The 68,824-nt window shown below is 61.1% G+C and overlaps 2 protein-coding genes and 1 long non-coding RNA gene across 3 annotated transcripts in view; 2 read left to right on the forward strand and 1 right to left on the reverse strand.

Annotated features, from left to right (window-relative positions):
* TNNT3 (troponin T3, fast skeletal type) overlaps positions 1-1,539 on the forward strand; it is an 8,067-nt gene extending 6,528 nt beyond the window's left edge. Inside the window, exon 9 of the mRNA XM_028118107.2 lies at positions 1,312-1,539. Within this exon, the coding sequence (XP_027973908.2) occupies positions 1,312-1,366 (55 nt within the window). The 3' untranslated portion in view covers positions 1,367-1,539. The remainder of the gene's footprint in view (positions 1-1,311) is intronic.
* A 17,636-nt stretch (positions 1,540-19,175) lies between these two features.
* MRPL23 (mitochondrial ribosomal protein L23) lies at positions 19,176-26,395 on the forward strand. The gene is made up of 5 exons (XM_028118430.1): positions 19,176-19,227; positions 21,324-21,446; positions 22,192-22,274; positions 22,857-22,930; positions 26,209-26,395. Exons 1-5 carry the CDS (start codon positions 19,211-19,213, stop codon positions 26,365-26,367), a joined length of 456 nt encoding a protein of 151 aa, XP_027974231.1. The 5' UTR covers positions 19,176-19,210; the 3' UTR covers positions 26,368-26,395.
* A 32,583-nt stretch (positions 26,396-58,978) lies between these two features.
* LOC114220512 (uncharacterized) lies at positions 58,979-59,445 on the reverse strand. Its single transcript, XR_003611571.2, has 3 exons — positions 59,378-59,445; positions 59,163-59,288; positions 58,979-59,082 (listed from the first exon to the last, which is right to left on the reverse strand). It is a non-coding gene; the product is annotated as an uncharacterized LOC114220512 (long non-coding RNA).
* Positions 59,446-68,824: the final 9,379 nt, after the last annotated feature.

The raw sequence follows: 68,824 nt of genomic DNA on the forward strand, positions 1-68,824 counted from the left end.
CCAGACGGGGCTCCTGGACATCCCCACACTGAGCTGCCTCAGCGGTGAGCTGGCGCAGGCCATCAGAAGCCCGGGCTTTGTCATGGGTCTCCCTGCAGCCCCGGGGGGGGCTCTGGTTCCTCGGAACATGAACCCTCAGTCCATAAGGTCACCCTGGGGTCTGCGAGACCCATGAGCACAGCGGCTGGGAAAGGTCTGGAGAGGGCCTGTGCTCTGGCTCCACCTGTGTTGGGATGTTCCTCCCAGCCTGCGCTGAGCCCCGTTCCCACCCCACACGGTGCAGTGTCCCCAGGACTGCTCGGACGGGGGTTTCCCTCCTCTGCTGGCCCCTGCCCCCTTACTGCTCCCAGGGCTGGGATCCTCCGCCCTGGGGGACTAGTGAAGGTGACCCCCTCCTCCCTGGGCTCTGTTGTGTGAGGCTGATGCGGGCCTTGTGAGAGCCCTTCCATGCGTGTGCACGCGTGTGCATGTGTGTGTGCATGCGTGTGTGCATGCGTGTAAGGGTACTCAGGCTAACCCCTGCAGGACGGACCACGGGCACGGCCACCGGGGCCAGGGCTTCTCCTGAAGCCAGCCTTGGGAACTGCATGGCCTTCTCCAGCCAGAAGTCGTCCCAAAGGGTCAGCTTCCGGGGCCCACACACCCTGTTCCCCACCCATGGCATCCTGACCCAGCACCCAACTCCCTCCTGGCTCCCTGGTGCACAGAGGGCCTCCGACAGACAGGGCAGGATCCTAAGGATGGCCACCCTGCAAGGTGCTGACTTCCCCCCACTCCACGGTCCAGTTCTAACAGGGGACTGAAGGCCGGACAGAGGCCTCCCAGGCCCCAAGTCTACCAGGCCTGGTCTGCTGGCCAAGAGTCAGGGACCAAGGTAGCTGACTGTCCAGAGCCTCTCCTGCCCCAGGAGGCTGTGACCTAGGAGGCTCTTTCCAGGCCACAGTCCCTGGGAGGATGATAGCCATCTGCAGAGACGGCTTCCCTGGCAGGCCTGTGGTCTCCCCGAGGTGGGGCCCCTGGAGCCCAAGCTCCTGGCCGGGGTTAGGGGGTGTCCTGTGCTCTCTGGTCCCTCCCCTAACCACACTAACTGTCCCAGCACAAGGCGCCCAGGCCCAGCCGGGCCAGGTACAGGTGAGTCGCCGCTGCTTGGAATGTGTGCCCGGGGCTTTGAGGTCAGACTGGGCGTTTCGCCCTGATAGCGGCCTGGGTGGGCAGAGCTGCCAGGGCTGGGGGTCTGCCGGGGGCCGAGGAGGGGCTGGGCCGGGGGCCCAAACACCCAGCCACTGAAGATCAACTTGCTTCCTTTTGCAGTAGCAAGAAGGCCGGGGCCCCAGCCAAGGGCAAAGTCGGCGGGCGCTGGAAGTGAAGCAGCCAGAGGAGCTCCCAGAGGCAGAGACCCTCGGCCCGTGCAGCCTGTGCGGCAGCATCTGGCCCCCAGGCATGGGGGTGCAGGGCCCACCCCCAAGCACCCCCCACGTCTCTGTCCTGGCTGCCCCCATCTCCCGGGGTCTGTGAATAAAGCTGGCAGACTCCCCTCCACCAAGTGTGTGCTGGCTCTTGGATGGGGGGTGCTGGGGGCGCGCAGACTGGAGGAGGGGGCCGAGCTAGGGAGGACAGAAGCGCAAGTCGGGGGTCCGAGGGACACTGGGGTCCCCTTCAGGGGTCAGGGCACATGGCCGGGCCTGCCAGTGGCCTCCACATCTGTCCCCCCGACCCTGCAAGCCCCTATGACCCTCAGTTCTCTACCTCAGCGGGGGTCTTTGCCCCCCGTGAGCAGTCCCCCACCGCTTGAGTCTGCTCTGAAGCCAATTTGGGGTAGAAGAGCTTTGCCTTTAGAGGGGTCTTGGGGGAGGGGAGCGGGAACACAGTAGGAGAGCTTACAGGCGTCCCCCGGAAATGTGGGGGCAGAAGCAGGGTCCGGAACAAGGGGGTGCACATAGCCGGAGGGGCCTCTCGCCCCCAGAGGAAAGGAGCAGGAAAGCACGTGTCAAGAGAGCAGACTCAGCAAACACAGACCGTTCTTTCTATATTATAAGAGAACACAGTGCACAACTGTGTAATAAATTTGAAAATCCTGACCAAACAGAATTATGGAAAATATAAATCACAAAAATTGGATGAAGACGTAGAGCCTTGCACAGCGGAGTATTCATGGAGGAAGCTGAATTTCAGAGTCCGGAGCCGCCCCTCCGGGAAGGCTCTGCAGAGTGGAGGGAAAGAGCAAGCGTGCCCTGCGGTCTGCCATGGGGTGGCGGGACCCCAACAACAAGGGTGAACCCCCAGAGAGCACATGCACACGTGTGCCTGCCCCAACACACATATCCGTGCCCCACATGAACACACATCCCGCATGGAGCCACACACCCAACAGACACCAATTCACCGGCACACACATGCCCCCCACATACATGCACCCCCAGCTCCACATGCCACACCTGTATGCAGGTGCACTAACAGCCAATGACCGTTACTGCAGTAATGCAAAGGGGGACACCTTAAGAGAACAGGGGGTGGGAGCCACGGAGCCCCCATTTCCATCCCCCACCCCCCGCACCTGCTGCCTAGTTCTGAGAGGCTGCCCTGGGGAGCTGGTCAGCACAAGGGCAGGAGGGCCAGCCCCCCACCTGACCCCTGGAGTGGTGCAGATGCAGAGCAGTGTGAGCTCCCGAGTCACCCGCCAACCACAGGGAACGCGAACAAGTCTGGGGTCTCAGTGGGAGGTTTTAAAGCACATCTCCGTTGCTGCCGGGCCGGGAGGACCAGAGTGATGGGGGCTGATATGAACCAGACAGTCAGGCGGCAGAGATGGGCCTTGGTGGAAGGCCGTTCCTGCAAACGGGGAGCACGTGTGATGCCTTCCCTTGAGCTGCCTCAACTGTAGACCAGCACCCAGCACGTGGAGCCTGAGGCCAGCCCTCTGCGGCCAAGTCCCATGGGGGGGGGAGGTGGGGGGCAGGTAACTCATTAGCATATGTTTAGAAATGTGAACACACCTGGGGGAGGCTGGGCTCTGCTGAGCGGCAGCAGGAGGCTGGGGACTGAAGGGGGCCCAATGGAAAAGCCCGGGGAGGGACCCCCCAAATGCTAATGTTAAGCATCTAATTCAAGAAATTGGAAAATAAGCCTGAAACCGAAACCCAGGGAAAGAGAAGCATGGAATAATGAGGAAAGAGAAGGTGATGGGAATTCCCAGTGAATGCACAAGCTCAAGGGTCGAACGTCGGTTTTGCAAAAGGGCTGGTGACATCGTCCCACATCAGCCTCATGGGCAAGCGGGAGGGAGAAGGCCCGGATGAGGAGGGTTAGGGTGAGGAGCCGAACGAGAGCACAGCTGTAGCCGAAACAGAGCTACTGGCACAAGCGCATCAGAAACTGCTTCGTGACGGTATTCTTGAAAACTGCGTAAAATGGCCAATTTCTACGGGAAATGGGACTTACTGCGTTGACTCAAGGTGAAGAGCAAAACGTGAATAGACTGACTTTGTTTTAAAGAGGTTGAGCCACCAAGAGTACGAAGAACTGTTTTAAACGACATCCTCCTCTCTAATGCGGTGGTTCTTGAGTCACTAACAGAGCAGAGGCTTGGGGGGAACCCAGGTGTCCGGGCCAGAGCTTTAGGTCGAGAAAGAAAAACTTCCCAAAAAACAAAAGAGAGGGCAGGAGGGGCGCCTGGGTGGCTCAGTAGGTTCAGCATCTGACTCTTGATTTCGGCTCAGGTCATGATCCAGGGTCATGGGATCGGGCTCCAGGTCGGGCTCCATGCTCAGCGCTGAGTCTGCTTGAGATTCTCTCTCCTTCTGCCCCTCTGCCTCCCTCTCAGGCCCTCTCTCTCTCTCTGTCAAATAAATAAATGAAATCTTTAAAAAAAAAGAGAGAATAGGAGGGCAAGGAAAAAAGTATTTTGTCTTATCTACTTGTGCCTTAAAAAATTGCCACTATTCCCAACCAAATAATTATCTACAAAAAAAAAAAAAGAAAATCTGCAATTCTGAATTATTAGAATTAAGAGTTCTGTGTGGGTACACGAGAGCATAAGATAGAAAGATCGAGAGTTAGGGGACAGTGTTTAAAAATATCATTTACAACAGAAATGTTAAAACATAACAATAATAAGGATAAATCTAGCAAAACATGTGCAAGACAACCAGAGAGATAATAAAATCACTTTATTGAAAATATCTAAAAAGCACCAATACCTGGAGATTGTTATATGTTCCCTAAAAGAAAGCAGTAATAGCTTAAAAGTGTTCATTCTCCCTAAATTAATCTATGAATTCAGGGCAACTTAACCATGTTCCCACAAGGACATAATGTAAATTCATGCTGATTCTAACATGCGTGGGGAAGGAAAGGGGGCTGTGGACAGCCCAGACCGTGTGAGGGGAGGTGCCGGCTCCCAGATAGACACGTACAGGGCCACGGGCTCGGACATGGACACAGAAGACAGGCCCACGTGCAGGGCCACGGGCATACCTGCTGTGCTGGGGGGCGGGTATTGCGGAGGCAGACAGACCAACACTGAGAATAAATAAAACAGGGTACCACCTCCTCACACCAGCCACCAAAAATCAGCCCCCCCACCCCCACCCCCTGTTTGAAGAACTAAATCTGAGAAGGAAAACATTACAACTTTTAGGAAGCAGCTATAGGAGAGCATCGGAACAGGGGAATTTCTTAAACCAGGTGTAAAACCTCCCAACCATAAAACAAGAGTTTGATAAATTCCACAGGCGTAAAGAAAGTTTTAAGAACATGAATCTCTCTCGGTTAAAAAACAGGGTCCAAGTGAGCGAGCTCTAAAGGCCTTCTTGGCTTCACGCGGGGCTCTGGACTCAGGCAGCGCCGTGGAGCCGGCAGGAAGGGGCCCCGGGGAACAAGGCATGAGGTCGCACAGGGAGAGGGGTGTGGGCGGGGGAGGGCGGCCTTGGCTGCCTGGGGGGATGTGGGGCTCTGTCAGCCGCCACCTCATCCCTGCAACTGGGCCACTACTAAGTCTCAGTTTGGTGGCGTGGGCTCGGGACAAGGGACTGCATCTGGGTCCTGCCGTCTCTTCCCACATCTGCGCCAAAAGATGCCTTGAGCCTAGTGGACCACAAGCCACGTGTTAAGAGCGGGTATTTGTAGCACATCCCTGATGCAGGTCCGTGTTGGGCGTATATAAGGAACTTCAGGGCACCGTGAGGAGAAAGGCAAGCCGCTGAAGAGAAAAATGAGCAAAGGGGGTACAGAGTTCACAGAGAAGAGCCCGGGATGGTGAGTGAATGTACCGGAAGTGGGAAGCAGGAGACCACCCTACACTGCCACAAAATGCCAGTCCACACACACGAGGGGGGCAAAGGACAGATGTTGGTTAGGGGAAGGGGGGCTCGTGTTTCCAGGAGCACACCAGCTGCTGCATGCAGGTGGCAAAGGACAGGCTGGGAGAGGCTCCGCTTTGCAGCCACGGGCGGGACAGCTATTGGAGGCGAGGGTCAGGACTGGCTGGGGCAACGACGGCACGGCGCGGACGGCGCACCCAGTCCAGTCCCTGGGTGGTGAATGGAGCAACCTGCCCATTACTTGTCAAGAGCGAAGTACCCTGAGAACGGGGAAGCGAGCGGGTGGCAGCACACTAGCCAAGCGGTAACCCCCGGCAAGGGGTTGCGCTGAGGACACACCACCTGAGCCATGTTCTAGCCCGAAAGTTCAACCTGATTCGAATCATGAAGAAACCACCCAACAAATCCAGCTGTGGGACCCACTTCAAGACAACTGGCCCAGACTCTTCAAAACCGTCCCTGACCCAAAAGCCCCCTGCCTCCCAAAAAGAAAATTAAAAAAAGAAGGAAGGTATTGACAATTAAATACAACGCATCAGCCTTGATTGCATACCACATCCAAAGCCCAAAGTGACGCCAGAGGACATTTTGCGACCCTTGTGTTGGCGGTGTGGTGGTGGAAACATGGTTGTGGAGGAGGAGGTCCTTGCTCTGAGACTTGTCTGCAAGCCTCCCTCAGGGCTCAGGGAGGGAGGGAGGTGGGAAGCAGGTACGGCAGAACCGGGTCTGAACGCGGCCAGCACTGGCACGGTGGTGGGCACCTGTACTTGGGAGAGGGTGCGCGGAGGCGACTCGCCACACCTGATCAGCTCGAGGAGGTGTGCCAGTTCCTCTCCTGGCACAGATCGCTGTGGGCAATTACAGAAAGTTCGAGCCCTCATCCAGAGCACAGTAGCTAGGTAAATCATGGTATAGTCACAGATGGACTGCACGCAGTTAAAAGAAAGGACCTACAGCTAAATGCAACCACTGGCAAAGTTTTGAAAATACAACATGAGCAAGTTGCAGAAGGAAAAAATTGCTTACATAACATTTTTTAAAGTATGAAAACAAATTATCCATGCCTCGATGTGAGGAACACACATTGCAGATGAAGAGTCCTTTCCAGGCAGGAGAAGGGGATTTTACTGTGAAGGGGCGACCCAGATCATTGAGACAGGGTTCATCATGTTTTATTTCTTAAGCCAAGTGGTGGGTGGGTAGATGCAGGTTCTTCCTATTTTTATTTATACCTTCTGGTGTATCTTAAATAGTTCATAATTGTTAAACATCGGGGGGAGGGCACTTGCCAAAAATCAATCCTTATTTCTGAGAACAAAACAAAGGCTCAAGAAACTATAGAAAACTATAAATAAGCACTTCCTTTATCTACGCTTGGTGGTGGAACACGAAGGCATTTCAGTCCAAGACAGGAACCAAATGAGGATGCCTGCTTTTACCATTACTCTTCAGCCCTGGGCTGGAAACTGAAGACAATGACAAAGATGTTAAACGGAAATAAGATGTATAACTTCTGGAAAGGAGGAAACCAAACTACCACATTCCTAGGAGCCCCGAGAGAGTCAACGGAAGAGCTTTCAGAATAAATGAGAGAACTCGGGAAAGTAGCCAGATGCAAAATACATATTTTAAATAGACATTTTTTTATTATTTTGTAGCAACGACCAGCAAGAAGATAAAGTGGAATAAAAATATTATTCTCAAACAAAACAAAACAAAGAGTGTAAAATACTTAGCAATAACCCTCTTAGGAATGTCCAAGGTCTGTAGGAAGAGAAGGACAAAGTTTAATGAGAAACATAAAAATGAACTTTGAAAAAAAAGAAAACGAGAGAGAGAGAAAAATACAACTTGTTCTTGAGTAAGAAGTTTATAAAAATCAGTTCTTCCCAAATTAATGTATAGGTTTGCCAGATTTTCAACCAAAATTCGAATAGGATGTACTTGGGAGAGAAGGGTGAGCCAGGGGTGGGGAGGTGGTTGGCAAGATGAATCTCAAATTCATAGAAGAGGAAAAATAGGCAGGAATAGCTAAGAAAAACTTGAAAATTAAGAGCAGATTTCTAAAGTGAAGGTATTGTAGCTGATATGTGCTGAGTGCTCCCTGCAGATCCATGGTCTGACAAAGCTTCTTTTGCTTTGCCTCATGCAATGTTCACAGTAGACCAAAGAGGCAAATATTCTCATCATATGCATTTTCCAGAAGAGCAAACTGAAGCTCAGAACAGGCTACACCAAGTCCCAAGGTCACACAGCCACTCACTAAGTGGTGGACTCAACCGTAGACTGTGAATTACAACTCCACACCCTCTGCTCTTGACAGTTGCAAAATTTCTTCCAATTCTACAGTATTTATCAGCATGATACCACGTCTATGTAAGCATCTGAAAGCATCTCAATGAAAAAGGGGTGGTAGGATATTTAATAAAGGAGGTTGAGAAAATCAGATGTGAGTGTGAAGAAGAAAAGGCAATGAGATTTTCACTCCATGCCAAATACCAAAATATATGCCAGGAGAATTAGAGAGTTCAGTATGAAAAAAATTATTAAAACTAAAACTAGTGAGAAATGTAGGTGCACGTTGGTCTGCTTTCATGCTGGGGAAATTTTTCTAAGCTCACAAACAATGGAAACATCAGGGAAGTAAAGGAAAAGCTCAGTAAATTTCATTACTTGGAAATTTTAGGTTTCTATATACCAAAAAATGTTTATCAAAAGGCAGACATCCACTTCTAGCCAAGATGGAGTAACGGGCCAGATTTATCCTCCTGCCTGAAACAACCCAAAAAGAAAAAAAAAGGACAAAAATACATAAAACAATGTTTTTCAAGACTGTGGACATTAGGGGCGCCTGGTTGGCTCAGTCATTAAGCATCTGCCTTCAGCTCATGTCATGATCCCAGGGTCCTGGGATCGAGCCCCATGTTGGGCTCCCTGCTTGGCGGGAAGCCTGCTTCTCCCTCTCCCACTGCCCCTGCTTGTGTTCCCTCTCTCTCTGTCTCTTTCTCTCTGTCAAATAAATAAATAAAATCTTAAAAAAAAAAAAAAGACTGTGGACGTTAGGCAGTAAGCACCAGTGGTCCCAGGGAGATGTGAAAGAGTCAGGTTGGGTCCTACAATTGCCCAGCTTGCTTTCTTGAGAGAGTTTCCAGGCTTCGGTGCAGGATGGAGGACCTGTGGAGTGTCCAGGGAGAGAACCCTTGGAGACATGCAGAGGGGCTCCTCCAGCATTCAGCAGAAACTGTCCAAGACTGAGAAGAGAGCCGCTGAAAAGGACTGCAGAGACCAATGCCTGCTGCTCACACAGGGGTGGGAAGATGGTCTGTGCCCAGCAAACAGACTGGAAAAGTGAATACTTGTGAGGCATCGGGTACTCAGAAATGTCTTGTCTCAGTAGCAGGAATAATTAACCCTGGATAAATAACGCAGCACTTGCTCCAGACCTGCCTTACAAATTGGAAAAAGAAGACCAGAAAGGATCAAACTGTGTCCAGGTAACTTAACTGCATCTCAGAACAAAGCTCTAGAATATTTGTAGAAATATAAAAATATTCAACTCCAAGGAAAAATTCATAACATCTGGCATCAGATCAAAAATGATCGAACAGGCAAAGAAATAGGAGAACGTGACCCATAAGGAGGAGAAAATCAATCAAAACCAACTGTAGGAGTGCCTGAGTAGTTCAGTTGTTAAGCGTCTGCCTTCTGCTTGGGTCATGATCCCGGAGTCCTGGGATCGAGCCCTGAGTCGGGCTCCCCGCGTTGGGCTCCCTGCTCAGCGGGAAGCCTGCTTCTCCTTCTCCCACTCCCCCTGCTTGTGTTCCCTCTCTCTCTGTCTCTCTCTCTCTGTCAAATAAATAAATAAAATCTTAAAAAAAAAAAAACTGTGATAAGTTAACACTGTAAACTAAAACCCCTAAAGCAACCACTAAAATAAAACAAATAGTCACAGCTAAAAAGCCAACAGAGGAGATAAAAGGGAATAAATAAGACTTGATGAACTCCAAAAGAAGGCAGAAGAAGAGGAAAGGGGTTAAAAGAATGGGTGAGCCAAATAGAAAGCAAGTAACAAGATGATTAACTCACACTCAACCACACGGATAAGTACATTAAGTATAAATGGTCTACACACCCCAATTAAGAGGCAGAGATGGTCAGATTGGATTTAAAAGCAAGACTTCACTGTGTGCTGCCTATAAGAAACTCATTTTATTTTATTTTAATTCAGTTAATTAACATATAATGTATTATTAGTTTCAGAGGTAGAGTTCAGTGATTCATCCGTTGCATATCACACCCATTGCTCATCACATCACGTGCCCTCCTTAATGCCCATCACCCAGTTACCCCAGCCCACCACCCCCCTTTCCCCTCCAGCAACCCTCAGTTTGAAGAAACTCGTTTTAACAAACAAACATACCAACTGGCTACAAGGAATGACAGAGTTATATGAAGCAACAACCAACAGAATTGAAAGGAGACGGACGAATCCTTGGTCCTGGTCAAAGATTTCAACACCCTCTCTCGACAATTAATCAGACAAGGACGCACAAGATCAGCAAGGACATAGGAGACTTGAACAATACTGCCAACCGACTTGACTTGCTTGACATTTATAGAACACTCCTCTCAAATACACATCATTTACCAGTGCAGACCATGTTCTGGGCCATAAAACATAACTTAATTAGTTGAGAAGGATTCAAGTCACATAAATTATATTCTTTGACCATAGTGGAATTAAGCTAGAAATTAATAACAGAAAGATCCTTGGAAATTTCTCAAATGTTTGGAATCTAAATAACACACTACTAAATAATTCATGAGTCAAAGAAAAAAAAAGGCAATTAGGAAGTGTTGTCAACTGAACGAAAATGAAAATGCAACATAAGGGAACTCACGGAATGCCATTAAAGCAGTCCTGAGGGTGGTATTTATACTACCACATGACTATCCTAGAAAATAAGAAAGATCTCGAGTCAATGACCTCAGCTCCCACCTCAAGGAAAATTGAAAAGTAAATGCAAATGAAACCCAAAGTAAGCACCAGAAAGGAAATAACAGAGATCAAATGAAAGTCAATGAAATAGAAAACAGAAAAATAGTAGAAAAAATTTTAAAAGATCAAATCAAAACTTGTTTTTTGAGAACATCCATAAGAATTGACAAAACTCTAATCAATTTAGTCAGGAAAGAGAGAGAGAACAGGGATTACCAAAATCAGAAACAAGGAAGGTGACATCACTACAGATTGAACAGATGTCAAGAGATAAAAGAATAATAAGGAACTATTGTGAGCAACTTCATGCTTATCAGTCTGACAGGTTAGACGAAATGGACACATTTCTTGAAATCAAATCTGACTCAAGAAGTAGACAACCCAAGGAACCTTGTTGCATTGATTAAAGAACTGGAATGCAGTTAAAGCCTTTCCCACAAAGAAAGGTCCAGGCCCAGATGGCTTCACTATTGGATTCTACCAAACATTTAAGGAAGGAATAATAGCAATTACATACCAGTTCTTTAAAAAAAAAAAAAAAAAAGTTGAAGAAGAGGGAATACTATCCAACTCATTCTATGAGGCCAGCATTCTCCTGATACCAAAACCAAAGACAATACAAGAAAACTACAAACCGCTATCCCTCACAAACATGGATGCAAAAATAAAATTTTAGCAGGTGGAGTTCAACAATGTATAAAATGGATTACATATCAAGTGTGGTTTATCCCAGGAATGTAGGGTTTGTATAACATTCAAAAGTCAATCAGAGTAATTCACCATTTTAACAAACTAAAAAAGAAAAACCATAGGACCATCTCAATAGTTGCAGAGGAAACATGTGACAAAATTCAACACCCATTCCTGATTTAAAAAAAAAAAGAAAAGAAAAGAAAAGTTCTTAGCAAACCAGGAGTAGAGGGAACTCCCTAAACCTAATACCTGCCATCTAATGGTGAAAGACAAAAATTTTCTCACTAAAGACAGGGACAAGACAAGGATGTCTGCTCACCACTTCCATTTCACATTGTACTGGAGGTTCTTGCTGGGGCAATTAGGCAAGAAAAATTCACACACACTGTAGCGGGAAAATGAAAACTGCTTTATTCACAGACAAATGGATCATCTAATCCAATGGAATCTATAGGAAAAGCTACAAGAACTAACAAGTAAGTTTACCAAGGTTTTGGGATACTAGGTCGCCATACAAAGTCAGTTGTACTTCTGTAAAATAGCAATGAATGATCAGATATTGACATTTAAAAAACACCACTTCCTAATAGTATCAAAAAATAGGGATAAATGCAAAAAAGGGTGTGGAAGAGCTACATGTTGAAAATATGAAACATTGCTGAGAAGTTAAAGACCTGGATGAACAGAGGGATGAACAGTATGCATGGATTGGAAGGCGTATTCAACACTGTTAAGGTGCCGAGTCTCCCTAAGTGTAACCTGTGGATTTAATACAGTCCTAACCAAAGTCCCAGCAGGTTTTTTTTATGTAGAAATGTACAAGCCTGTTCTACAATTCATATGGAATTGCAAAGGACCCCAAAGTAGCCAAAACAATCCCTGAAAAGAGGAATAAAATCAGGCTAACATTCTGAGAATTAGGATCAGTCTAGAGTAACCCAAACAGTGTGGTATTGGTGTAAAGATATTCAAATAAATCAAGAGAATAAAATAGACCCACACATACGCAGAAATGATAGCTCTCCCAATAAATCACGCTAAAACAGGTGGCTATCCACCTGCAAGAGGAAAGAAAGAAGAAAAGAAAGAAAGAGAGACAGGGAGGGAGGGAGGGAGGGAGAGAGGGAGAGAGGGAAGAAGAAGAAAAAGAAAGAGGAGGGTTATTTGAATACAAAAATTAACACAAAATGGATTGTAGACCTAAATAACTATAAAAACATAGGGGAAATCTTTATGAATATGGATCAGCAAAGATTTCCCAGACATAATACCAAAAGCATAATCCCCCACCACCACCAAGATTGGCAAATTGAAATTCATCAAAAATGCTTAAAATTTGCTCTTCAAATTTCATTGTATTTCACTGTAAAGCGAATGAAAACGTAAGACACCAGCTGGGAGAAAACCTTAGCAAAACACATATTTCATAAAGGGCTGATCCAGAGAACAGAAAGAACTCTCACAACTCAATAATCAGAAAGCAAACAACCCAATTTTTAAAAATGGGCCAAAGATTAGAATGGGCACCTCACTAAACAAGATAGATGAATGGCAAAAACAGCTCGTGACTAGATGCAAAACCCTGTCATTGGGGAAATGCAAGATAAAATCACAGGATGCCACTCCATAAGAATGGCTAAAATTGTAAAGCCCTCTAAACATAACAAATGCTGGGCAGAATGTAGAGGGACCCCACATCACTGGTGGAAATGTTAAACGATACAGTTTGGCAGTATCTGTTTTCTCAAAAAGTTAAACATACACCTGCCATGTGATGTGGTCATTACATCCAGGCATTTCCCCATGAGAAAAGGAAATGTTTGTCCTCACAAAGACTTTCACATGAATGTAAATAGCAGCTTTATTTTTAATCGTCAAAAACTGGAAACAGCCCAAATGTCCATCAGCAGATGAATGCATAAACAAATTGTGGCCCATCCATACCATGGCGATCAGAAGGAATGTAGGGTTGAGGCACGCAACAGCACGGATGAATCCCAAAATAGTTATGCTGGGAGAAAGAAACCAGACAGAAAAGAGGACAAGCTATATGCTTCCATTTATAGAAAACTCCAGAAAATGCAAGCTAACTAGGTCATCGGTTGCTTGATTGGGAATGAGGAGGGGCACAGGGAGGGATGAGAGAAGGGGCTGCGGGGGTCCAAGGATGCATTTGGGGTGATGGTCCTCCTGAGGCCTCTCGCCTCGTGTGCGGACGGCCCTGCTCTCCCTGGGTCCTCACGGGGTCGTCCCTCCGTGCGGGTCTGTGTCCTGATTCCCTCTTCCTGTACGGACCCCGGTCACACGGGATCAGGGCCCATGCCAGTGACCCCGTGTTACCTCCAGCCCCTCTGTGAAGGCCCCATCTCCAGATGCGGCCGCACCCCGGGGTGCTGGGGGCCAGGGCTCCAGCATAGGACCTTGGACAGGACACAGTTCGGCACACCGTCACAGGCAGCAGATGAGCAAAAGACATAAAGAGACAAGTCACAGAATCAGAAATGCAAATGAGCGATGAATGAGAAATGTAGAAGTGCAAACGTGAGACACCGCGTCTTACCCCTGGGCGACGACGGTCGCGAGGCTTTGCTACTGTGTGCCAGATCTGGCTACAGATGCTCCCACGGGAACAAGTGTCAAGGGGAAGATGACACAGGTACGGAGCAGGTGCAGGAGCTCCTGGGGAGGGAACTGCGGGCTCACAGGGCAGAGCCTCACAGCCGGCCCATGAAGGCAGGTGCGTCCCACGGTGGGATCCCTTCTCCTGGGCAGGTGAGCTGGGCTCTGGGAGTGTGGCCTACTGGGAACCCCAAAGCCGGGACTGGGACCCAGTGAGGTGCAGAGGACTGGCCTGCGGACCCCCAGCCTGCGGCCCTAGCTTGGGCAGCCCAGCCAATCTAACCCTCAGCAAGCAGGGCCACCCCTTCCTTACGGAGCCTTCACACAGAAGGGAACCATCCCAACCACACGGGAGGCACTCAGCGTCACAGGGACACCGGCCCTGCTGGACTGCTCACCGCCTGAGGCCCCTGGAACAAGAAAGCCAGGAGACCTACCACGTGGAGGGGCACGCCTGGCAGTTGGCGTCTCCCATGGTACAAAACCAGACTGCACTCCTGAGATTCATAGCAAATAGATATTTGGTCGTTCAGATGACCCAAGTATATTTCTCGTAGATATTTGGTTCTGGCTTGCAGTTCAGCTCCAAAACATTTGGACTTCCTACGGATGACTGGAGCATCTTTCGTTACCACCGTCCGTCCCTTGTCCGCAGTTCCGGAACTCCCCTCAGAGCCACGAAGGTGAAGCGGGTGTCTTGTTCTGCTTAACCAGCCCCTCTCCCCCACAGCTGGGTGTACGCTCACGAGGGGACTTGTGAGAGGGCCTAAGGTTGGGGGCTGGGTGCCAGGGGAGGAGGGTTGGGATTTTCAGTCCCGCCCCCTGATCGCCCATGTTATGAAGCCTCCATAAAACAAACCCCCAGGGAAGGGGCTCGGAGAGGTTCCGGGCTGGTGAATCTGTGGAGATTCGGGGACGGTGGTGCCCTCAGAGAGCTGGAGGTTCCACGGCCTCCCCCACACCTCCCCCTGTGAAGCTGTTCCGATCATGGGTTTTATAATGAACTGATGATCTAGTAATAGCACCCAAGGAGGGGCTTGTGGGAAGCTCCAACCTATAGCCCACCACTCAGAGGCACAGGTGACAACCTGGATTTGCGATTGGCATTGGGAGGGGAGGGAGATGCCCTGTCCCCTTCCAGAATGTTTTGTTTGCTATGGTCTCTCATGGGTTTCAATTGAGGAGGCAGGATTTCGAGAAGCAAGCAAGCCTCTACCTGTGTCACCGTGTCACCTCGTGCCTGTCTCCATGGCAGGCCCACCGTTCTGGCCTTTGGAGCCCAGTGCAGACTAAAGTCAAACCAGGTAGCCAGGTGACCACTGTGCTTACTCCTACAAAGCAGTTCAGACTCAGCTGTATATACAGACGGGGCAGGGGGATGTCTCAGTCACCCCTGCCCCTCCAGGTCCTCCTCTCCTCTTTCCCCACCAGGCCCCCTGCTCCCCAGGGTTACCTAGGGCTGGTCTGTGGGCATCTGCCTGCCCAGAACCCCGCTTCCGGGGAGCTGGGACCCTCTCCCTCCAGAAGCCTTCTCAACCCCATCCTTGCCCACTGTTCCTGCCCTCGGAGGGGGGGGAGCCCTTCCGTGAAGACGAGGTGGCAGAGGATTAAGGTTGCCCTTCACTCAGGTGACAAGGAGCCTCTGAGGGCCATGGGCTTACACGTGCCACCAGGCCTTTGCACGTGCTGTCCCTTCCCACCTCCTGCTACCCTTCCCTACATGCAGCTCCAAGAGCATCTGATGTATCTCGCTGGTTTACTTGGGTGCCATTTTTCTCACGTGGGGGACGTGAACCATGGAGGCAGTAAATTTATCGGTTTAATGTTGTATGCTCTAATGCTGTGGACTCAACCCCTAGAAGGACACTGGACACATAGTAGGTTCCCAGCAAATATGGGTAAAATGAATGAATGAGTGAGTGCACACATGTCCTCTCTCCGGCCTCTTACCCTCTTGGTCTGCAGCCTGAAGTCACCTCCAAGCTCACCTTGTCCGTCCCCTCTAGCCCAGAGTCTCCCGCCACTCTCTGAAAGGAGCCCCAGCTCCCCAACCTGGCCTGGGAAGCTCAGCATGTAAGCTGCCCTCACAGGATGGTTCCTGCCTGGGCCCACTCCTTGTCTGCCCACTGGGGGCTCCTCCTCCCCCAGGCCAGCTCACGTCACTCCCAGGGCTTCCCCAGCACCAGACCCTGAAGGGGGGGCCCAGGTGGGGGTGTCAGACGTCAGCCAATGAAAATGCACGCAAAGATAAAAGTGGTATGTTCCTGCACGCCTCTCAGAATGGCCAACATCCAGAACACTGACAACACGAAATGCTGGTAGGGATGAGGAGCAGCGGGAATGCAGAATGGGGCAGCCCCTCTGGAAGACAGTTTGGCATTTTCTTGCAAAACTAAACACTCTTACCATACAATCTAGCAGTGATGCTCCTTAGTATGTACCCAAAGGAGCTGAAAACTCATGCCTGCACAAAAACCTGCACACAGATGTTTGTAGCAGCTTTACTCATAATTGGCAGAACTTGGAAGGAGCAAAGATGCCCTTCAGTAGGTGGATGGATGAACCGTAATCCATCCACACAAGGGAATATTAACAATACTAAAAAGACATGAGCTATCAAGCCATGAAAAGACATGGAGGAGGCTTAACTGGATCTTACTGAGTGAAAGGAGCCAATCTGAAAACGCAAGACCCTGTGGGATTCCAACAATGTGACATTCTGGAAAAGGCAAAATGATGGTGAGAGCAAAGAGATCAGTGGTTGCCAGGGGTTGGGGGGAGGAGCAGGAGGAACACCAGGGATTAGGGCCATGAAACTACTCTGCATGACCCCATAATGACAATGGTGGATATATGTCCTTATACGTTTGTCTAAACCCACAGAACGTCCCAACATCAAGAGTGAATCCTAAGGTCAACAGGAGACTTCAGTTAGTAATAATGTATCAGTGTTGGTCCATCAATTGTAACAAAGGTACCAGCTAGTGCAGGCTGTTAACAATAGGGACAATGGGCACCTGGGTGGCTCAGTCGTTAAGCATCTGCCTTCGGCTCAGGTCATGATCCCAGGGTCCTGGGATCGAGCCCCACATCGGGCTCCCTGCTCCGTGGGGAGCCTGCTTCTCCTTCTCCCTCTCCCCCTTCTTGTGTTCCCTCTCTCACTGTCTCTCTCTCTGTCAAATAAATGAATAAAATCTTTAAACAACCACAACAACAACAACAAAACAATAGGGACAACTGGTGGGGATACAAGAATTTCTTGGTACTCTCTGCGCAATTTTTCTGTAAACCTGAAATTGCTCTAAAAATAATGTCTATTAAAAAACAATTAAAAACAAACAAACAAAAAGTTATCAGAGCTTCAAATTTAGTGGAGCATCCTCCATTTTATCTGGCAACCCTAGCCCAGGGAAGCCATGCTGTTGGTGATGGGGTGGATCTGATGAGACCAGAGAAGGAGGAAGAGAGAAGGTGCACGCAGGTGCCCCCAGCTCTGAGACCAGCTCTGCTCAGAAATCCCAGGCTGCTGGGGAGGAGCCCCGTTGGCAGAGAATCAGAGAGGTGGGGACTAAGTGTCGAGGGGTCTGCACCATGGAGACCCCATTCCTGCCCGCAACCTCCTTGAGGACCTCAGCTCCCTGTTCAGATGGGACCCCCTCTCCTTGGAGCAGTAGCTCCCCTCAACCGATACAGAGTCCACTGACTGCCTTCCCCCCTGAGCCACACACAACTCGGAGCCCAGCGTCCAGCCACACCTCCGCAGACCCTTCCCATGCAACATCATGCCTTGGAGTTCAAATATGGCCAGAGTCAGCGCTTCCTAAATAGAAGTCTCCTGGCCCCAGGGACCCCCATGCTCCCACTGCATCCCTCTCCCTGCCACCCAGTGTGCCTCCTCCCCACTGACTTCTTCCTACACAGGGCCTGGGGCCCTGCCTTTCTCCCTTCTCCGTGCCTCCCCCAGCAGGCAGGCTGAACCCCGCTGTCTCAGCTAACTCGTCCCTAGTGCCCACTCCTCATCTTGAGTACCTCCATCCTAGGTGAACCCACTTATGCACTCCAGCACCACTCTATAACCCAGTCCCTCTTCTTCTCAGCCTGAGGCAGCCATCAGCTCCAGCCTCCCTGCAGCCTTCCCCATGATCCACCTCCACCCTAGAGATGAGACACTTCCCCTGATTCCTGGGGGTCCCTCCTCTCCCTGCAGATTGCCTGACCCACGTCATGCCCTCTTGGCTTTGAAGAGCATTGAAGTTGCTGTTGGTCAGAGAGAACAGGCCAGTCTGGGGGTGGGGGGGGGCAGGGGGAGGCAGCTAAAGGGATTGAGGAATGGCCAGAAGCCATGGAGCCCAGGAAACCAGTCAAGAGTGAGGTTTCGGGGCTGCAGCCTGGTCCTCCCCAAAGGTCTTCATGCTGTTGGGGGGGAGGGTTCCAGATGTGCCCTACAGAGTGGGGGTCCCCCGAGTGAGGGTTGTGTGGGAAGCTGTAGGAGGAAGGGGTTCCAGGAGATGGGGAGTGGGGCCCAGGGCTGGCCAGAAGGGCTGGGAGGGGCCTTGGAGCCCCAGATCAGGGAGGGGATGAAGCCACCCTGGCCTAGTGGAGAGACTGGCCTCAGATGAGGGCCACTCACCCACCCCTCCCCCACTTTCCCATCTCCCACCTCTGCCAGCAGCTGGAAGGGTGGCTGGCCATGGTCTACAGTTGCTGTGGGCACCAGGGCACGACGTAGGGGGTACAGAAGGGTGTAGGGGGGACATACTGGACTAAGTGGGTCTGCAGGGCATTGGCCGGGTGTGAGGGGCAATGAGTGGGCAGGGTGAGGTGCCTGGGCAGGGTGAGGGGACTGGGCAAGATGGGTTCTGGACACTTGAAGGGTTTGCGGGACTTGGGAGAGACCCAGGGGCATGAGGGATTCTGGGCTCTTACAGGGCGTGCAGGTCAAGGGTGCGGCTCAGATATGCAGGCCAGGTAGGGGCCAGGTGCGTGGGGCAGGGGCAGCGGGCAGGGAAGGGGCAGTGGGGTAGGGACGTGGGTCAGGGGCAAGGAGACAGGAAGGTGGGGCAGAATGAGACAGGTGCAGTAAGTCCTGCAGGTGCGGGAGGCAGAGCGGTGGGGTAGGTGTGCAGGTGGGGGGCGATGGGAGAGGCACTGGGCAGGGCAGTGTGGGCAGGTGCGCTGGGTGGGGCGGGGGCGTTGGGCGGGGCGGTGGCTCAGGGGAACGGGAAGGGGCGGGGCGGGGCAGGACGGTGGGTCAGGTGAATGGGGCGGGGCGGGGCGGGGGCGGTGGGCGAGGCAGTAGGCGGGGCCGTGGGGGGGACACGTGCGCGGGGTGGGGCGATGCGATGGGCGGGACGGTGGGCGGGTCGTGGGCGGGGCTATCTAGTGGGCGGGGCGACGGGGCCGGTGAACGGGACGGGACGACAGGTGATTGGGGTGGGGCGGTGGGGCAGGTGCGCGGGGCGGGGCCGGGGCGGGGCCAGGGGCGGGGCGCCGCGGGCCCTCCCGGAAGCCAGGGGGCGCTGTGACGGGTCCACGCGGTCCGTGCGTGCCCCTCCTTCCGCCCGCGGCCCGGAAGCTGGCGATGGCGCGGAATGTGCTGTGAGTGGCCGGGGGCGCGGGCCTGGGGGGCCGGCGGGGGGGGGGGGGGCGGGGAGGGGCGCGGTGACGGTCAGGGGGCTACGGACGCGGCGTGGACGTCGAGCGCCCGCCCGGGAGGGTCGCCCCCACCCGCGTCGCCAGGACCCCCGCGGCCCGCCCCCCACAGTTGAGGCTGACGCACTCGTGTCCCCGTCGAGCGCGACCGGCCCCCTGAATGAATGAGTGCTCGCATGCACGCATGCGCATTGGCCCCGGTTGGGTCCGCGGCTAGGGGCCCTGTGGGGGGGGGGCGCGAGTGCGCCCCGGCAGGGGCAGAGGGGCCAAGGCGCCTGCGCGGGCTTGGGGAGCAGGCGGGCAGCGGGCTTGGCCTCGGGGTTGGCGTGTCCACGCAGCGGCCGGGGAGGCTCGGGAGGAGAGCCGGCGGGGCGGGCTGGCGGGTGAGGGCGAGGGGGAGGGTGGGATCGCGGGTGAGTCACCCTCGGGGCCGCAGGGAGGTAGGGCTTGTGGCAGCCTGCCAGGTCGCTGTGTTGGGAGCAGGCAGGAGAAATTCTGAGTTGCACTTGAGCCGTGTGGAGTGTCGGGCTTGTGAAATCCGGGAGGGTCAGGCGGGCCGAGGGAGAGGGGTGGGCCCACAGGTGGTGCGGGCCTGCGATGGGAGACCAGGAGGAGGGGAGTCAGCAGCGCTCGGGCCGGCCCTTGGGATTGCTCTGGCCCTCCCGTGGGTGGGGAAGGACAGGGGGTTTGCGAGACCGTGGACGCCACGGGAGACTCATGTCCTGCCCACCTCAGGCCTCTGAACCTCTAACCCTCACACTGGGCCTCCCTCCACCCCCAGCCGAGGGCACTCCTCCATCCCCAAGCCCAGGGATCTGGAGAGAAGGAGGGTCTGAACCCCTGCGTCCCCACCCGCACAGCTCCCCAGAGGGCCTGCCCCTGCCCCCATGCAGTGCCGCAGTTGGTCACCAGGGGGAATAAGTGAGCCCCTTGGGTGGCCAGCCATTGGCCCAAACTCCAACGGAGGGTACAACAAGGCAGGCCTCTTGTTCGGGGGGGCCCTGAGAGGACGAGGCCTGCACCCTTCAGAAGCCACCCTTGCAGCCTCTCACCATTGCCCACCCTGCGGTGGAGACTGCCCCAGGGCGTGCTGCTGGGCCACTGCCACGCCCTGACTTGGTCACTGGCCACCTCGGGTAGATGGCACTTGGCCATTCAGTCCTGCGGTGCCCTAGCCTCCCGGAGCCCCCGTACCGTCCACATGCCCCAGGTGCCTGCTCAGCCCTGAGGCTCGCCCTGGTCCTTTCACCCCCTGGCCCTCCTCATCCTGTGCCCAGCATAGAATTTGGCCTCCCTGAGCCCCCCTTTCAGGGTGCTGGTTGTCCTCCAAATCAGGGGCCACGGGCAGTGCTGCAGAGTGGCCAGCAAGGCTACCGGTGAGACCCGTGGCCTGTGCGCCCACCCGCCCCAGGCCCGGCCCCCTGGCCTCCCGGCAGCCTCTGCAGACCACAGGCGCCCCCCTTGGCTGGCTGCGTTGCCCTCGCAAGCCCAGAGTGCAAGTGCACTTGGCAATAGCTGTGGGTGGTGGTGGCCTCTCACTGCTTTCCAGCTGCCTCTGCTCGCCCTGGGGGTTTTCAGGGTGGGGGTGACGGTTGCTTCTCCCACCCACACGGAGAGTGTGCAAGTGACACCCGCCCTTGCTGCGGGGTGAGCCAGGGCTGGGAGCAACTCCACGGCAGGCAGCCTGCCTGTGGGACCGTCACTTTAAGTGTGGTCTCCAAGCCTGGCCACCAGCAGCTTTGGGGGCCACGGTGGGTGTGCTCTCTACGCTCTCTACGGGCCTATTTCTTGAGTCACTCCATAGCCCCTTCCTAAGGGCCCACAGCCCGCACGAGTTGATGGGCACTGGGGGTCTTGGGGCCCACACTGGGCAGAACTGTGCAGTGAGCAGAGGGGGCCCTGGGGCGCTGGCTTGTGGAGAGCTGCCCCCCCCCCCTTCGCTTCCCACTCCTGTTGCAACTGGTAAACAAACGGAGGTCTGCTGGGGGCGACCCCGGGGTCATGTGTTCTGTGTTTGATGTGGACAAATCTCCCCCTCTCAGGTACCCTCTGTACCAGCTGGGCAACCCCCAGCTCCGTGTCTTCCGAACAAACTTCTTCATTCGGCTGGTGCGGCCCGGCTCGGTCCAGCCTGAGGACACTGTGCAGTTCCGGATCCCCATGGAGTAAGCCCCTGAGGAATTCAGGCTGGGGAGTGCCCCTGGGGGCCGGCTGCCCTGCTGGTGTCGCAGACCTGGCTCCTACGTGTGGCTTCTCCCCGCTGTGAAAACACCACAGGCAGCCCTCTGAGCTGCTCTGCAAATATTGACCGAGGGCCTGCTGTTTGCAGAGCCTGGGGTGAGGCCGGGCTGCCCCCAACGCCCTCCCCTCCCCCCACTGCCCCCCCACCCGGGGGAAGCCCAGTGGAGGGCCCAGCGCCTCTGTAACTGCATTGAGCTCCATGCTCTTCCCAGACGCCTGGGCCCAGGCTCTCAGAGCTTCTCACCACAGCTTCCAAAAACCTAGTTTTCCAGTGGTTCCCTCGCAGAGGCCCCGGGCACTGTCCCCCAGGCTGCAGGGTGCCTCAGGATGTGACCGTCCCAGTGCATGGGCCTGGGGTCAGCTTGAGCTTGAGTGGCAGCCTTCAGATGCCGGGCAGGAGTGGCCAAGGGCCACGGTGATGATGCTATTTCAGGTGGAAAGGGGAGGGGGCCTAACCCACCAGCACCGTGGCCACCTGGTGGGCTGGGCTCCTGGCAGCCTGGGGGCACCCCCATGTTGGCCCTTCCCTGGAGAGAGCTCTGCCTGGGACCCTGGCCCCTAGGGCCCCCCCACTCATATGTGGGGGACAAGAGAGCACCGGGTGGGGTCGGGTGGCTGCTTTTCATCTCATCCTGGCTGGGACTTGCTTTTCTTTCGTCTCTACCCCAGGATGACCAGGGTGGACCTCAGGAATTACCTCGAGCGCATCTACAACGTGCCTGTGGCCGCCGTGCGGACAAGGGTGCAGCACGGTGCGTGCTAGGCCCCTGCTGCCCTCTGTGGGGGTGGGTGCGCCCCCAGAGCTCACAAGGCCTCCTCCCAGCCTCTGCGGGGGGCTGGTTCTTGCTGGGGAGCTGAGGTGCTCGGGGCTGCAGCGGCTTCCCCAGGCCCACGCTGCTGACAGGGCAGAGCCCGGGCTGGAGCTCAGGTGGGCCACCCCGCTTCTGCTCTAAGCTCTGTCCTCGACCGCCTCGGGAGCGGGGTCAGCAGGGCACTTTCCTCTTGGTTCCCTGACCCCCCACTGCACTCTGAGTTGTTAGGGACGGCAGCCTTCTGTGTTGGGTCGCTATGCTGACAAACGGGAGAAATGGGTCTCCTGACTTCTTTTAGACACGTTTGGGCGTTTAACGGAGCAGAGATCCACGGTGGTGGTGCTGGCTCCTCAAACACAGCCTGGACCTGTGAGCCGGTCACATTCGGCTGTGACGCACTGTCATCAGTAGGAGACCACCCAATTCTTAACATGTTTGCCTCTTTCTAGAAAGTGGGTTCCTGGATGAGTTGGACTAAAAATCTCGTGCTTGGAGTAAAGTGTGTCTCCCCCTCCCCAACAGGTTCCAACAGGAAGAGGGATTACAGAAACGTCAGGATGAAGAAACCAGACTACAAGGTGGCCTATGTGCAGCTGGTGAGTGGGCTTCGGGCAGAGTCCCAAGTCCTGGGCGTGACTTATCACGACCGTGACCTTGGTGCGGGGGACGTGTTTGTGCAGCGGCCCCCTCCTGGGGCCCAGGGAGGCCCTGTGAGGCAGGATCTCAAGGACCATGGCAGACGCGGGGCAGAGCCTGCACTTAGTCCTAATCCCCAGTGAAGCCCCAGGCGGAGCTGGTGCTCCAAGCACATTCACCCCATGGGAGGAGACGGCGCAGGGCATTTTGGAACTTCTCCGGGGCCAGCCGTGTTAGGCCCTTGGACTTTGAACGTGCTGTGGGCTCGGGCAGGCCCACTCAGCCCCGGGGGGTTTGGGCTCAGGCAGAAAACAAAGCTCCTGCCTCTGGAGAGCGTGTCCTCAGAGGGACAGGCCCCCGGGAGAAGGGGGAGGCAGTTGATGGCCTGGGGGTAAAGCTGCTGCAGGGGCCTGGGTCTCAGAGCTGGACCCGTTCGGTGTGCCCTGGGGTCCTGGTGGCCCCCTCCCCTCTGGACTGAGTTGTGGGGCTTTGGCACATCCCGCCAGGTTCTCTTGACCGTGTATTCTGCCTGGCCTGGGGCGTGGGGGCAGGGTCCAGTGCTCCATCTCCGTCCAGCAGAGAGGAAGACCCACAGCTTCAGAGACCCCTGCTCAGGCTCTCCCCTTCTAGACGGGACCCTAGATGTGCTTCTGCAGATGAGCCCTCCAGGAGATGGCAGGGTCTCCTGCCATGTCCGTGCGAACCCACCAGGGAGGGCCCTGCTTGCAAGGCCCATTAGCTGCCCCTACTGTTTGAACCCCCCTGGGGCTGGGGGGGGGCCTTCTAGATTCTTCCATACCGGGGTGGACAGCCCAGCTGAATCCTTGGCAGGCGGCGGCTGGCCGTGGCCGCTAGATGGCAGTAACGCTATTGTGAAAACCGCCCCCCCCCCCGCCTCCCCCCCCCCCCCCCCGGGGCCTACAGCCCTATTTTGGGTGAGAGGAGGCAGTTTGTTAAGAGACCGAGTTAGTGTGGCAACTTCTCTGAAAAACAGTCACAGTTGTTGTTCTAAACAGGGGCCCCCGTAATTATTTGGCCTAATATTTGCTGTGCATAAAATCAGCCAATCCAGGTGGAGGGAGCGCCCGTTGGCCATATAAAGGCGCCTGTGTCCTGTGTGTGAAATCGGGCCATCTGTCTCTGTCACGCGTGCGGGCTGACACCCCCTGTGCGGGCATTCGCCACCAGGCCTTCCGCGGGCCAACGACAGTTACAAGTGGCTTCTGAGTCACCCGAGCCCTCGCATTCTTCCCCGGGCCCCGCCTCAGCCCCCTCCGATCCGGTGCATCGGTGTACGCAGCTGCCACGGGGCACGTCTTTCTTCCCCCTGTGAAACCCGGCAGCACAGCCGGGGGCAGAGGCCCCGCCGGGCACGGCGCCTGCAGGCCCACAGTGACATTCGGGGACGTTCATGGTGGGCCTCCCGCCCCCCAGTCCCGCGTGCCTCTGCCTGGCCTGCAGACCGGCAGGAAGCTTGGGCCCTTGCCCTCTGAAGGGGTCCCCTCTCTGCCCCCATCTGCCGGGGCCGACCTCTCCCAGCGTGTCCCTGTGGGCCCCGCTCTGGGGCTTCTAAAAACAGAGCTCATTGTAAAGCACACAGAGGGTCAATCACGAACACAAATTAAGTTTCCGAATCTATTTTGGGTTGACTGCTGCGGAAGAGCCCATCCGGCGGGGTGGGGGCCCCCGTTCCCCCCGACAACCTGATACACATCTCTGCGGGTCTGCATCCCCCACACGGCAAGCGGACTGTCGCCCGGCCGGCAGGAGCCCTCTGGGGCCAGGCGGTGGCCCCGGGGGCACCTGGGACCGCCAGCCTGGGGCTGGTTCCCACACTGCTCCTTTCCTGGCCTTTCCTGCTGAGCCGCTCATTCTGCGCCATGGCGGGGATTGAGGGTTTACTTTTGAAAGTACAAGGTGAAGTTCCCCAGAGAGGGGCGCCCACAAGTGGCTCTTGTCTCTGGTGAGAAGTGAAGAATTTCTCTCACCGGCTCCGTCCGTTTTTCCGGAGCTATTGCAAATTGGCATCTTTGTATTTATATTTTAAAATGTCATTTTGGGTTTCCCCCACCTCAGAAAACTAGCAAAATCACCTCGATATATTAAACATAAATCCCCATTCTGGGCAATCAGCCCTGCGTGTAAACTCTTGCCCTTTGGTATTTTAAAAAAGAAAAAAAAGCAGCGTTGAGCCGTGTAAGCTAATCCTGCTGCAGGCTGGCTACTGAGCGCACACAGCCCTGCTTTCTTCACTCGGGCCCGCGCTCCGCGCCATGTGATCAGAATTTATAAACCTTCCCTTCTCGGGTGGGGCGTGCGGGCTGTTTCAGATCATACTTGGCCGCCTGCCCAAAGCCAAATTTCTTTACAAAACAAGGGTCTCCAAGAACCAGCGCACTTTGCTGATTTTACTTATTAAAATTTTCCAGATACGGATGCCGCCCTCCATCCTTCTTTGCCCGTCTGGAAACAGACAGCGCTGCCCTGGCGCGCACCCCCCTCCCGCGTCCTGGTCTTGGGGGGTTGCTCTGTGAGCCGAGGCGAACTGGAAGGGCACCTCACAGTTGCCGGGGCCCCCTCCTCCACGCCCACGGGGGCCGGTGCCCCGCACACGTGCTCGGGGGTCTGGGCTGGGGCTTGGCCGACGCTGGCACATTCTGAACTTTTAGTGAAAGACGTAAAACCAGTTAATTTGCAAAGCCGGTCTTGATTTATAGACTGCTGCATATGTACATTTCTTTGTACGTTATATGCGTTTTATTTGCCAAGCTCCGAGCCAGGAGGAGGGGTAGTCTTTAATGTGGGTAAAGGCCTGTAGGTATTTTGGATGGAAAAAGTTTCAGCGCGGCACCAGACGTTATTTGTGCCGTGTTTTCCTGTGCCTCGCTCCTGCCCCCCGGTCCGACCGGGCTGCCCCCGCGCCCGTGAATGGGCGCTTTGCTGGGCTGCTTTTAATGAGGCTCCAGCCACTGCAGACACCACTCCATAAAGAGATAATGCCGATGAAAAGGGGCATTGTCCGGAGTCATGGCTTCCCGCTGTTAGATAAAAGCCAGCGGCAGGCCGACGTGTTTGCGTTCCAGGCGGGGACAGCACCCTGGACGTGCTGGCCGCGTGTCTGTCCCAGGGGCTTGGGGCAGGAGGGTCCTGTCAGGCTGTCCCCCTGCCTGGAGGCTCCCGGGGCCGGCGAGGCGTCCAGAGCCACGGCTCTGAGCCCGAGTGCTTATCCCCTCCGCAGGCCCACGGACAGACCTTCACGTTCCCCGATCTGTTTCCCGAGAAAAAGCACAGCAGCCCCGGTGACAACGACATCCAGGACAAGCTCCTGGAGGAGCAGAGGCAGAGGCAGAGCCGGGACCCCCGGCGCGGTGGCGTGCCCGACTGGTTCGGCCTGTGACGGCCCCAATAAAGTCCTGTGTGCGGAAGCCCCGGGCTCTGTGTCCTCTGTCCCTGGCGGCCAGCGCAGGGCTGTGCCCCACGGCGCACACGGCGCCTGCCCGCAGGGACGGAACAGGGCCCATGTGACCCGTTCCGCCCCCATGAGAAGGGTCTTCGTGAGGAAGGTTGTGTCGGGCAGGTCGTGAGGAGGGGTGGGGTGAGCGCCACGGGCAGGGGGCCCGTCCTGCTGAGGGTCCAGGGCGGCACCACCGGTGGCTCTCGAGTGGGGAGGGATCCATGGCAGGACCCAGAGGAAGCGGTGTTTAGCAGATGCCAGCCTAGCGCAAAGCAGTGCGTGGAGGGCAGGAGGCGGGAAGGACCAGCGACCTGAAGGCCCGAGGACGGGATGATGAGGCCAGTGGCCATTGGCACCCTGGAGTGGACGGTCTGGAAGGAGACGGCGTCTGGGGACCCACAGTGCATGCATCGAGGGGCCTGGCCCTGAGATGTGCGGGCAGCCAAGCTGGCCTCTGTGTGCCCGGCAGGCCCCTGTGGCAGGTGCCCCGCGAGCCCCGGGTGCTGTGCCCTGAAGGCAGGTGGCGGGAACCAGGCCGAGCCTGCCGAGCTGGGACCATTGGTGTGTGTGTCTGCGTGTGGGTTTCAGGCAGACAGGTTGGGCCTAGGGATTTGGGAGCAAACCAGAAAGCCCTGGGGTGCTCAGGAGAGTCAGCCACACCGCCCCTGGGGTAGGACACGGGTGCCACCAGGCCTCGGGGAACCCCATCCTCCGGCACTGCCCTCCTGTGACCTAAGGAGGGCCCTGGCTCTTTCCTTCTCGGGGGGCCTGCAGGGGCAGGCGGAAATGGGGGCTGGCTCGGCAACCTCCCTCCGCCCTGAGGGACACCCAGACCGGGAACGGCGGCGTCACGTGGGCCTCGTAGCTCCCTCCACTTGGAGGGTGAAGGTCCGGGCAAACGCCGCCCTTCAGCCTTGATTTAAAGTGATGGGGAAGGTCCGGAAGGCGACCGGAGAGCAGAGTCAATGGTATTCTCCTTAGAGAAATAATTCATGGGGCCCCGCGGCCCTGAGGACCCCAACTCAAGGCTGGGAGAGCAATCCCATCCTTCATCCGAGCACGTCCAGCGCGGGCTGCCACGCACGCCCCAGACGCAGCCCAGTGCCTCCGCCGGCTGGCCTCCCCGAGACCCCCGTGTCCCCCCACCTCCCCCACCCCCAGAGGCACGGTCATCTTTCTGCCAGGGGAGGAGGAAGGGGCCAGAGAGCAGCCATGTCCTTGGTCTCCCCTGCACCCCCAGGGCCGGCAGAGCCCCCTCCCCACCCGGGGCCCAGGGGAATGAGGGTGGAGGGGAGGACAGCTGTGGGGGTTGCCTTGCAGGTCCTCAGGAATCCAGGAAGTGGGCCTGCAGCTGGGGGGCTGCTCTACCCCAACCCCAGGCTCAGAGCCTCAAGGAGGAGCCGGCTGGACACCCCTTCCCCTCCGAGCTGCTCCCTGGCTGGAGGCTGAGGAGGGAGAGGGCCTGGTCCGTCTCTGCTCCTAAGACAACGGCCCCACTGTTGTCCTGGCCGTGACTCAGTGTCCCCTTGTCGTGCACAGCGGGAGACAAACTCCAGATCTCTGCATGGGGGCCAGAGGGGGTCTCCCACACCGCGAACAAACACCAACGGGCCCCCCCATGGCCGCACACCTCACACGGGGCTGGGCGTCCCTTCCCATGGGGATGGTCCTGCAGGGACCACGCAGGGCACCAGGTCGTGGGGGAAGTCCACGGACAGAGGGAGGGAGTGAGAGCCCCCAGTGCTTCCCCACCCCCTGCGAGCCCCCCATCTTCTGGGATGTTCGTGTGTCGCCATGTGGGAGGTCTGTTTACTTTGCAAGAGGGAATGAGAGACCGGGGGACGCCAGGTTACAGCAAGCAGAGGCCAGCAGGGCAGGGCTGAGGGGGCTGGGGCTGGGGCCGGGAAGGGCCCTGGGGACTGCCGCGTGCTCTGCTCAGTTCCTGGTCTGTGCTGATGAGTTATAGCTGCAGCGGCGGGCCCCAGGCCCCCAGGGACGCATCCCAGGCCCCCCCAGCAGCTCCAGGTGAGGCCCAGTCGCCCGGGGCCGCCAGGAGGGAGCGGAAACCCATCTGGCCACAGTCCGTCAGCGGCTGGTTTTCCTCTTCTAGGGCCGACGAGTCGTCCCCAGGGCTGTCTCCCCAGCTCCTAAGACATGGCTTAAGTCTCTGACTGCAGATAACAGCGGGGAGCTGGGGCAGGGGCCCCCACCCCACCCATCCGCCAGGCCGCGGGGCCCTCTGCCGGGAAAGTGCCCACACAGCTTCCGCAGCCCAGAGCCCCACGTCGGGGGGTGGGCCTCCCTGCCTTCTGGCCCCCGTGTGCACCACCTCCCCAAGAGCCCCCTTCCCATGGGCCCCCAGCCCCCCAGCCCGGGACCCAGGCCCAGGGACGCCGCACTTCCTCTCTCATCCCCCACCCACCCCTCCGGGGCCTCCTGGAAGGCACCTCTGGAGTGACCGTGCTCCCCCCACTTCCTGGCTTTCATGTGACCCTAAATTCTGCTAGTTTGTGCAGGAACATAACTGGGGAACGGCCAACCCCAGTGAGCCCGCCGAGCCAGACGTGATGGCCCCATGTCCCACCCCGGGAGCAGGGAGCTGGGTGGTGAGCTGCCGGCCCCCGGCCCCCCGCTCTCGCCTGACCCGGGGCCTCCCTCCCGGCTCACAGGGCAGGGCACGCACGTCCTCTCCTATCTTCAAACGGCTTTATGGAGACATAGTTCACATACCCCGCCACCCACCCACTGCAAGTATGTCGTGAGGTGTCAGTACACTCGCAGAGCCGTGCCTCTATCCCTGTGATCCCTTTCAAAACATGTTTGTGTTGTCCAGAAAGCCGCCCTGTGCCCTCTGGCCGGCCCTCCTCACCTCCCCCCCCCCCCCCCCCCGCTTGCCCCTGCTAGCCGCAGCTCTGCTTTCCGTCTCTCCGGGGGCTCGCCTGCCCCAGGCGGGCGCGGTGGTCCGCTCGGGGCCCCCGGGTTTGTCCGTGCTGTGGCACGTCTCAGGATGTGCCTTGGAAGGCCGCGTCATGCTCCGCGCTGTGTGTGTCCACGTGGGCGAATCCACGCTCTGTGGCAAACACTGGGGTTGCTTCCTCCGCTGGGTCTGCGATTTTGGGGGCACACGTGTCTGCGTTGTCCAAGGCTGGGGGGAGGACTGGGTGCTTTTCCCGGAGTGTTCCAGGCAAGCCGGGGGCAGCCTGGCCACGGTGGAAGGATTGTCCCTAAACATCCGTGGAGGCTGCAGAGATGGGCCACGTGCACGGCTGACCCCACCAGTGAGGCCTGAACAGGGCGAGTGCCCGGGAGAGGGGCTCCTCAGGGTTGGGCAGGAGCCGGGGGCGTGGGGGCGGGGAGCCTCCCCTCCAGCGAGACTGGCACTGGGAGGGGGTTCAGCCCCGGGGACCCCAGGTCCCATATGGCTCCTTCCCTGAAGGCTGCACCTGGGGCCCCCTCCCCTCACATGCCACCCCACCCTCACCCTCAGGAATCCTTGTTTGCCCAGCTGTGGGGCGGCCGGTAGAGTGTGGGCTGCTCCCCACACGTCCGGGGGCCCCCGGCTGAGCCCTGGTCGCCTGCATGCAGGTGCCTGTCCCATCTTTGCAACTGACTCAAAGTCCCTTCGGGGCAAAGAGGAGCCCCTCCTCTTCCCACCGCCCCGCCACGCCGGGACTCCCTCCATGGCGGACCCGAGCCACACTGCAGGGAGGCCCCTCTTCCTGCCATTGCCCACCCCGGGGGCTCCACAGCCTGGGGGGCGGAGGGGCCGGACCTCCTCGCACCGGCTCGGCCCAGAAGGAACGGCAGCCGCGGTGCGAGGCCCTGCGGCCCGCGGGACCCTGGGACTGGGAGACCAGCATCTGCGTTTGCTCCTTCCCGACTGAGGTCATCCCAGCACAATCCCCCAAATCACTTCATTATTTCTTGGTAAATAGGGCTTTTCCTAGTCAAAATCATCAGCATTTTTGTGTTGCCCCCACATCTGGCTTTGATTGGCCCCGGCCTCCTCGGATGGATGCTGGAGCCCTGACGTTATGGTGAGGGAGGAGAGGCCGGCCTGCTTCCCTTCCCGCTCAAGGCCCGGCCGGGGGAGGGGCGGGCGGGGGAGGGAGACCCCAGGCCTCTCCCCGCACGTCCGTGCACTCCCTGCCTGGGCCCGGGCTCTGCAGGGGGAGCCCTGGGCTCTGCCTCCCATGGCTATGTTCTCAGCCCTCCCTGCGCAGAGGCCCCAGCGCCCCCGGCCCCCCCGGCTCCCGGGCCCCCCCGGCCCCCCCGGCCCCCTGGCCTTCTCCTCAGTGCCCCCCCCACACACCCCAGGACAATGTGGGCATTTCATCCCCACCCCCCCCCACACACACCGGGATCTCTGCCACCCGCTCTCCTTGAGGGCCGCATGACAGGCAAGATCCCCTGACCACCCCCCTGCCCCTGCCCCGCAGCCCCTCCGAATAGAGCTCAGAGGAAGTCCAGCGAGGAGGGTCCCCGGTGCGCCTGCCCCTGCAAGGACAGGAGTGTGCAGGGCCGAGGTTGGGCCAGCAGCCCTCACTCCTTAGGGCAGCAGGAGGCTAGGAGATGATTCCACCAGGCACCCGCCTCCCCACGCATGACCCTGCACAGCCATCTGGGTTCCCGAGAGCGTGGTCCTGGTGGTCCTGGGACATTCCCTACGGTGCTGGGGGCAGCCCAACGACCACCCCTGAGCTGGTGACCGGGCGGCTGGGGGACAGACACCCATGACAGGACCCAGGGGAAGCAGGACAGCCTCTGCCCATGGCCCGCCAGGGAGGGGAAGCTCAAAAATCCTCCAGAGGGAGCTGGGGAGACCCCCAGGTGGGTGTTCGCAGGGGCCCCCTGCCCCCTCCCCTGGCCGCTGCAGGCCTTCCCTCCCCGCCGCGGGGGAGGTGCCTCCCAGAAGCCTTTGCGGCGGGCCCAGGGCAGGGGTGACGCGCCCCCTTAAACAGAACAAGGTGCTGGCCTTTCATACCTTCACTTTACGAAGTGTTGGGAATTCCGACGGCCCAAACAGCTGGATGTTCCTCAGCAGGTTCTCCCTGGGACTTCACCGGCGGCCAAGGCCCTAAATAATTCTTATAAAAACCATGTCAGCCCCCAACTGTGTGATATCTGATTTGTAGCACTAATAAAACCCCACGTCTGCAAGCCCGGCGCTGAAGACGCCTTGTTTCCCGCCGCTGCGTGCTTGCACACGTGTGCACACGTGTGTGTGTGTGTGTGTGTGTGCGCGCGCACGCACGCCTGTGTGAGTGAGGGGGTGAGTGTGGGGAGCCCCGGGGGAGGGGCGGCTCCGGGGAATCCTGCCTCGCTCTCTGGCCCCCCTGAGCCCCGCATGCCCTCTGTCCCGCACACCCACGGCCTGCCTTGTTCACCAGAAAGCTATGGCTGGTTGGCCGGCGGGTGCAGCCCCTTCCTGAAGCTGCACAGCCCTGGGTGTGGGCCCGGAGGCTCAGAGAAGGCAGTGCCAGGCTGTGCTCAGAGGGTGTCCCGCTCCCCAGGCCCAGTGGGCAGGGTCAGGTGCAGCCCCCCGCCCTCAGAGCTGGGGCCGCCCTCGGGCTTCTCTCAACTTGGAGCCAGCCCTGAGTGATGAACGACGGGGCTCCCTCCTTCCAGCTGCCCCTTGCTCCCAGCAGCGGACCTGGGAGGTCCCAGGTGACCCTGGGCCCAGAGTACCACCAAGAACGTGCTCTTGACCCCTGAGTGGCCTGAGAGCCTGGAAGCACCCAGCTTGGGGCCATCCGTGGGGGAGTCTGGATGATAAGCCCCCCAGGGCATGGAGGGGCACCAATGCTGACCCATCAGCTGGGTTGGTCATTAAAGGCCAGATCAGAGGCCTCCCGAACACATGCGGCTGGCTAGGGAGGCCAGCCGGGGCAGGGGCAGGGTCTGCTGTAGAGGCACCCACCGCTGCTAGGGCCTCAGCTGCCCTGTGGGGTTCCCTCCGCTGTGCCCTCCCAAGGCCGCCCTGCTCTCCGAGGCCACAGCACTGTCTGACAGCAGGACATGGAGACCTGCACGTGAGGGGCCCAGCCCAGTGTTCAGGGGGCCATGCGGGGCTGCCCGGGGACTCGGGGCACCGGTTCCTGCCACCCAGCTCCTGATAGCAGGCAGACAATGGCCGCCCGCCCCAGGCAGGGTGTGCCCTCGCTGCTCTGGGCCCGCCAACAGCGTGTCTGGGTGCAGAACAGGCTTAGAGGCCTTGCAGACAGGGGCTGCCGGGGCCAGGTTCCCGGTCTCCCCTCGAGCTTGGGAGGCCCTGGGCTGTGGGCTCATCTTTCTTTGTGTGAAACGTGGGAATGGTAATGCCAGCCAGGGAGGAGCCGGAGGGCCCTGCTCCCAGGACCCCGACCCCTGATGTCAGGCTCTCCCCTCCACCCACGTGTGTCCCAGTCCCGAGTGCCAGCCCGGTCTCTGTCCCATGGCTGTCAGACACCATCTCCACTACCATCCCCCCCACCCCCGGGGCTTGCCACGTCCTGTGTCCCTGCTGGGCGTGGCATGCGGGTCTGGGATGAGCAGGGGCTCACGGGAGTCGGCTGATCATATTGTGGGAAGGCTCATGGGGTGTCTAACCCCGCATGAGATTGTCCAGGCCTAGGAGGCGGTGCCGGAAGTGGGCGCCACACACCCAGCCGCGAACCCATAGTCCCTGCCCCATGGGCCCCAAGTCACGCCACATCCTTGGAGACGCCATTGGTCCTGCTGGCCGAGGACAGAAACCTCCCTTCCTGCTGGCCTCTGACCCTGGGGTGACAGTGGCGAGGTCGGCAGCCCGTGAGGTTGACCCGCCCCATCACCGAGCTGTTTGTGGCTCCAGAGCCAGCCGGTTCACACAGGAATTCCAGCGATTCCATGCTCCCAGGGTGTCAGGCTCTGGCTCAGGCCTTGAGCAATCTCAGCAGTACCTAGGGGTCCCCCAGCCCCAGCCCCGAGTGCTTCCTCCCACTGCCTGGCCGGGCCCTGGCATCTGAGGCGCCCCCTCCCTGCTCCCCTCCCTGGCTTCGGGGGACCCTCCAGATCTCCTGCTCGGTTTCAGGAGGCCCACCGAGGAGAGAGGCTTCTCGCCACTGCTGGGTTTTTTTTCCCATTTAAGGAAACAAGCCCATGGTTACCTGATTCCTTCCTGTGCGCCGCCCCCCCCCCCCCCCCCGCCCCGCTCCAGCCCCAGAGTGGGCACGTCCCTCCGTCTTCTGGGCTGGTGAACTTCTCTCTCCCACCCCCCGGGGGCTCCTGGGTGAGAGGTGTGTGAAGGAGGGGGTAGCTGGCCACCTCGCCCGGCAGGCCAGGCCCTGAGGGGCTTTGGGAAAGGACCCTGGCCCCCCGCCCACGCTGGGGTGCAGGTGTGGCTGAGTGTCCAGTGGGCAGATTGACTCAGAACTCCAGCACTGAGGCTGTGGGCTGCATGTCCCCAGAGTCCTGGTACCAGGACCCGCGGACCCACCCACCCAGGTCTGCCCTGCACCCGGGGCCATCTGGCATGTGACCGTGCTGAGCTTGTCCCTGTGCCCCCAGGACTGGGCAGCACGAGTTCTAGAAGGTGCCTCCTAAAAATAAAAACCAGGCAAGAGGCCTTGTGGGGCTGGGCCTGAAGGAGGCCCAGTGGGATTAGAACCAGCTGCTGTTCCCATAGTGCCTGTCCTCACCTCCCAGAACATCCCCTGCCCGCCCCGTACCCCGCCTCACCCCGGCTAAATCCGCCTTGGCCCCTTGGCCGGGACGGAATGGGAAAACTGTTCTGAGCCTCCTGTGGGGCTTAGGGGGTAAGTGGAGCCGACAGCTGCCCGAGGAGAGTGATGAGGGGCGCCAGGAATGCCCTTTATCTGGAAATATCGTATTGCCCGCCTGGATGCCGGGAAGCCCGCGGGCCGGCCCTCCCCAACTCCTGCTAAGACAGGAATAGCTTCGGGAGGCGTGCGCAGCTGTCCGCATCGCTCAAGAGGTCTCCTGCCAAAGTGGCCTTTTCCGAGCCCCCTGACCTTGGGCTTTCCCGGGGGGCTGCTGACCGGGGGCTCTCCGGACCCCAGGCCCCGGGGGGTTTGCTGTCAGGCCCCCAGAGCCCCCAGGAGCAGGGTGGGGGGTGGGAAGGGGACCCCAGTGACATGCGTGTGGCCCCAGCCCCAGTTCCTGACACAAGCTCCTTCCTCCTGCGTTAGTCCCTGTGCCCCGGGGTCCCCCCACAGCAGGCCAGGGTGCCAGGCGTGGGTCCCGAGCTGAAGCCCGCAGGCAGCCGTGCCGCCGTCCCCCGGAACAGAGGGGTCAGAGACGGCGGCGTGGCCCGCGGAGTGCGGGGCGGCTGGGGTACGGGGCAGGAAGGGCGCCCGTCAGGGTCTGCTAGCACGGACCACATGGAAACGCAGGGGGCCTCTTGCACCAGGAAGCTGGGGCCTGATGGCCACGAGGAAGAGTGCACACACGGCGGTGCGGTCGGCAACGGGGCCGGCTGGAGGGGGAGCGGGCGCCGGCCCGGCGCGCTTGGCCTGGCATGCCGGGCCACATGCTTGCCCACGGGGCTCATGGAACATTCTTGCTGGGGGCCGGGGGGCCGGGGGCCAAGGTGTGAGAGGCCCCGGAGGGCGCTGGGCGCTATAACGGGCGGCATGGTGCACTTAGTCACCTCTGAGGTATGGCTCCCAGCCGCACCCCATGTCATCGCCACGGCAACGCCGGGAGGGGCCTGCAAACAGCCCACAACAGAGTGGCCCCCTGACTCCTGGTCATCCCCTCGAGCGGGTGGGACGGCCTCGGAGACACCGCCAAGTTTGAGAGAAGAAGCTCGCAGCCTGGCTCGGCTCCAGCCGTGACCTGGGACCTGGGTGCCCCTGTTCTGTCCCTTGCCCCGCCCAGCCTCAGGCCAGGACACCTCGCCGGGGCCTGTGCCCTGGGGGCTGGAGGGGTGGAAGGTGGGCTGAGGAGGCCAGACACCCCCAGGGTTTAGGGTCCCCCAGCATGTTGCAGTTTGTCGAGAGTGGGGCTCAGGCCACTGGAAACCCAAGTTCTGGGGGCCCTCGGGCCATCGGCTCACAAGACAAGCGGCCCCCAGTCCGGGTCTCCTTCCGTTAAGAGGTGGGGGGACCCGGGGACCCTGCCACGGCTCCCCCATGCCTGAGCGTGTTAGGGTCCCAGGACCCTGGAGCGGAGGACTGGGGAGGGTCACCAGGACAGAGGCCGGGGGCAGCTGCCTGACGGGGGCAGTAATGTCACGTGCTGAGAGAGGGCCGTCCCTGGGCGGTCTGCAGCCTGGGGGGCCCTGCCCCCACGCCAGGCCCAGGCGTCCAAGGTGCCTCCAACCACTCCCTTGCCTGGAATGCGGTCCCAGCACTTGGGGGCTGGCCTCCACACACCCAGGGGGCTCCCCCCTTCCAGAGTTGCCTGCCCAGCCTGTGCTGTGCCCCTGGTCGGGGGGTCAGGGGAGGCCTGGGGCTCGGGGTCCGGCCGTTCTCTGAGGGCTGAGGCCGAGACTTTGCCCCCCGGGGGACGTGGTTGGGGACCACTTAGAAACGTTCCATTGGCATCACTGGGGAAAACCAGGCAAGCACAGGTTGGGGCCCTCTGTTTGCCTTCCCCTAACCCCGAACCGATGCTAGCACCGGGGGCCGAGCAGGGCCCTTCATGATGCCCAGCGCCCACTCCCAGGATCTGGGGTGGCGGGAGACGGTGTCCCCCAAGGACGTGGACCTGGAAGTACAAATGTGCGTGCGTTGTCTGCCCCAAGGGCGGCGCTGCTGGTCTGGAGGGAGAGGGACAGTGCTTGGGGAGGTCGTGTGTGGCCATGGCCAAGCTGTCCTTCCCGCATCAGCTGTCAGCAACCTGAGCCGTCCGGCCACGCAGGCCAGGAGCCTTGAGGCCTAAATTAGGGCCTGAGGGAGAAGCCACGGGCATCACAGGGACACCTGAGCCGCCCCAGCTGCAGAAATGTCTGCTCCCAACACCAGAGAGGCCAGTCCACCCCAAGGGCGGGTGGGAGACCGGCATTTTCAGGAAGTTCGAGGTCGCCCGCCCTGGGGGTGCCCCCGGCCTGGCCTCCTGTGTTTCTGCCCCTGCAGAGCCCATGCAGGCCCCAGCCCCCGGCTGCTCCCTGGGTTAGAGGGATCCGGTTCTCCGCTCCTCACGGGGCTGTGTCTTATATCTGGGAAAGAGATTACGGGTTTCTGACATTAAATTTTCATGCTGAAGTTTTCAGCATGTAGTTTGAAAGGTATTTTTTTCCCAAGGAACACCTGGAGGGAGGGACGAGAAGGCTGTTGGGTCTGCTCACACGAGGCTGAACCTGAGGGCCGGAAGGCGCGCTATGTGGCCGGCATCCCGCCCCCACGGTGTTGTGAATGCCTCCGCTCCCCGAACATGGTGACCGGTTCAGCCACGAGAGCCTCCGCGGGCCTCCCGGCCCCTCAACCACGTGGCGGGCGCCGAGCGAGCCCCGGCATGGGGTCACTCTGCGTCTGGTGCTCAGCCCTACACTGCTCTTTGTCCAGTGCGTGCGGCCGGCTCCAGGCGGCCCTGCTCACATCTGCTGGAGTGAGGTTGGCTCTGCCCCGGGAGGGGTGAGCCTCAAGGAGCCTCGGGCTGGGGGTCCCTCTGGGGCCCTAGGCAGTCCCGGGGCCCCGCAGCGCGGCTGTCCGGGGGACACGGTCATCTAAGGGGCCTGGCCGCTCCCGCTCCTGCCTCTGGGTAATTGAAGGAGCCCGCTTGGAAAATCCAGTGTTGAGCTCGTCTGTTGGGTCATTTTGATTTGGGGATTTCCAAACATTGGGGCCACGAGAGGTCACCCCGCCGACCCTGGCCTGCCTCATTATGTCACAGCCAGATCGCTGTGGCACGTGATGGAATCCAGAAGCCCTGCGCGGGCAGGCGGTGGGCCGGAGGTGGGGGCGGGGAGACCCACCGGGGGACTGCGTGCGCCGGCTCCGCTCATCCCAGCCCCACCCAGGCTGGCAAAGCTGACCCCCCAACCCCAGCTGCCCTAGCACAGCAGCCTGGGACCCTACACCCCAAAGCCAGTCGGGCTCAGAGTCCTGCCGGCTCTGTTCCTCAGGCCCATGGGTGTGTCCTGGCCCATGCTGGGCACTGCCCTGCCTCCTCTCCGAACCCCCCCGCCCGGACAGCGTGGCCACTCCCACTTTACTTCCCACCACCTATGGGGCACAGCCGCCAAGCTGCGGGTCACACCCTCCCACCCCAGCTCGGGTGGGTCCACCTTCCAGCCCATGGAGCCCCATGGGCCTCTGTGGCCCTTCTCTGCCCGTCCCCATCCTGGCAGGAAGGACTGGGTCCCCAACACTGCCGGGCGCTGGCCAGCCCCTCTGTGTCCTGCGTCTTCCTCTTCCACAGCCAGGTCCCGCCAGGGCCCCTCCCTCGGCCTTCCATCACACTTTTCTTGGGGGTTTTGAGGCTCAGGTCCAAGCCCCTTCTCCCTGTGACCTCTCCAGGCCCACATGAGGTAGCACCCGGAAGGAGTCACCCTGAGCCCCGGCTCTCTGCCACACACATTTCGGGATGACCCAGCCTGCCTCTGGCCCGTGACCCCTCCCAAGCCCTCCTCCTTTCCTGTCTCAGGACCCCCAACAGACCCCTGAGCTTGGCCCTGTGCAACTTGACCTCACGTCATGGCATGGCCCACTCACTTGCCTGTGACCCCCAGAGAGTAACTGGCCGGGGACAGAGAGGGCAGCTGGGGACACACACAGCTCTCCCTGCTGCCCACCAACCCCCTCTTCCTGGACAGACCCTTGGGGTTTGCCTCTAAGAGGCTCTCCCGGCTCCTCGAAGACCCCTCCCTGCAGACTTGGGCCACCCAGGACTGCCCAGCGTGGCCCTTGTTGTCCGGGGCCCAGCAGGAGCTAGTTGGCCCTGAGGTCCAGGCTTCCTCCCTTGGCGTGGGGCCCCCGAGAGCTGGAGAGCAGAGGGAACTCAGGGCAGGGTACGGGGGTGCCTGGGAGGTGCCCCGGGGGCCAGCAGTACGGGGCGGCCCCATCTGCATTCCCCCTCATCCTGGTCCCAAGGGAGAGGTACACCATTGTCCAGGGCTTTGGAGGAGGCGATGGGGAGGGACCCGGACAGGGACACCAGACAAGGGTGGGTGTTCAGCCATCTCCCCGGGAATGGCGACAGCCCGGCCCCGGCGATCCGGCAAGCCCATCCCCGGGCACAGAGCCGGCAGATCTGGTGGCTTCAGTGCCTGGAAATGGAATGCCCACGTGGGCAGCAAGCTCCTTCCTGTGTCCCCTCTGAGCCTGGCTTCTGGGCTTGGCGGGTCAGCACTTTCTACAAACTCCACACACAGCAAACAGAGCCTGGCCAGGCGGTCCGTGGCACGCCTCCGGAGGGACGACCGGCCAGGACTTGCCGCATGCCAGGGGCACGGCCATTTTCCCTCGTGCGTGCTCTCCACCATGCTGCCTGCCCTCCTTGAGACCCCTTCTCCCAGACCTTCTCCCTCTGCGAGCCCTTCCCGTCCTCCTCCAGACTTCCCCAACTCCCAGCGGGGAGCAAGATGGCCAAGGCACCCTCCCCTCCCCACCCCTCCAGCCTTGCTTCATCTTCCAGCCACAGAGAGAGGTGGGAGAGCCCCAGGAGAGGGCGTCCCAGACCCGCCTGGAACGTGGCAGGCGGCCGCGGCCCGGCAAGGCTGGATCCGGACGACTTGGGATGGGAAGCCCTGTTCAAGTAAGGCCTTGGCCATCTTGGCCTGCTAATTGGGTTGTTTCTGGATCCCCAGGCTCCCCACATTTCCAAGGGCCCCAAATCCAGTCCCACTGGGCTTCCTTGAGGGCTGTGATGAGGCTCCAGGATGGTCCTCAGGCCACAGTGGGGATCCCATGGTGACTCAGTAAGGGGGTAGCAAGGCACATTTGCCCAGGGCTACAGCATGGTGGACTCCGGGCCAAAGCTGTGTGTGGTTCCCATAGCAATGGGATGGGGCAGCCACTTCTTTGCCCTGGCCAGACATCACCCTGCCTGGCTCCAAAGGAGAGAGCTCCCCCAGGCCCAGGGCAGGCTCTGGCCGCCCCTGGGTGTGGATCTGCCTGCAACAGTTCCCAGAGAAACAGCCTGCTCTCCTGGCCCCCCGGCCCACGCACCCACCTATCTGCGTGGCCACCCCATCCCGGGACCTCCTTGGGAGTGGTCAGCAACATCCCTGGGCCACCATCTGCACGGCCCAATGTTCATCTGAGCTTGGTCTCACCTGCCAACCCTCTGGCCATGGTGGGAGGCGGGACCAGCAAGGAGACGGAAGGTTCCAAGAGTGGAGAACACGGGACAGAGAGAAGGCGGTCGTTGGATGAGGCTGGCAGGGCAGGTGCGAGAACTTGGGAAGGATGGAGGGTCTTCATGGGGACAACGTGTACATTTAGAAAAAGAGGAAGGGTGCTGGGGACGAGCAAGGGGGATGGACCATTGGTCCTGGGGAAGGGGCTCCATCATGAGAGTGTTCCCATGGCCGGGTGCCGTGAGTGTGGACCCAGGGAGTCCTGATGGCCGCTCCTTGGGGGAGAGAGAGCCGTGGAAGCTGGGCAGGGGGCTGCAGAGAGACAGAGCGGCACCCATTTAGCCAAACAGCAGCGTCTTTCTTTCTTGCCAAGGGAAGCCGGATGGACCGCCATTTTGCAATGCCCGTGTGTGCCTGTGGGCACCCTCCACCACCCCGTGGCCTGGAGCAGGCCTGGGCTGGGCAGCGGGCAGATGGGCAGGCAAGAGTTCCCTCCAGCAGCAGACGCAAAATTTGAACACACAAACGTATTTCAGAGGTTGGTGGGGTGGGATGGTGAGCAGTGTGCAGGGTACATGGAGGGCTGCTGGTCCTGGGGCCCCATTCTTCTCTTGTGGCTGCCCCACCAAGAGGCTGGGGCAACTTTGGGCCCCACGGGGAGCAGGGCGGAGAAGGGGTCTGCAGAGACGGTTGTCTCCAGGACTAGCTGAGTGCCCTCCTCCCCCGGGTTGGGGTCCAGGGCAGGTGCTCTGCTCATGGCCAGAGGTAGGTGCCCCGGTGAAGGGGGCCTCATCCCACTTGGCCAAGAGGAAGCCCAGCCCCACAAAGTGGCATTGAGTAACTCAATCAGAAGAGATATGGAAGAACCTTCTAGAAAACCCGAGCCACTCACTCGTCCCTGCTCCATCCCCAGGACCCTCCCCTTGGGGTGAGGAGGGGAGAACCCCATCCAGGCCAGTGTGGACCCCAACTCACTGGCCCCTCTCCTCTCCGGGCTTCTGTCCTCTTGCGTGAGGGGACGGCAGCCTGGTCACCCCTCCCCTGGGTTGGAGCTGGATGGCATCTGGAGGAGGTCCCAGAAAAATGCATCGTTGAGCTCAAGACCAGTTTGAGGGGTTGGAGGGCAGGACATGGTGGAGAGGTGTGGACCAGGGTCCCGGTTGCTCAGCCCTCACTGATTGTTTGCTTAGGTGAAAGCTCCCAGCCCAATGGGGCTGGGGGCTGGGGATTAGGGCAGGGGGCACTGGGGCTCTCTCCTGATGAGGTCTGCTTTTCCCAAAGCCACTTAGGCTGAGAGCAGGACCCGTGGCAGCAGCTTACTTCTCCGGTGGGAGCTGGGGGATTGCGTGCTTGTCTGCAAGGAGGGTGCCCTTCTGGGACTCAAGGAGCCTCCTGGAGGGGCTAGGCTCTGCTGTCCATCTCCTGGGAAACCAGGATGTGCGGAAACAGACACAAATTAGGTACCCCTGGGCCGGGACAGGATTCAGGGGGCTCCAGAGCCTGCTGGGGTGGGAGGGAAGGGCGACCATCTCCAGGTGGGGTCTGGGTGCCCTGCAGCCCAGAGCCGGGATCAGGGACTCTCCTCGGGTGATGGTTGCCCAAGGGAGGCATCACCTTCTTCCAGGACAGGTGCCCCAGCCAGCCATGGTGGTCTTCTCCAAGCCCACGGTGGGGCCCTCACCTGGCCCTCCTATGCCCCAGCTGGACCCTCAGGCCCTTCAAGGACTAGCTTCAGCCTAGACGTGTGGGGACTGACCTGTCCTGAGCTGGATGGCCAAGACGCGGCGGTGGCCGTGCTGGGCTCCGGCCCAGGGTGGTCTCCAGGTTGGTTGGTGCTGGGAGTTTGGGGGAGAGGGTTGCTTGTGCGGCTTGGCCGAGGGGACGGCAAAGATGTCTTCCATGCTGGCCCACACTCCAGCGTCCCCCACAGACATGGCCGCATGCCGGTCTCCACCCTAGTCCATCCTTGACCATCTCACCAAGACTCGAGGACCCACAGTGGCTGCTCCCACACCGGCCGGCTGGGAAAAGGCCCACGGTACAGGGTGCACGCCAGGGCGGCCAGGGATTGGTCACTGCCTGAATGTCCCCGGACGGATGCCCGTGTGCCCTTGGGCAGCCTTCCCCTCGGACAGGCTGTCCAGGCCGGGGAAACCCTAAGCCAAAGGGATTAAGAAGAAAGGACAGAATCGGCCGCTCCTTTGGCCGTGCTCATTTGTGCCTCATTTAGTGTATATTTGCTCAGTGGGTAAAAACACGGAGGTGATGGCGCCAAGGTCAGGATGTGCTCCCATCACTCAGGTCAGCCGCACGGAGGCCCGCCCCGCCCCGCCCCTGCCTCTGCCCAGCAGTCATCTTGCGCATTCCTGTGGTCAGCCAGGAGGGCCACGGGATCCTCCCCGAGCTCTGGGATGACCAGATGGGGATGCGTGTGCAACCCTCAGCACGGGCGCTCCAGCCGGCCTAGGGCCCCAGGGTCTTGCCCCGCCGTCTGCCCCCAACCTGAGCCCTGAGCATCTTCCCTCCAGGCCTCTTCTCCACATGGGGCCGGAAACTCGAACCTCGCTCTGGCCTAAGCTAGGGGCCCAAGCCCAGATGGTGACCCCTTCCTACATGGGCCCAGCTGGCCCCCTGTGAGCTGAGGGTGTTTGCTGGAAGGCACCTCGAGGGGGTCCTTGGGGACCTCAGGGTCCTGTGGCTACAGAGCTGGGATCTCGGGCACCTTGGAGATGCCAGGCCATGGTTGACTTCTCCAGAATCCCCTGGGCCCCGTCGCGTGCTGGAGGCTTCCTGGGTGTGGGGGGAAGGTAGGGGAGAGCCAGGAGGGTCCTTCCCAGGATGGGGCTGGTGGGGAAGATGCTCCAATCTCTCCCACCTGTCAGCAACCGGGCATTGATGGTGGCCTTGACTGCAAAACCCCAGGTCACCATAGTGAAGGACAGAGAGACCCCACGGAGTCGGGAAAGGACCAGGATCCAGCCCCCACCCCCGTCCTTCCAGCCTATTCTGCTGCTGGGCTAAGCCTTCGACAAATACCCCTTCGGGCTCTGAAGGGGAGCCCGGCTCAGCTCCACTCTGGCGAGGGTCCCACCCTGCTGGCTTGGAGGGGTGGGGGCGGGCAGTCCTTTATCCCCTGCACCGTACTCAGACCCCAGCACTTGAGGATAATGAGGCCCAGGTGCCCTGCACTGGCCCCGACCCTCACTGGCTGCAGGGCCCCCTCCCACCCGGGAGCAGCTAATGACAACCAGAGGCTGAGAGGTGAACCCCCCTTGCTGTCAGGGCTGCTCAGCCAACCCTCTGGCCGGCAGGTAGGCGACAGGACCGGAGCCTCATCCAGCTGACGGGCAGGCTCGGTTGCCTGGCTCAGGGACTCGGGCCTCTCTGCCACGTCCCCCTCTGTCCACCCAGCGGGTGCCCTTCTGCCACATGCTTTCTGTGGGACCTTGGGGAGACTGTCTGGCATTTCTGTGTCAGTTGGCTCTTCTGTGACCTGGAGCTCCCCCCGTCCGTCTGCCCACCGGGGTGGGGGCCAAGGAGGCCAGGCACGTCCCGGGAGCTTCCCCTCGGGGAGATGAAAACCGCTGGAGAGGCAGGAAGGGCTCCACAGCAAGGGGAATGTGCTTGGTGCCACGGGACTGTCCCCTTACAAATGGCGAGGGTGGCTTTTACCTTGATGAAACAGAAACCGTGCAAGGTGCTCTAGGGAGGGGCGAGCTTGGGAGCAGCGTTCGCGGAGACCCATCGTCTGTTCCTACCCACCAGGCAGGGTCCCCAGCTGAGACCTGGGCAGCGAGGCGTCCTCCTGCTGGCTAGGCTCCAGGACCTCAGCACCTGCCTGCCCAACCCCGGCCCCACGAGGAGACTGTCTCTGCTCCCCGCACCCTCATCCCTCGCTGTCCCAGCCCATGACCCCAGCGCCACCCCCTCGGCTGTGCAGAGTGGCGCCCTGGGCCCAGGCTGTGGCGGCTGGGGTGAGATGTGGGGCACGCGGCATGGGGAGGCACATGGGCTCCGAGCGCCTCGGCATGTCTCCCTGGGACACGTGGAACGCATCCTCCGGGAAAGCACCAGGTGGCCCTGCTGGGGGGCGAGGGGGCGAGTTCAGAGACTGTCCATTTCACAAGGGCGGTGGCGGGGGGGAGACCCCTGAGCACAAGGCGTGGGGAGGGCTTGGCAATGGCAGGATGCACGCTTAGGGCCACCACACCCAGGAAGGAGACCATAGCCATCTTCCACCAACTCAGATGGATGGCTGGGGCCGCAGTGCTTTGGGGTTCCATGTCAGCCGGCAGGGGAAAGAATTCTGATTTTTATCATGAAAAGAGGACAGAAAAACTGGAACAGAAACTGCCTGCTGCAGGATGCCCAGGGGAACCAGAAGAAGGAAAGGCCGGCACCAGGTGAGGCCAGGTCCGCTAGCTCTGGGGAGGCCCAGCTCAAGCCCCAGGGAGGGCCGGCCGGCTGCCCCCTCCAATCTGGGCATCGGTGCGGCCCACCTGGGCCACCACCCAGTGACAAAGAGCTGCGTGGAACTTCTGGACTGACCAAGAGCTGGGAAGCCCGAGGAGTGTCCAAGAGGAGCCCAGGGTGGATGGTCTGCTGTCCCTCCAGGCTCCCCAGCGGGCAGAGAGAGCCCCGGGTACCAGCAGGGAGCCTGCCCTCTGTCTGCATGGCCGATCACCCTGTGGGCAGGCTGGCTACTCCTGTCGGTCTTGCAGCTGCGCCTTGGGACCAGCTGTCCTCTGAGCCTCCTGGCCATGTCAAGGTGGGCCCAGAGGTCACAGCTCCCGCTGGGGCCTGCCCTGTGCCCACCCAGCCGGGGCTGCCCCACCCCTGTCCTGCCATCAGCCCACACTCTGGCCCCTTCCCTGGAGGAAGCCCTTGTGGGAAGCCCCTTCCTCCCTGTGGACATCCTAGGCCCTCTCCGTGGAGCCCACCGGCCAGTGCGTGGGGATTGGCTTGGCCCGTCCTATGTCCCAGGGAGCAGGTGTCAGGGCTGGATGAGCTGGTACCCGCGCTCGGAGCCAGGTACTCAGCCCAGGCAGATGGACATTCCTGGCAGAGCCTGTGGCCGGCAGGACGCAGTGGTCCCGGCTGGGAGCCCCATCTGCTGCTCTCCACAGAGGGAGCGGAACGGGGCTGCCAGCAGGAGGGGCTCTGGGTAGCATTCCCTTGCAGCTTTCCCATGACGCCCCCCTAATCTGGGCTCTCCTCCTTGGCACCCCCGCACCTCACAGCTGCCGGCGGCTGACCCTCCCCCCAGGGCCCAAGACAGAGCATGTGGCGGCCTTTTCCCATGGCAGGGATGGGGCGAGGGGCGAGGAATTTGAGGAGGAAGGGAGCAGTGCCCGGGAATTTGGAAAATGCATCCAACGGCCCTGCGCGTTGGGAAGAAGCCGGCGGGGGGATTACAGGGGAATCTCAGGATGGACCGGGGCCTGGGTGGGCCGTGACAGATGGGGCCGCCGGGGGCCCAGCGTGACAAGGGAGCCCTGTCCGGTGGGGGGCGGGCCCTGCAGCTGTCCCCATCCGTCAGCCCGTCCCGCCTTCCCCAACGAGGCAAAGACCTCTGACCCCAGGCTGCTGGGGGCCAGGTTCCGGCCCTCCCTGAGCCCCAGCCCGCACCCCCTGAGGCAGAGGGATGGGGGTCCGGGAAGCACTGAGCCCAGGGGGCGGGGGCACCGCTGGAGGCAAAGCCTGGAGCCCGTGGCCTCTGGCGACGTCTCCAGCTTCTGTGTCGCCCTCCACACTGGGGTCTGGTCCCCCTGTCCCTGTGGTTTGGGCCCTCTGTGGGGGCACCCCTCAGAGCAGGGGGCCGAGGCTGCTGTCTGGTGGGTCTGGCCCCTGGGACTAGCAGCTGTCCCTGCCGCTTGGAGCCGGCTGACAGGTCTGCGCCGGCCCCCTGGGCTAAGCCCTCCATGATTGATTATGGTGGACATTCACACCAGGCGGAATGGGCCCGGATAAGCCAAGCAGCTGCTCGGAGGGGCCGAGGGGGGCTTGGGGCGCCTCCCCCACCCCCACGCCGCCCCTCCCTCCCACCCCTGCCTGCCCTGGGCTGCGGCTCTGCCTTCCGGCCCAGCCCCCCCCCCCCCCCCCGGCTCCCTCTCTGGGGTCTCAGGGCCTTCCCAAGGGAGGTGCCCCTCCCCCAAGTGGACCGAGCAAGGCCCCCAGGGCTTTGGTGACCTGAGGTAAACCGAGTCATGCCCGGCCCAGCCGAAGGGTGACTGGGGGTGACAAGATTACAGCTGTCCCCACCAGGACCAAGCTGATCCACAGCAGAAAGAAGCAGAAAATCCTGCTGCCCACACAGGGGGGCTGTGATCCAAGGGGAGAGAGGTGTCCCCAGGAGGCAGGGACAGTGCGAGGGGGAGCCGCCCCCGGCCGGGCGGGGGTGGCCAGGGGCTGTGGACGTGGTGCTGGCACCACTGGGCCGCCTGGAACTTCAGGTCCCAAAGGGGGCAGATGGTGAGCTGGATTTTGACCGGGAAAACAGGCCTTGGCCAACGTGGGAAGAAGGGGGCCATGGGGGGGCCGCCAATCGAATCTCCCCGACCCTTGGCTCCTAGCGTTTGCTCAGCCAACTTTGCAGATGAGACACTGTGTGCAGAGACCCAAGAAGATAATCCCCTGGGTCATTGACTCTGGGGCCTCCTCACTCTCCGCCCCCACCCGGGGCCCCAGGCCCACGCCCCCACACCATGCTTCCCTCCCTCCCGTAGCCGCCTCAGCGGGGCCTGTGGACTGTGGCAACCCCCTGGCCCCGGTACTCCCACCTCTGAGAGGCTCTTGCCCCGCCAGGCTTGGCGGGGGGGGGGGGGGGGCAGCAGGGTCTGTGTGGCTGCCTTCACCCCCCCCCAACCCCATCCACCACCTCATAGGACCCTTTAGGGGCTGAGGGCCCCGAAGGCTGGGGCTCCAGGCTCCTTGTCCGTAGCTGTGTCGTGGGGGAACCGGGTGCCCTTCAGTGTGGCCACCGCTCTCGGACATAGGCGAGGGTCCGGAGGCCATCCGGGACCCCGAGGGCACCAAACCCGACCGGCAGAGGGGCCCGGACTGTGCGCAGCACCAACCCAAGTGCTGGCCCTTGGTCTGCTCTCTTTGGAGGGGACCAAAGTGGGGTCCACTTGGAGAGGCTTCTTTACGCCCTAACCTGGGCTCCCCGCTGTCCCCTGGGGGGCCAGGGGCAGAGGTGGGGGCCGGCTCCCTTCCTGCCGGTCCTCAGCTCAGCTCAGGAGCCCTCCCAGAGCAGGCGTAATTGTGGGGAATGCAAGCCACATGCCTCTGCTTCATTTACACTTAATTCAATACAATGAGCTTCCCGGGGCCTTTGATGTCCCAGGACCTGCCGGCCTTTAGTGCTTTGTGGGCTGCGAAACAGGAAGCCACAGGGTTTCAGGGGCAGAGCCCTGGCGCCTCCCCCCCTCTGCAGCGGGCTGCCAGGGACCCCGGGCCTGTCCCCTCTGAGGGGGAAGGGGAGGCCCTCCGGCACCAGGTGCGCGGGCAGCGAGGGGGCCGACGGGCCCGGGAGAGGGCCTGGGTGGGGGGTCCCCGCACCTTTCCTGGCAGTGGGCGCATGAGGACCTCCTCCAGGAGGAGCGGGGACACCCCAGGGGCGTCCAAGTCAAGGGAAGCAGCCAAGTCGAGATCAGCCTCAGCTCGCCGCCCCCCCCAACTCCCTGCCCCCCGGGCGGCCTGCTGACCAGACACCAAGCCGTGGGTAGGGGTCACACGAGAGGATCAAGGGCCAGCAGGCACGTGGCAGGGGACAGGCTCTGGAAATCATCGGGGTGCTCCCCCGTGACTCCCCAGGGGGACCTACTGATCCAACCCCTGCCTGTGGGCAAGACGGTGTGGACCCTCCCTGCGGGCAGGCAGCAACCCCCCAGGAGCAGAGCCGGCTGAGCCCCCTGGAGGGTTTCCTGGAGGTGGGGGCTCAGAGGAGGGCAGAGAAGGCCACAGGCTGGGAGCACAGCGGGAGCAGAAGCCCGGGGCTGCCCTGCCGGAGCCACACAGAAGCAAATGGCCAAGAACTCCAACGCTGGGGTGACCAGTCCAGCTGGCCAAGACAAGCCACCCCTGTTGGGGCTGCCGGGGTGGGGGGGTGGTGTCAGCGCCCCGCCGGGGACACAGCAAGACCAGGAACAGAGCCCAGATCCCGGACGCACGCCCCGACCACGGAGGGCCAGTGTCCCCCAGGGTCCCCCCCGGCCCCCTACCCATAACCAGGGAGCTGTGCGGGGTCTGGGGAGGGGACAGCTGTTTGCAGCTCCACATTCCAGACTCAGGGTCAAGCATTTGGGGGAGGCTGTTTTTCTTAAAAAATGTCATTTGAAAATAAACACTGTCGCCGGCGCTTTTCTGCTTGCCCTGGATCCCCAGGGAGTAGTGGGCAGGCAGCGCCTGGGGGTCCAGGTGGCCGGGGGGCTTCCAGCCAGAGCGGCCTCTGACCTCCCTGAGCGGGACGCACCACAGCCGCGGGGCCAGAGGGTCCAGAGGCTGGGCAACGCCGTCGCCACCCCAGGCCGGGAAGACTGCAGCCTGGCTGGCCAGCAGGCCTGACAGGCGGCCTTCCTGCCGCAGGTGGCCCTGTCCCCAGGACAGTCCCAGGCCCAGCTGGGTCTCATCTACCCTGGATGTCTGGGGGTGTCTAGGGGTTCCCAGCCTGACCTCTCCCCGGTACTGTTCCTACACGCCCGGGGCTCTGGGGGGCCCAGGCCCCTCCTCCTTCCGCCTCTGCTCTTAGCTTTGCCGTGAAGGGGTTGAGGGGCCCCTCCCTCCCCGGCCCAGGCTGGGGGCCCTGGAACAGGAAGGCTCTGGGGCATCCTAGGGGCTCGTGCAGCCTCAGGCCCTGGCAGCCCCCTACAGCCTCTGCCGAGGCAACGTGGCCCTTTCTCCTCTTCTGCACCCTTCCGGGGCCCCCTGTGCCTGGGCCTCCCATGGCCACTGTGGGGGCGTGGATAGGGAGGGAGGGAGCTCTCTCCCACCTGCACACAGACCCCTGCTCGCAGTCAGCTGCAGGACCTGAGGCTTCGAGCTCTCACAGGGCTCTGAGAAGTGTCTAGAATCAGGGATGAGGTTGCCCTGCCTGCTCCACATGCCCCTTCTCTTCCCCTGGCCACGGCTGGCTTGGAGGCACACCCCTACGCCCCTGCTGACGGACTCGACCCCCAGGAAGGTGCCCAAGGCAGTGTGCTTTGTGGTGGATTCCGTAGCCCCCTGAGCCCTTGGAGGTGGGGTACCTTGTAGGCTGTGCCTGCCTCTGCCGGCCCTCTGCCCGAGGTTCGGCAGGACCCCCCACCCCTGCACAGGGGATGGGAATCAGAGAGCAAGTCCCCCACCCGGCCGAGAAGGAAGGGACGGCAGGCTTGCACAAGCCGTCCCTGAAAGGCCCCCCAGAGCTGGGTCACCCTCAGAGAGAAAGGCTCTTCCTGGGTGTGTGTCGATGGGACCCCCCACCCCTGTCCCCATGCAGGACATCTGGACCACCGTACTGTAAAGACAGGCCTGTGCTGGGGGGGAGCAGGCAGCAGCAGGAAGAGACCCCGGCCCCCCAACCAAGGTGACCCTCAGGCTGGACATGGCACGGGGGCCTTGACTTGAAGTCGGTGAGGCCGGTGAGAGGCCACCTGCTCCCCCCAGGGGCAGGCACAGTGCCCTTTTCCCCGCTTGATGTGTGCTGACCCTGACCCCCAGGCCCCCAGGGGGGCCCAGCCCCACCGGCCTTGTTTGAGCTCGGAGGTCAGTGTCCTGGGACTTTGCCCGGGGGGTGCATCCCAGAGCCCACACACGAGGCCCCTCTCTGTCCTGCCCACTCTGCCTGGCCTGGGGGGGTGGGCGGTGGGAGGTGGGATTAGACAGATAGGCCGGCCCTCCTCTGCAGGTTCAGCTGGGGAAGACTTTCACCTTCCAGAAAATTCCTCCTGCTTCTTTGTGCCTGCCCCACAGCCCGACCCTCACACTCCAGGGCTGTCTTCTTACTGGTGCACGACCCCCCATGGAGGGTGGGCCATTTGGCCTTGGGGGCCTCTAGTCGCCCCCACGACACACAAGCACACAAGCAGGACGGCAGAGGGCAGTAACCACGAGGGGTCTGAGCGGGCATCCAGGACCTGAGCCCTGGGGGGGCCCGTGAGTGGCTGCAGGTGCTCAGGACGCCCCTACACCTCTCTGCCTCAGTCCCCTCGTCTGCAGAGTGCGGGTGTCGAGAGCACCCCCCAGGGTGCTCACCCACAAGGTCATCCTGAGGAGGAAGGGCCCATTTGGGTGAGGTGCCCGGAGCCCCTGAGCAAACCGGTGGCTGAGTGGACCATGGGTATCATCAGAACGTCACTTCTATTAGAGATGTGTCTCTCTGAGTCCTCCTTGCCTAGCGGGGACCCTGAGGTCACAACACGCTGCCCTCCTAGCAGCTGGAGGCCAGAGCACCCCGCTCACGCCCTTCCGCCCAGGGTCACCTGGGAGCACCTCCGGGGGCACCCCCAGTCTGAAATGACCAGAGCCAGGAGGTAGAGAGGACTCACACCTGGCCAGATGGCTGCTCCCCCGGGGTCTGGCTGGCTGCTCGCCTCCCCGGACGGTGGTCAGCTCAGCCTTCCAATAAAACAGAAGGGGAATACATGTGTGGTGGACAGCAGGGGCGAGGGGCCAGAGGAGCAGAGGGAAACCACGTGCCAGATCAGCACTAGCACCCAGACTGGCCGGCAGGTGGGCAGCCTCTGTCTCCCAGGAGCCGGGCCCACGGGGCTGTGGGGCCGCTGGAAGGCCTTCCCAGAGGAGTCAGTCTGTCCAGGACTTTCCATGCAGCCCCTGCAGGCCTGTCTTTCCTCGAACCGCCTCTCTGTTTTCTCTGCATGCAGGGTTCTCAGGAAGCAGCCGTGCAGGCCCTCCCCACGGTTCCCCGTGGCTTGACCCGGGGGGGGAGGCAGGGCTTACAAGTCCTCTCGAGATGCACGCCTGCCCCCAGAGTCATGGGAACCCTGGCCATCCGTGGAGACCCTGCTGCCACCTTGGAAGTGATGGGCCATTTGCTGTTGGCCGTGATGGATTGGCCGCCTTCTCTTGAGCAGGGCAGAGCCCACAGAGCGCGGGATCTGTGGGGCACCCTTTCCGACACGCGCCGTGAGCACAGATGGGGTGGCCGAGGAGGCCCCCAGAGCCAACCTGGGTCTTTGGGAAAAGTCAGAACAGACGCAGACATGCCTACGTGCCTCCTTACCTGCCCAGCAACAGAGCCAGGCCAGAAAGGAGGGCACCCCAGAGCGGTGGGGGCCTCAGGAATTGGGGACCACAGGCCAGAGTGTGCAGACAGACCGAGGGGGTGCGCAGGAGAAGCCTGGAGCCTGCGTGGGGCCGGAGCCAGAAGGGGTGTGCGTCTGGAGCACGTTCTTGGGTGACAGCTCTGTGAAGGATGGTGGGGGAGCGGGGAGGTCTGGGGCCCGTCCTGACCCGTAGGGTTGCTCTAGGCTGGGCGGCCTGTGGCCCCCCAGCCAGCCTCTTCCTATTCGACCCCAGGGAAGACCCCGCCAGGGCTGAGCGTATAGTATCCATCAGCTCGGCGGGGGCCCAGCACCCAGCTCGAAACAGGAAGTCTGGGGGGCCCCCCGGGCCGCCCCCGCCGTGCCCACGGGGGCCGGGGCTGGGCAGGCGTGGGACGTCTGAAGTTCCATTTCCTCCGGATCCCGTCCAGATGTCCTTCCCTCTTCCCACCCAGCCCCCACAGCCCCCCACCCTTCTCCCCACAAGCATTTGCCCGTGACATGCAGATAATGTAAGCCCTTAATCCTATTGTTCCAGCCTCTCCCTCCCATGTCTGCCACCCTCCTTCCTCCCGTCACTGACATCCGTGAACTGTCCTCGGCTGGCAGCCCCTTCAGCAGGGGCCATACCCACCCAAATCACAGGACCCGTGAGCTTTGGCCTTAATTAGGTTGTCTCATGACGCGATCCCACATGTGGGAGGCTAATACTCTGGGACCCGCTCAGGAAGGGGGGCTGCTGAGCCTGTCCCCGCACCACACAGGCCCAGCAGGGCTGCCGAGCACAGGGGCCTGGCTTGCAACCGTCCCCCACCCTTCCTCCCGGAACTCCATGCCGAGGGGGCTGGGGGCTGGGGGTTCCGGAAGGGGAGCCTGAGGCAGCAGGCCTGACCTTGACCCTGGGCTGCCCCTCGCCCCCCCCCAACCCCCGGCTCTGTGCCCACTGGGAAAACAGCAGCTTTATCTCTGCCGCCTCCCGAACTGCAAACAGCCACGTGTCCCTTGGGGGCCACTCTTGGCACACATGCCCTCTGCCCCACGGCCTAGGGTGAGGTCATTCACCCTCGGATGGGGGGCAATGGGGACTGGAGGCTCCAGGCCTGTGGCCCCAGGAGGGCAAGTTCACTGCCCGGGGGGCCGGGGGCAGACCCTGATGCAGCTCTGACGGGTGGGACCACCCGTGGGGGCCCGCTGATTGGCTGAAGAGATGGGCAGGGGCTGGGGTCCAGGGGCTGGGCAAGGAGTCAGCCCCAAAAGGGCTGTGGGAGGGGGGAGGACCCAAGGAACCAAGGGACCCTCCTTTGTCACCTCCCTTCCTTAGTGACAGAGCTGGACGAACAGGAAGCGAACAAGGGAAAACAGGGCAAGGGCAGTGGACCCCTCCCCCCTTCCCTCCTCCCGCTGTCACTACCCACCAGCGCACAGGGACCCCAAGCTCTGCAGGGCACCCTGACCATTGCCATGCCCCCTGGGGTTGCCTCCTGCCCCCAGACCTTCCTGCCCGGCCTCCTTTGCTGTTCCAAGCCGACTCGTCCCATCTGGGCCCCAGGAATCTCTTGGAAAGGGGCCGTGACCTGGGGGGGCACAGTAACTTAAAAGCAGAACCCCCAGCAGGCAACGTGGCGGCAGGGTATGGCCGGAGTGTGCTCCCCAGCGGGCCCAGGCGCGGGTGGGGGAGCCCATGCTGCCCACCCCAAAGTCCTGCCTGTCCCCAGCCCCAGGCCTCACCAGGCTCTCTGTGGCCTGCTGGACACAGGGGTTCCTCTGCGGAGAGAGGCCCCTGCTGCGTCCCCATCATATATGGCGCTTCTGGGGAGCAAGGGTATGGAGTCGCATCCTGCCCTGGCCATGTCCCGGACCCTTGCCTCTGCCGTCCTCCTGGTGATGGGGGCCGGTGGGGGTCTGGCTGCAGGGGGCAGGCCGACGCGGGAGGAGGCCCCAGGAGACGTGGCGGGAAATGTCCCTGCTCCCAGGGGTCCATCGTGCTGGGCAGGCAGCGGTCACCATGTGGCTCTTCCAGTCCCCCCCCCCGCCCCCCTACCAGTGGCCTGTGGTCCCAGGATGGCAGCTAGCCAGAGCTTGGGGGCAGGAAAGGGAGCCCCTCTGGTTTTTCTGAGGTCTTGTGGGGCTGGCCCAGTGCGTCCCTCCTCTGCTCAGCCCGAGACCCATCCCAGAGGCTGTGCTGTGTCCCCCACCGCACGGCCAAGCCACAGGCCCTGGGAGGGACCAGGAGGTGGAGGCCAGGCCCACGGCCCCCCATACTTTCTGGTGGGGATGTGGGGGGCTTGGGGGTGGATGGAGGAGCTGTGCAGGATGCCATGGCGTGGTTACCACCCCCGGACCCCAGAACAGTGGGCTAGTGTGTGCGCCGGGGGTGGGGCGCGGGGCGGAGGCCGAGCAGGTCCGCCCTGCTCCATAAACCCCAAAGGACGCTGTTGACACAGGGGTGATGTCACTGCCGACCAATGGGGAGCCCGTCGGGGGCTCTGTGTGTGCTTCTCTTCGTGCCGTGGGCCCCGCCACGCACGGGGCGTGATCTGAAAGCCACCTGAATAAACCCAAGGGGCCCCTGCTCTCCCCCTGGGCCCCGTCTACCGCACCTCCCACCCGACCCACTGCCGGCAAGGGAAAGGCAGGGGCCGGGAGGGGAGGGGTGGGAGGAGGCCTCGCGCCGGGGCTGTGCTCTCCGCCAGACGTGTGGCCCCCACAGTTCTGTCCCCCACCCCCGCCCCTGAGCCCCAGAGCCATGCCTCCGTCCTCTGTTGCCCCTGGTGATCACGGGCTCCCCAAGTCCAGACGGGGGGCCAACTCCTGGGAGCATCTGTGACCCCAGCCCTGCCCTGCCTGACACCCTCCAGTGCATATACCTCTCCTGGGGCCTGGGCTGGGCGAGGCAGCTCCACGCCCCCAGGCACCTCTGCACCCCCATGTCAGGGCTCCGTCAGGGCGGGCGGCCATCTGCCCCAGACCCCTGATCATCTGTCCTTGTCTCTCCTCCCTGACCACAGAGCCCTTCCCTTCCTCCTCTCCGCCCTCTGGGCTGCAGACCAGACCCCCGGGTTCCCAACACTGCTGCCCATCCGTCACCCCCACCCTCAGCCCCTGGGGGCCTATCTCCCAACAAGGCTCAAGGTAAATGCTTTGTCGGGCTCCTTGCCCCCATCCCCCCACTCCCTCCCCACCAGGCGCCAGCTCCTCGGGCCCTCCCGCCCAGCCTTCCACCCCAGCAGATGGGTTTCTGCAAAGTGCGGGACCCCTGGGGGGTCCGCACAGTGCCCCCACCACCCCTTCCCAGCCCTGCACCCACAGCCGCCTCCCAGCCCCGCGGGGACAGGCATCCGCGGGGTCTTGGCACGTGCTAGCGTGCGCAAGCTCTGGGCAGAAGCAGGGACAGGGGGCCCCCCTGCGCTTGGCGCCCATGTCTGTTTACTGGTCCAGCCCCAGGCCCGCGCCGCCCCCTGAGGACCCGGCTGCCCGTCTGTGTCCGGCCAGGTGTTTGGTGATGGAGCACGGGCTCCCGGAGGACAAGGCCCTCACTGTCTGCTTTATGTAGGCGCAGTGCTGACAAGGGGCAGAGTACCCACAGTGACCGCTTCCAGGAAGTGGCTCGGGGTGGTGGGGGCCGCCGAGGAGCAGGCCCCTTCCCAGCAAGCCGGCCTGCAGGTGGGCTTCCAGGAAGGGGCCCCCGCGGGGTCCCCTCACCCCTGGAAAAGGGCCAGTCACGTCACCAGGTGCAGGCTTGGGCGAGGTGCAGAGAAGGGAGGGAAGGAGTCAGCGAGGGAGAGGTGGAGAGGCAGGGGCGGCCTAGCGTGGAGACTGCAGCCTCGGGGAGGCCCGAGCTAGCCACGCTCCTTCCAAAACTTCCCATCCCCCTCTGCGGGGGGGTCACACCATCTCTGCCGGGGCCCTCCGCTCTCTGGGGCTTCTCGCGCACATGCACACACAGACCCTGAAAACGGGAGGGTGGCGGGGAGCCGGCAGAAGGACACCCTTCGGATGGAGTCCCTGCCACGACCAGTGGCTGAGCCTCCTGTCCCCCTGATGGTGAGGGCCGCATGGGGCCTCTGGCCAGGGCCCCCTGTCCCTCCGCTCTGGGAAGAGGGAAACCATTTGTCTTCCCTGGAGCCTGTGGTGGGAGCGAGGGACCCACCCTCTGCCCGGCCCAACCCTGTGTTTTTTTTTTTTTTTAGACTTCCCAGGGTGTATTGTAGTGAGACCCCAAATGTCATGTTAGGCCTGCTCAAGAGTTCATTTCCTTTGTATTGTTGGAATTTTTTCTGCCCCCATTCAGTGGTATGACAAGTGTCTTGACTCCACCCCGCCCCCCAGCTGTCCATAATCCCTGCCTGAAAGTGGGCTCTTGGGTCATTAAATCCGTGTGGAGACACAAGCCTCACAAAGGCCCAGGACACACACACAGCAGGGCTCAGATGTCCACCCTCCAGGGACAACCGGCCCCCACATGGGGCTGGGCCACACAAAAGCCAGCAGACCCCACAGAGCGCCCCCAAGGAGGACGGGGCCCCGTCCATGCCTCCAGCGCCCCAAGCAGAGGCTCACTCACAGGACTGTGGACGCACGCAGCCCAGGGCTGCACAGCCCGGGAGCACGCAGTGAGCTGCCTGAGCCCGTGCACGCAGGGCCACGCGGGCCACGAGGGACGTGCAGACACACAGACTCTCACCTGTGGACATGGGAATGAGGGGGTCTGCAGGGACCCCCGCTTGTTGAGACTTGTTCCCTCAATGCCGGATGATTGGCTCAGCTGGGGGAGGGTCTGGGTTGAGGACCCCCTCCCCCAGTTTTGTTCCCCCCCCCCCCGCCACGGGGCCTCCGGCGGGGTGGGGGTGGAGGGCCGGCCAAAGCCCTGGGCTCAGTCTTCCCCAGACCTCCCCCACACCTTTGCTGCCCCCCCACCTCCCCCCCCCCCCCCCCGGCGCCCGCCCGAGCCGGGGCAGGGGGGAGTGAAATCCAAGCCCCTGTTTGCTGGAGACACTTAACTCAGCACAGGGGCATTTTGAAAGCGCCTCTGGGTGGCGGGGGCGCCGGGAGCCTGTCTGACAGCCTCCGGAGCCCCTTCTCTAAAAAGCAGGAAATCGGGTTGGGCCAAAGGTAAACACATTCCAACCTGGCTGTCCCTGCTCCATGGAGGGGCTCTGTCAGTGTGGGGGTGGCCACCTCTGTTTTCCCAGTCCCTGGGCGAGGGGGGGGCTCGTGACCTGTTTGCCGAGCCTTGGCCTGCGGATCCTGCCCCAGCTGCTTCAGTCCAGCCCACAGGGGGCAGGGGACAGGCTGCCCCTCACCTCTCCTGCACGCCCCGGACCCTGGCCCTCCCCACACGCTCTTCCCTCCTGGTCCTGCAGCCCCAGAGCAGAGCAAATGGGGAGGGGTGCAGGCCTGGGGTGGCCCCAGCCCTGTGCATTCAGAGGGGACAAGGGGCATGGCTGTGGGCAGCCCTGGGGGGACAGAGGCAGGCCAGGCACTTGGGGCCCCAGGCATTCTCCCCCAGGTGGGTGTGGAAAGGGGCGACCTCACCCTCCCGCATTCCAGACCAGATGCACTCCGGTTCCCAAGTAGGCCTCGGGGCCCCAGGTCAGAGTGGAAGTGTGCTTGTGACTCACGCCCCAGGTGACAGGAGACCACAGTCCCCAGGCACTGGCCCCACTGACTTTGGGGCCTCAAAGGATGGCCCACCATTTCCTGGGGCCCATGATCCCCGTGTTCCCCAGAACATCCCTCTGGCTTCTCCCACCTGAGCTGGCCACACCACTGTCCCCCCACCACCCCGGGAAGCTGGCCCAGGGGGCTCCAGCAGGGACGGGTGTTTATAATAAGGGCCGTTTACAGACCTCACTCCACACCTAAGGGACCAGTTCCCTCATCTCACAGGCCAGTGGGCCTGGAGACAGACACGGCAGCCTGTCACTGAGCGCTGCCCCCGGCCCCAGGGTGGCTCCGGGGGATGGCGGAGGTGCTCGGGAGACCCGGAGGGCCCCGCGCGAGGCCTGCCGGCCACCTTCCTCCCTGGTGTCCACCTGCCTAAGGTAGTACCAGAAATCCTGAGGGCCCCACTCTTGATCCCCAGTATGGGTCTGGTGGGGGAGGCGGGGGTCCCAGACACGTGAGGACAGGGGGGAGTCTGGCGGGGATCTTGTGGGGGCGGCACGGTGCTGTGGGCCCAGAGTCAGGGCGGCCCAGGAAAGGCCCCGGTGCCTTTGCCATCCGGTCTTTGTCAGCCAGGCAAGGGGCCAAGGACCCCAGCCTCATTTCCACAAGCTGCTCCCTCACGCTCCCAACGTCCGCACCCCCAGAGGCAGAGGGCTATCAGCCTGGGGTCCCCAACCCAGCTGCTGTCTTGCATGGGGACCCCAACCACCATCTCCTGGGGGCTGCACTTGCAAGCCAGGCGCAAACCCAAGGCCAGACACCAGCAGGACATGGCCCCTCACCCGTCCTTCACCTGCGTCCTCTCCCCCCTCCCCTTCTCTGTTGCTTCAACCCAGCCCCCCCTACCCTCCGCCCCTCCCTGGTGCAGCCAAATTCTGTGCATGAGAGGGGCCAGCCCTCCTGGCCTGGGCTGCACGGCCCGACCCAACCGCATGGCAAGCCCACTCCCCTAGATGATTCTGCAAACGAATCCCCTAGACCAGGGGTCGGGGCAGGGGCTCGGGGAGGCCCAGGGGTGCCGTCCCGGAGCCAGTTAGTGCAGCAGGACAGAGCTGAGGGAAACTCGGTGTTGTCTGGCTTCTGTCCCATTGTGGAGAGCTCCCTCGGCCACCCCCACCCCCCACCCCTCCCCGCAGGGGCCCTGGCCCCACAGACCCCTCCCCGCGCCTCACCCCATGTCTCCCTCCCTCCGTCAGCCCACCCCGCAGGCCCCTCCCCGTGTCATATGCCCTTCCCTGCCCACCCCTCCTCATCCACCCCCATGATTCCTCCGCGGCCATAACAGCTTCCTGTCTCATGTGCACCCCCGGGTCCCCTCCCCTTCTGCGTGCCTCGTCTCACCTCATCCCTGTACCTCCCCCGTCCCTGCGCCCCTCCCCACCACGTGCCTCTCCCCACCTTCCGCCCTTCCCATTCTTCGTGTTCCCCACCCCGTTCCCATATGCCTTTCTCATGTCCCCATCCCACGCCCGCCCCCAGGCCCATCTCCCCCGCCCCCAGGCAAACAGCTCGGATTCCAGAGTCCCTGAGACAAATTGCTGTAACTGTGTTTATTGATGAGTCCAAGGCTTCTGCTGAAGCCCTGGTGGGGAGGGGCACAGAGCGAGCGGCTCTACAGTGGAATTGCTTCAAGGTCTGCTCGGTGTTAGGAGCTTCCAGACTAGGCAAGGGGGGGTTGGGGCCTCACACGCTCGGCCGCACCCGGGCACCCCCAGAGGTGGACGGCAGGCGGGCGCCGCAGAGGCCAGGCACACTCAGCAGTTCGCTTGCACACTCGCTCGGGGACTCAAGGCCAGTTCCACGACTCCAAACCAGTGCAAACGACTTAGTGCAAATTGAATTCAGGAGGGACAGGGAAACAGAGTCATGGCGGCTTTGAGTCTCCCGGGCAAAAAGGAAAGCAAAGAAAGGAAATGAGAGAACAGAGAAAAGGAAGAAGAGAAGAAGGGTGAGGGGCGTGGGGGCGTGGCGGCTGGTGGTCGCCTGGCCACGGCAGGGTGGCCACGGAGATGAAGTTGCCAGGCGGCGGGGGGGGTGACGGTTGCCACGGGGGCTGCTCATTGCTGACGGTGGTGCTGTCAGGCTGATCTCGTTCCTTTAGCTTAACCTGTAGAGAGTGAGTGACAAGACACATGAGTGGGGCCGGGCAGGGCGGCCGGGGAAGCTTCTGGAACAAGGGCGCCCGCACTCACCTTCCAGAGCCTATTCCTGAGTCAAGTAGTGTAGTGGTTCCAGAATGCAGCATATTCTTGAGTCAGAGCTAGAAGGACTTGAAGAAGTCCCATTTCCAAGGCCCAGGCATGAGCTGGGTAGCACCATTTCTGCAGGCGGGGAGAGAATCAGGGCCGGGCACCAGCGCCCGAGCCCGCTCCCCCGCGGTGGCCGGGGGGCTCCTCACCTTGTCATTTGGAGGGTTCTAGAGAGCAGCAGTGTGTTGACTCCTTCAAGAAGGCAAAGGAACGAGACCTGTAGGTGTTCTGACTCCCCATGGTACCAGCCTAGAATGTTCTATGGAAGAAAGAGTGCTCGTGACTGATGCTTTGCGGGACGGTTGGCCTGGAGGGGCCGTGCCTCACACCTGCACTTACCAGGAAGGCCGGACGGCATCATGTCCATCCTCACCATCACACCGGACCATGTCATACCCCTCTGAGCGCAGCCTCGCGCCCGGCCTTCGGTGGCTGGAGGTCACGTCACCCGTACTGGAGACCTGGCTGTGGGGACGGAGAAGGGGGTTGAGTGGGCGCAGAGAGCTGGGGGTGGGGTTGGTGTCAGGCACGCCGCCAGCAGGCTGGGCACTCACCCCTGTCTCCAGTCTGAGCCTGGAGGCACCGATCCCTGCTCCTTCGTTGCCCGCAGAGGCCCGCCTTGGCCTCGGGCTCCGGAGGCCAGTGCCTCCCCTGGCTCGCCGCCAGGCTCCTGCTCTTCACCCCTGCCTGCGCCCCGACCTCCCACCGGAGCTCCCATTCACTCTGCCCCAACCTTCTCGCCTAGTCCGGCCTCGCCGGTGCCCTTGACTCCCCTGGACGCTGTCCTGTCTGCCATGCCAGACCCAGGGCTGAGCGGTGAGGGCATACGGTGTCACCAGGTACACCCTCTCCCCGCCAGCGCCTGGGTCGCAGTGCCACGTGGGAACGGCCGTCCGCAGGCCGGGCCCCCAACAGCCTCCTTGCTGCAGAAATCTCTCTGGAGCCCGTACCTGCGGCCGCCCGCTCCCTCCGGGTGACGTCCTTCTGCGGGTCACCCCGCGCACTGCTCCTTCTCTCCCGCTCACCAGCCCTCGAGGCTCCGACTCGGGCCTTGGGAGGCCCGTGCCGGAGCCACTCCTGTACCTTCTACTAAATGAATTTCGGTGGGTGAGATGTAGTGACGGCTGGGGACCCTGCTGCGTCCTGAGTCCCCACCTCATCCTGTCCGCCCCAGGCCTGGTGCCCCCCACAAGCTGGATCCCCTCAGCCACCTGTCACCTCCCGTGCTGGCAGCCCTGCCTCATCTCCCGCCCGCTCTCTTGAAATGCTCATCCTGCCTGGGAAGGGCGCACGGCCCCCCCAGCCTGCACAGTCTCAGCTCCCCCTGAGACGATGTCACCTGTCCTGACCACCCTCCTTCATCCTGCCGCTCTGCCAGGAGGTCAGCCACCTCTCCTCGCTGCTCCTTGCTCCCTGCAACCTCCTTCTTGCAGAAGGCCAGCAAAGCAAGGCCCAGGGAGGGGAGGGGACTCACCTGGCCGACAGACCGCTGTCCTCACTTACCCACGGCTGCCAGCAACAGCCCAACTGCCCCAGGTCCTGGGCGAACCCCTCGCCAGCTCCCCTTGTCCACCAGCCGCCACGACCTGAAACCAAAACTGACCGGGATGAATGTCTGGCTCCCCCCTCTTCCCTCGACACCCCCGGCTTGGGCCCACCACATGCCATGCCGATGTCACCCAGACTCCCAGACACCTGGGACCCCCACGCCACACTCCCGCCAGGTGCCCACCAGCCCTGCCCAAGCCAGCCCCTCAACCCTCGGCCACTCCTGCCAGACTCCAGATTTCCAAGGTGATCCTTGGCCCACTCAAGCTTCCCTGCACCCTGTCCCCATCTTCCCCTGGTTGCCCCCAGTACCCCACGCTTCCCTGGTTACCCCTCGGCACCCCCGCTTCCCCAGTTTCCCCCGAACCCCCCCATCCCACCCCACCCACCACCCCCTCCCGCACCCTGCTCTCCGGCCCTAGCCCGGGCTTTTTCTAACTGGGGTGGCCCCGCCCAGAATTCCCGCCCCTGCCCTGCCAGCCAATCAGAGTGGGGACCGTGTTCGGGGCCACCGCAAGGCCCACCTCCACCCCAGACCGGTCCAGCGCACGTTCCTCACCCGTCCCAGAATTCTCCAAAGACGGCATTCTCCACACCCTTGCATTGGCATCCCGTAGACAGGGCCTGGCATTGTCCCCAAATGTCCCCCTCCCCTCGGGTCGGAGCAGTCGGGTCCCCTCGGGGCAGACCATGCACACTGCTGCCCGTCCAGCCCGAGCGCAGCGAGTTCACTCTGCTCCCGATGGGCGTTCTGGCCGCGGGCTCCGTGGGCTTGTGCGGCTCTCAGGGCCCCCCTCTCCCGCCATCGTGGCTGAGACCCCCCACTCACCCTAGGGCCCCGGGAGTCCACGGGGGGCAGTCACATGGGGGTGAGGGTAGGGGATGAGGGCTCAGTTTGGGCCACGGGAAGCACCCAGGGGTCTCAGTAGGTCAGGGTGCGTGACGGATTCCGGCTCCAGCACCGTCCAGTTGACAGTGGCTGTTGGGGCCAGAGCGGCTTCCACAGGGTGGGCTTCCCGCTGCGGTGGGGGGCGTGCTCCAGGTCCCTGACCGCCGTGTTCCCGTCACCCGGACAAGGCACACCCGCCAGGTTCCCGGGCTCACGGGCGCGCTCTGGTGACTAGCGCCCTGCGCCCCCACCCGCCTGGGGCACCGCCGGCTCAGGAACCGAACAAAGACCCGAGAGCTTCAAGATACCCAAGCTGTACCCTTGGCCAATCTGTCCCTGGAGTGACCACCTCGGCCTTACTGGGGGTTATCGGGGCCCATGGTCCACAGGGTTCGCCCACCAAGGCTAGGGTGCTGGCACCATGGGCAGAGCCTGCCGAGGCAAGGGAGCTGGAATCAGCACACCTCAGAGAGGTCCGCGGGTAGACTCTGCTCCTTGGACCCCACCAGAGTGCCAGGTGCCGCCCACCACCCGATGCCCCAAGCTTTCTCATGGCTGAACCCCCAGGTTTACTGTGGGAAAAACCCAGACTTTGCCATCGGCGGACTCCTGAGTTAGGACGGTGCAGACCGCCACTTTCTGCCGCAAGCGGACCCCAACCTCGGCGGCTCCGGGCGGTCGGCACTGCCACCTCGCGGCCATTGAAGTAGGCACACCACAACGGGCTCGGCACCGTGCAGGGGCGTGCGGTAGGACTCTAGGGCTTGGCTCAAGGCACGGCAAGAGGCCCCCGAAATCCTCCTGCGCTCGGCAGGGCAGCTCCCGGGACCCTGTGCTGCCGGAGGCACCTGTGGGGTCTCCCTCTGAAGCCAACACTGCGGTATCTCCGGCGTGGGGATCCCTCGCCGTCCCCAAGTATACCCTCTCATCTCCCCAGCTTCAACATTGCGGGCAGGGGTGACTCAGATGGGGTGGCTCCGACAAGCACCCCGTCTTTGCGATGACCCTCGGAGACCGCTGCGGCTGCGGTATCAGGCCTGAGCGGACCCGGGCCGCCCATGCGGGCGGACCCCAGCCTCACTTTGGGCAGTGATGTGTGAGTCGGTGCCGCCACCTCGCGGCCACCACTGTCTCCAACACTCCCAGCTGACTCGGCACCATTCAGGGAGTGCAATCAGTTTGGTGGTTGGCACCCGATGCAAGGGGGAGAACCCCAAAATCCACCCGCGCTCAGCAAGGCAGCGCCCGGGACCCTGTGCCCGAGACCTGTGGGAAGGGTCTCCCTCTGAAGCCAACACCGCGGTGTCTCCGAGATGGGGATCCCTCACTGCACCCAAGTATTCCCTCTCATCTCCCCAACTTCAACCACGTGGGCGGGGGTGACTCAGGTGGGGTGGCTCGGTCGAGCTCCCCGTCTTTGCGATGACCCTCGGGGACCACTGCGGCTGCGGTATCAGGCCTGAGCGGACCCGGGCCGCTGTGCGGGCGGACCCCAGCCTCACTTTGGGCAGTGATGTGTGAGTCAGTGCCGCCACCTCGCGGCCACCGCTTTCTCTGACACCCCCAACTGACTCAGCACAGCCAGAGTACAACCAGCTTGCAGGTCAGCACCCCATATGAGGAGGGACCCACAAATCCTCCCGCACTTGGGCCCCAGGACCCCACACTGCCTCAGGTCTAGTGTGATCTGTTTCCCTCTAGCGTTTGGGTTCCCTGTCACCCCAGGACACTGGGCCCCCTAGATTCCTAAGTATCCCCTCTCTGGAGAGGTGGCGCCAGGATCCTAGGGTACAGTGGGGATTCCACTCTTAGCAGCACGTGGGCTCCCGTGCAGACCCAGTGCGCGCCAGTCGGGAAACGTGGCTCCACGAGCCCACTGCGATCCCAGACTGTGATGTGGGAACTGGACCCTTGGCCACAGGGCATGCTCTCCACGTAGGATCCCCGACTTCTAATGACCCCCCAGGATGCTGGGGTGTCTCCTGCACCCCACATTGGTGGCTGTGCTTGGGTGCCCGGGCGACCATTAGGACCTTCCACAGCAGGACCGGGAGGCAGCTGCACGCCCAGGTCATTAGCATCTGAACACCTGAAATGAATGGAGATGTTAATGCCTGGTGGCCTGGGGTCTGCGGAACTCCGAGTGTTCGCCTGGCTGCAGATGCCGGCTCCGTTAAACAGCTGAGTTTTGAAACTGAGGGTTGCTGGAGTGGGGGTGGGGTGGGAGGGACGGGGTGGCTGGGTGATAGACATTGGGGAGGGTATGTGCTATGGTGAGTGCTGTGAATTGTGTGAGACTGTTGAATCACAGACCTGTACCCCTGAAACAAATAATACATGTTAAGAAAAAAAAGAAGAAGATAGCAGGAGGGGAAGAATGAAGGGGAGTAAGTCGGAGGGGGAGACGAACCATGAGAGACGATGGACTCTGAAAAACAAACTGAGGGTTCTAGAGGGGAGGGGGGTGGGGGATGGGTTAGCCTGGTGATGGGTATTAAGGAGGGCACGTTCTGCGTGGAGCACTGGGTGTTATGCACAAACAATGCATCATGGAACACTGCATCAAAAACTAATGATGTAATGTATGGTGATTAACATAACAATAAAAAATTTAAAGAAAAAAAAAGCTGAGTTTTGGGGCTGTCTTTGGTGGTGTCAGTGTGCTGGGTCCGGTGTGCAAAGTTCCAGGTTTGGTGGCAGGTGCTGTCATCATCATGCCTGGGAGATGTGACATGAGTCCCACTCGACGGCGCTGATGGCTTTGAGGGGACCTGTGTCTGAGGGGCGGTGGATGAGGTGCCCTGACCTCATGCCTGGGGTGGCTCAGACAAGCACCCCATCTCCCTGATGACCCTCATGGACCACTGCGGAATCAAGCCTGGGCGGACCCGGGTCATATCGCGGGTGGACCTCAGCCTCAGCCGTGACACCCCTAATGTGTGAGTCGGTGCCGCCACCTCGCGGGCACCACTGTCTCCAACACCCCCAACTGACTTGGCACCATTCAGGGAGTGCAGTCAGCTTGGTGGTTGGCACCCGATGCAAGGGGGAGAACCCCAAAATCCACCTGCGCTCAGCAAGGCAGCGCCCGGCACCCTGTCCTGCCCAAGGCACCTGTGGGGTCGCCCTCTGAAGCCGGCACCGCCATATCTCTGGCGTGGGGATCCCTCGCCGCCTCCGAGTATACCCTCTCATCTCCCAACTTCTTTTCAGCCTTGGGTGACTCAGATGGTTGTTGGCCCGGGGTGGCTCCGACCCGTGCCCGTCTCCTTGATGACCCCCGTGGACCACTGTGTACCCGGGACGCTGCGCGGGGGTGGGACCCCAGCATCAGGCGCCTCGGGCGGTGATGTGTGAGTCAGTGGTGCCACCTCGCGGTCGCTTCTGCTACCCACAACTGACTCAGGACCAGTCAGGGGATGTGACGGGCTACGGGGTTCAGCCCAAGAACAAGGAGGAAGACCCAAGTATCCTGCGCTCAGCAAGGCAGCCAGGCCCCGGGACCCCTGTGTGGCTGGAGGCCCTAAGAGAACTGTTTCCCCTTGAGCCTGGGCTCCTGTCCCTGCACACTTCAATTTCCTGGGCTCCCAGTCACGTCCACCCCAGAGCAGGGGACCCTGTACCTCCAAGCATTTGCTGTCACTTTCCCTTTAGCCCAGATGACGCGGAAGCCAGGTCAGTGGTGCTGTCCCTGGGGGCGCTCCCAGCAGCACACAAACTGTTGGGCAGCCCTAGGGGGCAGCCATCATGGTAGGTCCTCTGAGTACTTGCCCCCCATGGTGCCAGGGTCCAGAGGCCCTGCGGGTATGGACTGCACTCTCCTGGGGTCCGTAGGCACCTGTTTTGTCCACTGGTTCCCCTGGGGAGTATTTGGAGGTATTTGCTGAGGCCTCAGGCTGTTTCCTTCTTGATGGTGCATTTGCATATCAATAGAATGCTTGGGAGGGGAGGCTGGATACCAGCTTCTGGCCTAGCTAGCCAGAGGGGACTCCCCAGTAGAGGACTCTTCATCAGGGCCCTGCACAGTGGGCTGAGCTTTGGGGTCCCAGCGCTTTGGGGACCCCTGGGGCCAGGTCTGACCCATGTTGTCCAGAGTGACAGCGGGTGGCTGGGTGCCGTGACCGATGCTGGCCAGAGCCCCACCTCAGGGGCCCAGAGTCCGCAGACATGGCCAGGCCAGTAGGTGGACTGCCCTGGACAGACCCTCTCCTCCTACCCCGACTCCCTTGCCAACCACCCTAGCCCCTCTGCACTGTGGGCATCTCCACCCTGCTGGGCTTGATGGCACCTCACAGCTGCCTCTGTGTCCTTCACCACTGCCTCCCGGGGAACAAGCTGGGAGGAAGGAGCCCTCCTGCACAGAACAAGGCCACCTCCCAGGCCTCTGCTAGCTGGGGGCCATGCGGGAGCTCAGCCCTCACCTTGGCACTGGGCTTTCTCGGGCTACTTCCTGACACCTGCACCCCAGGCTGGTCCAGTCCAGTCGCCAAACCCGCGAAAAAACAGTAGGCGCCGATATCCCAGGCACTGCATGTGTGTGTGTCCTGGCGGACCAAGCGTGCGCTCCCTTGGCAGCGAGACCGGTGCGCGCAAATGGACCATCCACCCAGTGGGCAGTGTTAAGTCCAAGGGCAAGTCCCCATGGGAAGGGTTGCTGGCATTCGGGAGCTGTAGGGAAGTGCTAGTTGCTGACATTGGGGCATCACCCTGTGGTCCCTTATAGGCTCAGGGGTGGGTGATGAGGGACCCCAACACAAGCCACGGGATGGGGTGTTGGACAGAGTGCCCTGGGGGTGAGCAGGGCACACAGGGGACATTTTTTTTTTAAGATTTTATTTATTTGAGAGAGAGAGAGATCACAGAGGGAGAAGGAGAAGCAGACTGCCCACCAAGCAGGGAGCCTGACGTGGGCTCGATCCCAGGACCCTGGGATCATGACCTGAGCTGAAGGCAGATGCTTCCACCCAGGTGCCCAAACAGGGGTCATCTTTGAAGGTGATGCTTGGCAGGCAGAGGGGAGGCAACGTGGCTCAGCTAGCAGACTTCCTGGATGAGCTGGGAATGGCTCCCTGGAGCCCTGAGCAAGGGGCCTGGGACTCCACTGAAGCTCAGGAGGAGACAAGGCCATGGCCCCACGGGCTGCCCTGGACCCCAGAAGTGTCAGAGTTGAGCTACCTGGAAGCAAACAGACAGAAGGTCCTGCCCCGAGCCGGGAGAAGTCAACGGTAAGAGTTTAAGGAGCATCACCAAGTCGGGAGGGGAGGCAGAAGCGTGCAGGGCCGGGAGAACCAGGCATGGCGTGGAGAGGAACAGGGGGTTGCAAGATGGCGCTGTGACCTCCCGCCGCATGCTGTGGGACATTCAAGGCCACGGCGGCTAGCACAGGCCACGGAGCCGTGGAGGGTGGCAGGGCCGCAGTGGGAACCGTGCTCCTTCCGCCACAGCCGGTCGGTCGCTCCCCTGACCCCGCCTGGCAAACACAAGGACTAACAGACTAGCCCCTCGAGTGTTGGCTGGTGGCTCCGCATGCGCCCCTGGCTCCATGGGCCCTGAGCCCACCTGCCGTTTCCCCCCACCTGGCCTCCCTCGGGGTTCCTTTCTCAGAAAAGTCTCTCCTCAGGGTGCCCGGCTGGCTCTCAGTTGGTAAAACACGTGACTCTGGATCTCAGCGTTGTGGGTTTGAGCCCCACGTTGGGTGCAGTGATTACTTCAAAAAATAAAAGCTTAGAAAAAAAGTCTCTCCTGGCCTCATCACCCTGGATGCTTACTACCAGCCGTCCCCCTGGGGTACCAGCCTCCTATTGGGATACCAGCCTCCCTCCTGGGTGCCAGCCCCCTTCCTGGGTACCAGCCACCCTTTGAAGTACCAGGTTCCCCCCTGGGTAGCAGCCTCCCACCAGCCTCCCCCTCGGGTCCCAGCCTCACTCTGGGGCACCAGCCTCTCTCCCGGGTGCTAACCTCCCACCAGGTGCTAACCTCCCACCAGGTGCTAACCTCCCACCAGGTACTAACCTCCCAGACACATGCATTTATTTCCATAAATATGTTCGAAGACCTCCTCGGCCCCTGGCTCCTGCCTTCTTCTGCTCCTGCTTACAAACCTTCTCTCCTCTTACTGGGCTGCCACCTGGACACGCCCTGGTGCCTGACCCCTGTACACCCACTGCGGCCCCTCCCCCTGCAGCCCTCCTGCAACAGGCCTGCATTTGGAGCGCGTTGGTGCTGAGCGACTCACAGTGGAGGCGAGGGACAGATGTGTGTTGGGTGGACCCCAGAGACATTTGTTCTAGCCCCCATGCCACAGACTGTCAGCTGTCCCCCTCTCTTCTTCCCTTCTTATAGACCGATAGGGTCTTCCCTTAGAAGTTTCTAGATGCTAATTGCTATATTGTTACATTTCTTAGCCTCCCTTGCAGCTAGGTGTGGCCACGTGACTGATTCCTGAGCGGGTCACCTGTTCCGAGGCTCACACCTCTGCGTCCTCTCGCCACTGGCGGGCAGAGGGTGGGGTGGGGAGGGGTCTGTGCACGGATGGTGTGGGCTAGGGCGGCCAGCCTGGGTCTGTGCGAGTTCCCTGGAGCAGCCTGGGTGGATTCGAACAGCGGGGAGTAACTCCCTCACTCAGCTCTGGAGGCCGGAAGCCAGAAATCAGGCTGTCAGTAGGCATGGTTCCTCTGGAGGTTCTCCCAGTGGCTGGTGGTGGCGAGTCCTCACATCCCTGGGCCTGTGGACACTCCCCTCTGTCTTCCTGGGTGTCTGGGTCCTTTCCCCATGTCACTCCGCTTCTTGGAAGGACACGGCCACCTTGCATAACGGCCCTCCCTATGCCACTAGGACCTCATCAATGATCCCTTATGACCCCATCCCCAAATATGGTCCCATTCTGAGGGACTGGGGGTTAGGACTCCAACATATGAATTTAGGGGGGACATGAGTCAACCCAAGACAGACCCCAAGATGGAAGCTCTTTGTGGGGGTGCAGAGGAGTGAGACAGGAGGCTGGGCGGGTGTTGCTCGCAGCTTCATAGCAGGGGACAGTCAACCCCGCCTGCCTGGGGCCCCGTGTGCTGTCTCCCTGTTGCCGGGGGGGCACCTCTGTCTGAGCTAACCAGACAGTGGGGGCCCCCAGAGCTGGCTGTAGGATCAAGAGAGACACAACCTGGGGCGGCTGCCAAGAGGGGCCACGGACGATGTGTCCGGTGGGGCTGCCTGGTGGGGCCTTCTGAGGCCTACCGGCAGGAGGGTGGACCCAGCGAAGACGGAGGCAGCCCCCCGGCTCACTGAGGCCCGTCCATCCTAGCAGTCTGTGGCTGTGTGCACAGAAAAAGTCGCTTGTTCTCACTCTTGCTAGGATGGCCCAAACTGGGTGGGCTAACTCAGCGGATGGGCATCTGTCCCGTGGGTGGGGTGGCCTGGTCAGGTGTTGGGCGGGTCCCTGGACAGTCGCTTAGGGTCCCTCTCGAGGCAGCCAGGCAGCCCCCACAGTCCCGTTGTTCCACCGTGAGCAGCCCGGGGACCCTGCAGGACCGCCAGGGGCAGTAACTCGGACTTCATGGCGGACGGA

Source organism: Eumetopias jubatus, unplaced genomic scaffold (genome assembly GCF_037043125.1).
Source record: "Eumetopias jubatus isolate StellerSeaLion01/CBP00866 unplaced genomic scaffold, mEumJub1_p1.0 scaffold_13, whole genome shotgun sequence".
Taxonomy (NCBI): Eukaryota; Metazoa; Chordata; class Mammalia; order Carnivora; family Otariidae; genus Eumetopias; species Eumetopias jubatus.

Excerpts from the sequence above, each read along its gene's own strand:
- MRPL23 (XM_028118430.1), top strand. Across the intron at positions 22,275-22,856 it reads GCGGACAAGGGTGCAGCACG|GTTCCAACAGGAAGAGGGAT; the intron begins GTGCGTGCTAGG and ends CCTCCCCAACAG. Across the intron at positions 22,931-26,208 it reads AGGTGGCCTATGTGCAGCTG|GCCCACGGACAGACCTTCAC; the intron begins GTGAGTGGGCTT and ends TCCCCTCCGCAG.